This window comes from Sinocyclocheilus grahami, unplaced genomic scaffold (genome assembly GCF_001515645.1).
Source record: "Sinocyclocheilus grahami isolate Dianchi unplaced genomic scaffold, SAMN03320097.WGS_v1.1 scaffold131.1, whole genome shotgun sequence".
Taxonomy (NCBI): Eukaryota; Metazoa; Chordata; class Actinopteri; order Cypriniformes; family Cyprinidae; genus Sinocyclocheilus; species Sinocyclocheilus grahami.
This window is the reverse complement of record NW_015505310.1, coordinates 291,441-353,268: the sequence shown is the minus strand read 5'-3', so window position 1 is coordinate 353,268 and position 61,828 is coordinate 291,441. Positions and strand designations below refer to the sequence as shown.

At 38.2% G+C, this 61,828-nt stretch overlaps 1 protein-coding gene across 2 annotated transcripts; it reads right to left on the bottom strand.

The window, feature by feature from the left end:
- Positions 1–10,090: 10,090 nt before the first annotated feature.
- LOC107590618 (cAMP-specific 3',5'-cyclic phosphodiesterase 4B) lies at positions 10,091–31,930 on the bottom strand. Of its 2 annotated transcripts, none has more exons than XM_016279486.1 (10): positions 31,526–31,930; positions 20,879–20,972; positions 15,500–15,675; positions 15,308–15,406; positions 12,738–12,902; positions 12,547–12,646; positions 12,306–12,460; positions 12,087–12,209; positions 11,776–11,958; positions 10,091–11,695 (listed from the first exon to the last, which is right to left on the bottom strand). In XM_016279486.1, the coding sequence occupies exons 1-10, from the start codon at positions 31,841–31,843 to the stop codon at positions 11,327–11,329; spliced, it is 1,782 nt and encodes a 593-aa protein (XP_016134972.1). In that variant the 5' UTR covers positions 31,844–31,930; the 3' UTR covers positions 10,091–11,326. The 2 variants fall into 2 exon arrangements, with proteins under 2 accessions (XP_016134972.1, XP_016134971.1); XM_016279485.1 differs by lacking the exons at positions 20,879–20,972; positions 31,526–31,930 and adding exons at positions 18,028–18,121; positions 19,040–19,503.
- Between the last annotated feature and the right edge of the window lie 29,898 nt (positions 31,931–61,828).

The window sequence follows — 61,828 nt, the reverse complement described above, 5'->3', positions numbered from 1 at the left end:
CACACATCGTCTTCACGACATGGCGGCAGCGGCAACAATACTAAAGTTACGCCTTCTTTCTTTGCGTGAACATTTGGGCGGCGTTATGCAAATCTTCCCACATAGTGAGGTAGATATGTGGGGGCATGTTAGAACAAGCCTTTTTAGGTAAGCGTGGTTAACTCTTAACTTTTATAAAGAATATCTCTTTGGATTTGAGACTTTAGTCTTTGCAACTTTACAGATCTTCTTTATGCACCAAGAGCTTGTAACACTCCAAAGAGAAAGAAAAAATTGAAATCGCATTATATGACCCCTTTAAAAAGCCTGTGCTCGATCGAGAATTCGAGATACATCCCATTGGGGGCTCGATCAGCAGCTACATTGTTGATAAGTTTCACCGGAGACAAGCTCAAGTTCAACATAGCGGTTAGGTAGAAAACAATAACCCAGCATTAAAATAACCCCATAAAATGACCCAACAAGCTGAACCCGCAACGTTTGGGTTAAACAAATAACCCAGCACCTGGGTAAAAATATTAAAAATAACCAAATAAAATGACTCAACAGGTGGAACCCAGCATTTAAAAAAATAACCCAGCATTTTTTAGAGTGTAGACAATTGTCCAACACAATAAAGGCAGCCATATAGAATATTAGGATAGTTATTTTCTCCGGCATTTCTGCTGTAGTTATGACAAAACTGCTTGTTTGTGATCTTTTCTATTATCAGAAAATTAGTGTGTGTCAATATACGAATTTACCACAGTTCGTTGTGATTCCAGAAGTTTCCAAAACTGTTTGTTGAATAAAATAAATATGATTTCAGGAAACTTCTTAAATTTTTCTGTGTTTTTTTTGTATTTGTGTTATATACTGTACAGTGCATGCATAATTATTATGCAAGTTGATATTCTGGTCATAGTTTTTTTTCCAAGCACATTTGACCAGTTCCAAGTCCTACCCACATCAATCATAATAACTACTATTAATTTTGTATTTAATCATTTATGAGTGACATTTAATTGTTAACCAGGGCTGGAAGTGAAAAATGCCTACCCAGGTGTGCATAATTATTAAGCAGGTTTACTTTTACAGGTAAAATGTGCCAAATATAGATTTATCTCACACTGAAAAGTATTTGAAAAGTCAAAAATTATTATGGAAAATATATGGGAAATATTAAAAACTAATGCAATACAAAAATTGCAAAATTAAATCATGACCACTGGATGAAATGCTCATTGCCTCAGCAGGGTCACGATAAAAAACAGGTGGAGAACAAAAGATGCATGCACAGCAATAACAGCAAAAATAAAAATAAACCTTTTCTAAGATGAACTGGGGAGCCATTTATCAAATATGTTTTCCTTGCTCTTCCAAACTTTGCTTTTGTAGAAATGCAAGGAGCTGTTAAACCTTGAGAATCAAGGTCACAGGACACTGCCAAACTCTCATTGGGATAGAGTGCTGATTTATGGGACGTGAAAGGAGTCAGGCAAACGCCAGCTGCTGCTAATATCGCTGAGCCATGACTGGGTCAACAGAGGTTGCGATGGCGGTATGACAAGTATGACGTACGTAACGGTTTGGTTTCGGTTCAGCCACCTTGCAACATCATGTCACTCTGTCGTGCCAAGTTGAAATGAGAACAAGCAAAAATGTCTGCGTAGTGGCAGCATCGCTGTTTCAATTACAGTGTGTTTGAATCACTGTCACTTGCATAATCTGCTTAATTAATAGCACAGCTATTGCTAGGCATTCAGACATCTCAAATGAAACATGGTTTGTTTCCAAACTGTGTCATGTATTTGTGCTGTGTGACTGCAAGCTTTTGGAAAATGATCTGATAGTTCCCCTCACTCTTCGACAGAGATGAGTGTCCCCCATTCCCCCCCTTTCTTATGACGACTTTTTGTGATTCCGATTTCACTTTAATGTGGACTTTTGCAGGGCTGTGTCACAAATTTTAACCAGCTGTTAGATTTCCTCAGGTAAGTGTGAGTAAATATGGTACTGACTTCAAATGGATCCTCATCGTGAGCTGGGAGTCATGAACGGCATGAGCAGCCAAAAAAGAGTGTCAGCTAAACACTGACTTTTTTTCTATAATTAAAAACAGGAATCATGCTTTATCATCATTTGAAACTATTATAAATTTCATTAAAACTAATGAAATTACTCACAATTGTAAAATGACTAAATAGAGTAAAACGTTAAAATCAACTGTTAGCCAAAATTATTATTTGATCAAAAACAAATGACTGGTTAGCATTTTTCCTTGCTAAGCTGCATGTGTACAAGGACTTTGAACTTTTGACGTTGCTCCAGAATAAACAGAAAAAAATGTGTTTGGGGAAAAAACTGAAATCTATCTGATTTTCTTCATATAATTGAATGTGAGAGAAAACATGAAAAAAATCTATCCGCATGTCCACTGATTTTCTTTATATAAATAAATCTGTGAGAAAACATGAAAAAAATGCAGCATTTCTTAATTCACAAAATAAATGCATTTAAATAAATTAATAAATGAATTTATTTTTTATTTTGTAAAACATTTAAATATCTGTTAAATAGCTTAATCAGGGCAGTACTAAAAAAATAAACTAAATGTATCTTTAGATAAAGATACATTTATATCAAGATACATTTTAGTTAAAGATAAAAAATTACACAGTGAACACTTAACAGGTTGGATTCGTGGGGTGTTTCTCTTTTCCCAACAGCAATACGTTTTTAACATTAACAACAAGAAGCATTACAAGAAACATTGCTTGTTAGTTAGTTAAAGAGTCTTGAATGCAAAAAGTGGACAGTCTGTAATGTCACAGAAAGCATGTCTTGGCAAGTTACTAGGTCATATTTTGCGTCTTGTCTTAGACAAAACAAGACGCTACCCTATATTGGATACGTGTAACCTGAGCTGAGTGTGTGCAGTGGGCCACGTACTGTACTGCAGATCGCAAGGAGGTGTTGCAAACAGTAGTTCCTGCAAACACTAGCCCATTCAACTTACGCCCTTCAGTCTTCACAATGCATTATTAAAATAGAAAGAATCTCATGAAAATAATACACTTTATCTGACAAGCTACCGAACACGGCATGTTTTCCACAAGGTTAACAGTAATGCAAACCTCTGAGGATTTCATAGCCAGCACAAGTCCTTGTTACAGTCTTAAATCTTACTGCAGCTGGCTACACTGGTACCTCTTAATGAGAAGACATGCCTGCTTTAAAAAAACTGAGAATGTGCATACAGTCATTCTGAAAATACTTGGTTGATTTGGACTAAAGAGACTGCATATTAATTATGCCCTCTGTGTTGAATAAGTTTGGATTCTCCTGGTGTTGTGACATGATTTTTCACCCAATAATGAAAATTAAGTAATCATTTACTCACCCTCATATTGTTCCAAAACTGTATGAGTTGCTTCTGTTGAGCACAAATAAAGTAATGTTGGTAACCAATCAGTTGACTTCCATAGTAGCTTTCCATACTATGGAGGCCAATGGCTACCGACAACTGTTTGGTTACCAACATTCTTCAAAATATCTTATTTTGTGCTGCTCAGAAGAAAGAAACTCATACAGGTTTGAAATAACTTGAATAACTTGAGAAAATTATGGAAGAATTTAGTTTTTTGGGAGAAAACTGAAAAGAGTGCTGAAGTGGAGTGTATTGCTGAAAATCAGCTGCTTTTCTTGAGCAGATTTTGCCATCATTCATTGGCCATCATTTTGCCATTGTCCATTAGGTTTGTCTTGGAAATCTTTTAGGCCTCCAGGTTAAAATGTAGAGTGATCCCTATATTTGTCTTAACATTTTACACTTAATAGAATAATAGAGGATTTCACTAACATTAGCAGGCTTTAATCTATGCATTTTAAGTGGTTATAATAAAGATCATCATACATGCCAGCTACTGTATCGTTTAGCTACTGACAAACTCCAAAACAAAGTAAACAACAATAAATTACCTTGGGTAATACAGATCAAACTATTTACCATGACTTTCTTGAAATCTGAGGTCCTAGGATCGAAGGAAACATCTTGTGGTTGCCATGAGGTAAACCCGCATGTAAACAGAGAATAAACCAGCACTAATTCCCCTCTTCACCTGCTGTTATATCACCTATGTAGACAAAAACACACTTTTAAAAGATGATGTACAAAACATGCTTAACATATTTCTGTACACTAGCACAAAGGGTTACAATATTCTAACCATATAAATAATAAATACCAAAATACTCAAAAAGAAACCCCCATAATTAGCCTACATCTCAAATCCACATCCATCTTCACCCCTAATACAACGGCTGTCAAATATAAACCCATGGCTTCTTCAACACAGTTCTGAAGAACAGTATCTTAAAAAGTTGTGAATAGCCTAACCACACTAAATTATCTTGGATTATAGCTTTAACGAGAAAAATTCTAATGGATGGGGTATGAAAAATAAAGCTAATCATATAACGTTATTATCTAGAGCTATCTCATGCTAGCTTTGCTTCTAAAAAAAGTACATATCTTGTTTTAAGCATGCTTATTGTATAAAACAACAATGCAACCATACATACTGATGATTTTGTATAGTGTATCACGAAAGCTCACGTGATTTATTTGACATTGCGTTGTCGAAATAGAGTAGGAAATAAAACATCGTCACATGAAAACAGAACCACCTCCCATAACTTCAAATTAAAGCACAACAGCAAATGAATCCATATTAACAGTTACCACATTTCCTCGGATTCCTGCTTCGTGCACTGTCTCAAAATCACCCGCCGCCTGTGTGTGTGTGTGCACGTTTTTGTGACAAATGAGGACATAAATTTGTATAATGATAAAGGTATGACATAGGTATTACAAGGAGAAGGTGACTTTTCAGGACATTACCCCATGTCCCCACTTTTCAAAACGCATATAAATCACACAGAATGGAGTGTATTGAAAATCTGAAATAGTAGAAAGTTTCCTGTGAGGGGTAGGTTTAGGTGCAGGGTTGGTGTAGGGCAATAGAATATATGGTCTGTACAGTATAAAAACCATTACGCCTATGGGATGTCCCCACTTTTCACAAAAACAAACCTGTGTGTGTGTGTGTGTGTGTGTGTGTGTGTGCGTGTGTGTGTGTGTGTGGACATGCCCTTCACAACAAAAACAAACTCTCTCACACTACAAACACAGAAGAAGAAAAAAAATAAAGAAAACAAAATCCAGCTTTCGCTGTGGCGCAGATCCGACAACACAATATGTTTGTAAAATATAAAGAATCTGTATAATATTGGAGAGTTATTCAAAATTAAGACGTGACTAGCATTAGAGAGAGGAAAGTGTTTCCACGTGATTATGACTCATGTAAACACAGAGGCCGTTTGGACCGATTTATGATCCATGTATTATTTTATAGATTCCAGTGCACTAAAATGTTATGTCCCAGATAGCACACGTACATCGTGGAGACGTCTATTTGACGTCTGCATTTACATCTGGAAGACAATTTTTTTAGAGTGTTTGCTCATCTGCAATACGTCTATAGGACGTTTAATTTTAGATGTCAAATAGACATCTATTAGATGTCTATAAGATGTTTATGATTTAGAATGTATGTAAAACTGACATCTTATAGACGTCTGTCAGATGTTTGTACACAGCAGATGCTTTCCAGATCAAACGATCTTTAACAGACATCTTGCAGACATACGTGTGCTATCTGGGTACATTGCTTTTGAAAATATATGGAACTATTAAGTGACGATATCACGTTGCATATTTATTTACTGTAGTAGTGCTAATTTAGTGATTAGCCAGCAACACAAATGTTTTTTTTTTATCCATCACAGTCAGAATGCTATTAAACACAATTCATAATCTGAGATTTGACGGAAATGATCATGACTTTCAGAAATATGACTCGAAATATGACAAATTATAACTGAAGAAACGCCAATAACATTTTGTAAACACTGAAGCTTATTTATTTTGATGAATTGTCTTTGAATAAAGGTACATTTGTTTTCACACTGCTTGCTGTGGGTAATTTTCTCTGTACAGAACACACAGATCAATAACTCCATATTGCATAACCAAGGCAATCCCGGATTGATTGAAAATCCTTATGGCAGTCACACTCTAATGGCATCGTGACTACCCTTACGTAAATGTGAAATGATTTTGCCTTTGTGTTTACATGAAAAGACGAGCTTTCATTTCTTAAAAATCTCCAAAGTTTAATACAGAGGTGTAGCAAGAGTTACAGATGCAGTCCAATGATGAGGTTGCCATAGTAACTGCAGATCATCAGAGGCCTAAGACAATGTGTTCTAGCGCAGCCTGTACTGCGGCTCTGATGTTTTTGGGAGAGACAGAGGATGATTAGCATTCAACATGATATCATACGGTCACAACTCATGATATGATCTCTCTCTCACTCACTCTGCCTTCTCTGTGGGGAAGTAAGACATTTAAGGTTCTCATATAAGATTTGCATCACTTTTCACCACTGCAGAAGTAAATCACGCACACATTCCACCACACTAAATGAAGCATAAAGATGGCTAAACATGAGTGCATTTCTAAATGACTGTTTTATGCATAGGCCTAATTTGTGTGTGTTTGTGTGAGTGTGTGTTCACTCGTTCTATGGGCCAGCTGAGGCCAGGCACATGCTGCATCCACCAAATGTCAGAAAGCATTTCGGTTCCTCATTTGAGGCAGAGCATTGTCCCCCAGGGGAGAGCAGATTCCCTTTCTTCTCCTCCTCTCCCTGCTTTATGCATCCCTCCCTCTGTCTGCCAGCTTCACTGCACTGCACTTCTCTTCTCTTCCCGGAGAAGACACAGCTGAGCGGATGCAGGGACATGTGGGTGGAGGGAAAGAATCGTTTAGAGACCACCATGTCGCATCATTTTAAAATTATTTGCAGTCCAGATGAGTTGATAAATGTAGTGTACCATTCTCGATGTGCAGTTAACTCTTCGGACAATGTACAGTTCAATGCATAACACATTTTTGGATACTTAAAATGACTAAATGTGATTGTATTAGATACAACATACCAAAACAAGTGACATATGCAAATCAAAAATTCCTTTAAAATACCTGCCAGCCAGTTTGATATCTTGTTATACAGTCAAATGCAAAGATAATCATAATAATTTTAAGTGTGGTTCGGTCTCCAAATATATAATATATGATCACTCATTTATTTATTTATTTAATTTTTTATTTCAATGTATTTATAGGCACATGCTACAGTGTAGGGTAAGTAAATAAATAAATAAATAAATGCATGAATGAGTGAATGGATGGATGGATGACCATTAATTTTGATTTTTGATGACAGCATGCTCCGCTACTATAAAAGTTAAGATTTCACAGTCTTAACCTTTTGTTTAACAAAATGTTTAAACAGAATAAATGAATGAATGAATGAATCAGGTACACTAATATGCAAATATAAATCCATTGCTTTGGTCAACTGTTATTGCAAATAAACAGTTAAATGAAATAACACGCTGGTTTTTCACATTTAGGTTTTTCTTTGTTGTTTGTTTGACAGTTAATTATTTAAAGACAGCAAAACACCCACAATATCAGGCTGCTTGTAAACTCCTTGATTGTTTCTAGTAAAGGATGATGTCTTGGGCTGCTGTGCAACTGTGAACAAGCAATAAAATAAATCAACCAACCAGCATGCAGACTGGAAAAATCTCCTCTGACACGCCATCAGTGCTGAAAGCCTAGACAGCTGCCGCATGAGAGCCCAGTGAGGGAGCACTGCTGACCCGCAACTAATGAGTGTGGAAAATGAATTTCGTAGCGCTCTCTGGTTAAGTACATCAAACAGAGAGTGAGTGAGGGAGGAAGGGGAGATGAAGAAAGAGGAGCAATGTAATTTTGCCGTCCAGACAGAACAGAAGAAAGCTCTCTCTGTGTAAGGCCTTTTTTAATCCACAAGTCTAAATGGACCAGTTTACAGTAAAAGACACGCAGTTTCTAGCTATTTTGGCACTCTAGGCCTGTTACTGGGGGTGATTTCCAAGAAGAATGGAAATTGAATATCTTTAGACCCCTCAGTTTTTCCTTTATCAAGCTGAAAGAAGTTAAGAAGTCCTTGCATTATTTTCCGTCCCATTGTGCTGTGCCTCATGTTTTTAAAACTCACCTATATTTAAATATTTTTTTTTACAGAATTAGCTACACAATTTTAATCTATTAAACTAATAGCCCTGATTTAAATTTAGAGTTAGATAAAGTTTAACAGTATGTACACACCTGATACACAGTGCCGTCAACCCATTTTACTAGAAAACGCAACTATATTGCAAGGTGGAAATTTTGTGTGAATTCATACAGAAATTTTTAGAAAAAAAAAAAAGGTCCACAGCTAAACCTAAATGTCAATGGGCCCTAAGCAGATCAAATGAAAACGTATGAATGAAACTCAACAAATTCATGCGAATTAGCCACTGATTTGCCCTGATAGCATGTTGATCCCATGCACAAAGTGATTTAGACATAATATGCAATATTTATAATCTATTGTTGTGACTAAACCACCCAAATATCCCTCACGTTTGTGTGTGTTTGGGTCTGTTTGTATATGCACACACAGACACATTTATGTCGGTACGTGTTTGAGTGTTTCATGGATTTCATTTTGATTCGATTTTGGCGAGCAGACTGAGCTAGACATCTTGACACAGGGCAGCAAATCACAAGGAGAAAGACTGTCACCAGTCTCTTCTCCTAATTGGTTGGAGGTTAAAAATAGCTCTGGCTAGCCATCATGAGACTGATTTACAGCCTTCATTTACAAGGCTAACACACTCTCAGGGGGTTCTTTGTGCACTCTGCATGATGTTTCCAAACCCTTAGTTATCCATAGCCGTGGAAGTCCTGCAGTATACTCCCTCTTGCATTTATCAGTAACAGTAACAGACTCAAAGTCATAACATTTGTTGATTGCATGCATTACAGCAAGGTGCTTGAACATGAGAGAAATGTGTCTGTATGTGGCCTTACTTGGTTATTTTATGGCAGGCATTTTACCTTATGGTTCTCCTATTAACATCTGGAATCAGTTGAAAACATACTGTAGTAGAATAAATGCATACAGGTCAAGATTTGTTTACTCTTCAGCTTTATATATATATATATATATATATATATATGAAAATGAAATGAGAAGGATCCTGGCCTGAAATGGCCCATGTTCCTCTGACTCTCTCACTTTACCTTTGTTCTTGCCTCACATAAATTCATGAGATTCTGGGCAAAAGGCCTCAAAATGATTCACACAAAGAGATTTCACTCGGGACTGTGCCATTTGAGGGCTGACTTAGCTGGAGGAACAGAACAGGACTGATATTCACTGGACGCAATGTGACCTGTCACACTGGATTCATCTTCAAACAAGACGACCACACAAAGGGTTCAAATGCAAATCTGATGGCCTCATTTAAGATTCCTGTTTTCACATAATACTTTATATATTTTTATTTGTCTTTAATATATAAAGCTGATTTTTATATTTTTTATTAATTTAATTAATATTTTACATTTAATTGTAATATTATATTTTTGAAAGAAGTCACTTATGCTGAGGCTGAACTTTTTTGATGAAAAAAAGAGTAAACAGCAATATTATGAAATATTATTTATATTATAAATATTTATAATATAATTTAAAATAATTCCTTATTACTATCAGTTGTGCTGCTTAATACTTTTGCGGAAACCGTGATACTTTTTTCCCCCCGGGATTCTTTTAGTAACAGAAAGTTCAAAAGAACTGCATTTATTTGAAATATAACTGTGTGTGTGTGTGTGTGTGTGGGTGTGTGTGCGCGCGCACAAACATACATTTTCATGCTACTTTGGCCATTAACTGTTTCCACTGTTGAGACTTTGAGTGTAAGGTAGTTAAAGTACCTCAAAGTATGAACTACACATAAACATAAACGTTAACGGTGACTAAATGTGTGAGACGACAATGCTAATGTCAATAGATTCATTATAAAACGGCCATGTTAAAAACTGACGAGGGAAATTGTTGAAGTACTAGAGCAAATGTAAGTGAGAGGTTTCAAATCTTAGTTTTTTTTTTATCATATCATGGTGTTCTGAGGGATGGGGAAGAAAATCAGTTTATGTTAATGTTTTTATCTGTCTTAAAAGTGAGCCAATCATGAGAAAAGATAACATATTTTATTTAGAAGACAAGTGAGAAAATGTTCTATATCAAAGTGTGTAGAAAAAAGCTACAAAAGCTAGTTTAGACTGCTTTTACTCTGTGTGTCTGAGGTATGATGGGAAGAATGAAAAACGACTGCTGTAAGGAAGACAATTATGATGAGTCGAAAGCAAATTAACGTTTAAGTGAATATAGCTTTGGCTTTCCCTGTGATTTTGTACATTATGAGACCTCTAGTGATTGGATTTTTTTGGGGGGGGGGGGGGGGGGCTTGTATTTTGTTTTATGATCTAAGTAAATGGAGTCTTCATATTTAAGGGCATTTAAATTTTTTTGTGCAACAATGCATTTACCTAACAAATTTTTTACCCTAATGTGGATGGGATGATGTACGGATCCAAATAAACAGAGTTTGTGCTCATATTTACAAAGTCCGACACAAATGTAGCTAGAATAAACAGAATGTGCCTCATCATGTCTTAGTTTTCTGATTGTTTGTCAGAAGTTTGGATTATTAAGTTATATTGCCAAACAAAGGAAGACACTAAATTCTCTCTCCAGCGTAGATATAAAACAATTCTGCATGTTCGGTCTGGTTTGCTTTAGAAAACGAAAACATTTCAGCGTACAGTTATACTACAACGTGTTAAATAAATAAAAGCCTATTAAAAAGACAATAGTAAAAAGGCACACAGTCTTTAGACAAATGGTACAGAAAAGTAAACAGTTTCTCTCTTTACAAATACTTTTTCTTCAGTAGTTCGCATTTGACCTCATCACACACCCATAGCTTTACAAAAAGTTTATGTTGGTACAAAAAAAGAGAAATCTTCTCAGTAGTGTCTACTCCTCACCACCAGGTAAACAAACAAACAAACAAACAAACTGTCCACATTGGCCCCAATCCTTCATGTTTATCAAAGTTGCCTGCCAATTGTTCAGGTCCAAAATGTCTGCAGCATTTATTTCCTGAGAGCTCCTACCAAACTGTCTCCAAACGTAAGTGCAAGGAGGGCAAGACATCCTCCTCCCACGAGGGCCTAAAAAAGCACCCCATGCGGGCTTTTTCAAAAGCATCAACTGCAGGATTGCTCCTCTCGCAAGGGAAAAAACAGCTACCGCCTATTAAGAGACGCTGAGTCCTATGTGTCGACAGGTGAGGCGTCTTCGGTAACTATCTGGATGTGTGTAGTGGATTCCATTTCTTCCCCTCTGTCTTCTTCTTCTTCCACATCTTCTTCCTCATCACCCTGGCTCTGTTCATCTTTTTCTGTGCCTTCTGAGTCCTCTTCCTCTAGCGTGAGCTCAAACTGGAACTTGTCAGGCCCTGAACCCCCGCCGTTGCCTTCTTTGTCGGGCTGGTAGAAGGGTGGGGAAGGGCTCTGGGGGATCATGCTCTGGTACCAGTTCCGATTATCCTCCAGCGTGTCCAGGATATCCTGGGCATCCGGATGCACCAAGTCGGCCCAGGTTTCCCACAGCGGGTGGACGATGTAGTCAATGAAACCCACCTGAAGAGAAAAAATGCGTTAGATGTTGTACTTAAAATATGGTACTTCATGAGACCGTTGCATCTAAGACAGTAACTAACCTGTGATTTCTCTACTGAGGCAGTGTGTTTGTCACACATGGGGCTGATCTCCATGCCACGCTCCCTCTCTCTGTCACCCTGGTGAAAGAACTCATCCATGATGCGGTCGGTCCACTGCCGGTACAACTCTAGAGACTTGGTGGGATTGCTCAGATCGGCGCAGTGAACCATGTTCCTCAAGACCTGAAGTAACGTCACAATTTTAGACAACTGCAGTTAATCGCGTTCCTCTAATTTATCTGAATCATCTCAGCTGGAGATCATGCAATCATTGGATTTTCCAATGGGAAGGAGAACAGAAAGATTTGTACCTGTATCCTGTCTATGTAGTTGTCCAGAAGTAAAACTCCTGAGCTTGTCACTTTCTTCGTCTCTACCATGGTCTTCAGATCGGCCAGTAAGCTCATGTGCTTAGACATGTCTGTGGCAAGTACCTATTAACAGGAAATAATATGTGTTAGCATATAAATCATTGCAATGTAACTGAAAGCAGATGGCCTAAAAGGAAGGAAGGAAGTGAAGAAACTCACCATGTTGATGACCATCCTTCGGAGTGACTGCCTCTGTTTCTTAGTGAGGTTCTGGAAGATGTCGCAATTGTCCTCTTGGAGAAGTTTAAAGCCCACGGCTAAGTGGTGGTTCTCCAAAACCGACTCATCGTTATACATGAGCGCTAACTCAGAGTCTGAAAGAAATGAGCAAATACGCAATTAATTTAAGTGTCTCCATAAACATTATACTGATAGTAGAGTGGGAATTGAGAACACTCACTTGTATTGATGAGGAACTGGTTTGAAACTCCAGGATGGTCCACATCATGAATAGCTGCTGCAAAAATGGCTGCCAAGATCTCAAGATCTGTGAAGACAGCCTGTTAAGGACAAATTGAAAAAAATGGTGAGATATATGAAATCCTTTGAGGGAAAACTCTGAAAATTGCACCTGAAGAAAACCGTTCTTACATCTAGAGCAGGTGTGGACAGCAGAATGTGAGTTGACTGGGCCACATCAGCAGCATGAAGGCTGTTATGATAGGCCACATCTTGGTGGTAATGATCCTCAAGGGTCATCATGTACGTCACAAAAGTATCTGCCGGGATCTTAAATGTCTTAAGCAAGTCTCGTTCCTGTTACAGAGAGAAGCAATATTATTACATTCTTGAACCTTGTGATGTTTTTGTTGCAAAATGTTGAAGGTCAAAATCAAAAGAAAGGCTGGAGGAAGAACTGACCTGGAAGATGGCGTACATAATGCAAGTGAGAGGCCGGTTGTTAGAATACTCTGAAACTGTAAAGATGTTCAGGCCCCATTTGTTCAGGTCTTCTAATTCCTGGAAAGAGAAGACACAAGGGAATGAGATCTACAGAAATTTTCAGTTGAACACACCTAAAAGCACTAAAGTATTAGTCAATCTTCTACCTACTTTTGACAGTAAATCCTCTTTGTCGGTTTTGACGCCGAAGCGAGCGATGCCGAAGTTGAGGCTGGGCCCGTGGGATACTTTCTTCACACCACTGATCTGAGTCATCAGCTGCTGCTTTTTCTTCTTCTCGCGGGCTTTAAGTGTAGGCGAGGGGATCTCCATGTCATTCTGCTTGTCTGTGAGGAACAGCAAAAACCAAATGATTAGAATGATTTTGGTCTCTTTCCTGGTGGTTACTAACCTTACACTCAAATTTCCATAGGCAATGTGAAAAACGAACGTCTGTTAACCACGAAACCGAGATGGTCCTCAAATCTTTCTATCCAGATCATGCATAACTGTGTCAGTTGTTGGCAGATAACATTCCAGATTACTCAATCTCTTCATTGCAGTTTTCACAAAGACGAAACGCATACATGCCCGCACAAAAACTAATTGTTGGGAAACCGGTGGCCATGTATCGTATTTCCCTTAGTGACGTAAGCAGACGCCTTTGGCCCAGGTGCAGCGCCACAGCTGAATAGCTCACATCTGCACTCAGCGCGTGCGCTTCTCAGGATTCGTTGCCCTCGAATGGCAGAACAGACACCCAATTCACTGCGACTTTGCCACTGAGCTATTCAAGCGGGGCTTGCCCCTCCTGTCCTCCTCCTCCAGTTACACTCTCCATTTTCACTGTGACAGACCTGTCAACAAACTGCAGGGGAGCCCGTGTCTGCTTCATATGGCATCTCCAAAGGTCAACCCTCAGGAGATATCAATTGACAAAAAATGGCGGCAGAGGAAGGGCGTATCTCTGGGGCAAAAAATGCCATAAACCTTCATGTTAGGGATTTCCTCATGTGGAAATGCAAATCCAAATTCTCCCAAGGAGCCACAGGCCATGAGTGGACTGAATTCTTATTTTCAGTTTCTCAATTACTGCAGATAACGTTGTTCTCTCTTGCCGTAAAGCTCTGGCATGTCGCTGAAAGACTGCGATAACACCTGGTAATAGCCGCTGGCTTGATGGGGAGTGAGAGGAGGTGAAATATGAGGGTTGGTTAATTCATTACAGTCATTATCCTCTTCCCTCATATGTCTCTGTTAAACATGTACCCGTGCCGTAATCAGCACCGCAGTCATTCAGATGTGCTTATATCCTGAGTAAAGTAATGCGAGGCACCCTATTACGATGACGTAACGGAAAGGAACAGGGATGAGGGAGATCTGTTTTTCACTCCTTCTCTTGTGGTAAAGATGCCTGATCAAGAGAAAATGCCTCCTATCTGATCCCACAGAGCATTCACAGTGCTCCTTATAGCCAATTCGCTTGTTTTCCCACAAACATCCATCAGAGCTCCTATTTCTTTTCGCCTCTCCGCTTCGTTCCTTGCAGGATACTTTGTGTCACATGTCACTTCATGTCTCCTTCTTATATAAAAAGCAAACAACCAAAGGCAAGCCACATGTACAGACTGAGTGCACAGATCCAAGATTTCAGAAAAAGAAAGAAAAAAAAGGAAAGAGACATTATATCCGGGTCAGATTTAAACTCATCTCTGCTAAACTCACGTGTTTTGATGCAGACAGCGAAATCGCAGTGGCATAAAGACAGCAGGCACACGTGACAGCGCAAAGCTAACATTTAATCCCAGGAAAATGTAACCACTTTTAGTCCCAAATAATCCGAACACAAAGTTGTACACCATTAGAATGGACACCAATGTTTTTTGCAGATTTTGACATCAAATTTTCAAATTTACACTGCAAACACATTTTTAAATCTATATTATCATGCATTTTACCATAATGGATTTGGATGTATAAAAATAATATAATTAAATTATAATAACTTCTAATGTATTGTTTTATAATATTTAATACAAATTTTCTGAAAGTAAATGTAATTGTTATTTTTTGTTTTCAAAAATGTTTACAAATTTTATTAGTAAACGAGACCTAAATACTGATTAAAAATATATTTTTTTGCAGTGAAACTGGGCCTTAAGCAAGTCTCGTTCCTGTTACAGAGAGAAGCAATATTATTACATTCTTGAACCTTGTGATGTTTTTGTTGCAAAATGTTGAAGGTCAAAATCAAAAGAAAGGCTGGAGGAAGAACTGACCTGGAAGATGGCGTACATAATGCAAGTGAGAGGCCGGTTGTTAGAATACTCTGAAACTGTAAAGATGTTCAGGCCCCATTTGTTCAGGTCTTCTAATTCCTGGAAAGAGAAGACACAAGGGAATGAGATCTACAGAAATTTTCAGTTGAACACACCTAAAAGCACTAAAGTATTAGTCAATCTTCTACCTACTTTTGACAGTAAATCCTCTTTGTCGGTTTTGACGCCGAAGCGAGCGATGCCGAAGTTGAGGCTGGGCCCGTGGGATACTTTCTTCACACCACTGATCTGAGTCATCAGCTGCTGCTTTTTCTTCTTCTCGCGGGCTTTAAGTGTAGGCGAGGGGATCTCCATGTCATTCTGCTTGTCTGTGAGGAACAGCAAAAACCAAATGATTAGAATGATTTTGGTCTCTTTCCTGGTGGTTACTAACCTTACACTCAAATTTCCATAGGCAATGTGAAAAACGAACGTCTGTTAACCACGAAACCGAGATGGTCCTCAAATCTTTCTATCCAGATCATGCATAACTGTGTCAGTTGTTGGCAGATAACATTCCAGATTACTCAATCTCTTCATTGCAGTTTTCACAAAGACGAAACGCATACATGCCCGCACAAAAACTAATTGTTGGGAAACCGGTGGCCATGTATCGTATTTCCCTTAGTGACGTAAGCAGACGCCTTTGGCCCAGGTGCAGCGCCACAGCTGAATAGCTCACATCTGCACTCAGCGCGTGCGCTTCTCAGGATTCGTTGCCCTCGAATGGCAGAACAGACACCCAATTCACTGCGACTTTGCCACTGAGCTATTCAAGCGGGGCTTGCCCCTCCTGTCCTCCTCCTCCAGTTACACTCTCCATTTTCACTGTGACAGACCTGTCAACAAACTGCAGGGGAGCCCGTGTCTGCTTCATATGGCATCTCCAAAGGTCAACCCTCAGGAGATATCAATTGACAAAAAATGGCGGCAGAGGAAGGGCGTATCTCTGGGGCAAAAAATGCCATAAACCTTCATGTTAGGGATTTCCTCATGTGGAAATGCAAATCCAAATTCTCCCAAGGAGCCACAGGCCATGAGTGGACTGAATTCTTATTTTCAGTTTCTCAATTACTGCAGATAACGTTGTTCTCTCTTGCCGTAAAGCTCTGGCATGTCGCTGAAAGACTGCGATAACACCTGGTAATAGCCGCTGGCTTGATGGGGAGTGAGAGGAGGTGAAATATGAGGGTTGGTTAATTCATTACAGTCATTATCCTCTTCCCTCATATGTCTCTGTTAAACATGTACCCGTGCCGTAATCAGCACCGCAGTCATTCAGATGTGCTTATATCCTGAGTAAAGTAATGCGAGGCACCCTATTACGATGACGTAACGGAAAGGAACAGGGATGAGGGAGATCTGTTTTTCACTCCTTCTCTTGTGGTAAAGATGCCTGATCAAGAGAAAATGCCTCCTATCTGATCCCACAGAGCATTCACAGTGCTCCTTATAGCCAATTCGCTTGTTTTCCCACAAACATCCATCAGAGCTCCTATTTCTTTTCGCCTCTCCGCTTCGTTCCTTGCAGGATACTTTGTGTCACATGTCACTTCATGTCTCCTTCTTATATAAAAAGCAAACAACCAAAGGCAAGCCACATGTACAGACTGAGTGCACAGATCCAAGATTTCAGAAAAAGAAAGAAAAAAAAGGAAAGAGACATTATATCCGGGTCAGATTTAAACTCATCTCTGCTAAACTCACGTGTTTTGATGCAGACAGCGAAATCGCAGTGGCATAAAGACAGCAGGCACACGTGACAGCGCAAAGCTAACATTTAATCCCAGGAAAATGTAACCACTTTTAGTCCCAAATAATCCGAACACAAAGTTGTACACCATTAGAATGGACACCAATGTTTTTTGCAGATTTTGACATCAAATTTTCAAATTTACACTGCAAACACATTTTTAAATCTATATTATCATGCATTTTACCATAATGGATTTGGATGTATAAAAATAATATAATTAAATTATAATAACTTCTAATGTATTATGTTTTATAATATTTAATACAAATTTTCTGAAAGTAAATGTAATTGTTATTTTTTGTTTTCAAAAATGTTTACAAATTTTATTAGTAAACGAGACCTAAATACTGATTAAAAAAATATTTTTTTGCAGTGAAACTGGGCCTCACACTGCGGCAAGGTACATGAGTGTTTGTGTGTTTAGATGGGGTATGCGATGGCGTCTGGATGAGAACACAGGAGCTGGATGAGTCACAGGTTCTCTTGCCTGGATGTTCCGTGCTGGGGGGTTCCACCGTCAGCATTGCTTTACAGCAGGATCCCATCCCCCTCCGTCTCTCCCTCCCTCCCCTAACTCTGCTCTCTCCTTTCCACCCTCTCCTTCCTCTTTTCCAACTGCTGCATTGGGGATCTCTCTCCTCATGCAGAAACGAAAGTCTGATGCCATCTCACGGCATTCCACAAACAAAATGAACCTTTGTACTGCATGTCTTATTTTTTAATGTACAATACTTTCACAACTAATGGATTAATTTTTTTCGTTTTCATAGCTTTTCGATATATAGCATCAGTGAGTCTAAACCGCAGTTCAGCTCTGGAAATGACGCAGCCCAAATTCAATCCACAATGGAGCATACTGTATATAGCCAATGTTTAGCGATGACTGCGGGTGTTTTAGCGTAAGAGTGAATTTGTGTGTGATTACCTAGGAAGGTGTTGGAGATGAACTCCGACACCTGATTGCCAGATCTGCTCATCTCAGAGAGGTGCGTCAGCTCCCTGTTCAACATTCTCTTGAACTGGAAAAGATAAATAGGGAGAATCATTAGTCAAAAACCCACAAAAAGTTTCAACACTGAATCTTCGGTAGGGCTGCCATTTTTCAAGATTTAAAAAATTACTTTATACAGACATGCATTTACATAAAATACCGCAATGTGTTATGGTGTACAACATGTTAAATATGACCAAATAAATATGATAATAAATATAAATTATATAAAAATCGTATTTAATATCTTAACATCTAATAACTTCTCTAAATATCCTAATATCTAATATATATAAATCTCCTTTTTAAAATATTCATGCATTTATTTTAATGCATTAATTTCTAGTGTTTTTAGATAAATCTGTAATACCTCATATCAAGCATAAAAAAATGCAAATTCATAAAGAATGAGAGAGAAGTGCAGTACAAGAGACACGGTAGACACTGGTTGAGATTTAATTTGTAAACTGCAATTTTCAAACTGTTGCCAAGTTTAAAGTTATTTTTTCTTTAGCATTTTTTTCACATATAATGTATGAATATATGTTCCCAAAGCAACGATGTGGTTCCAAAAAGACGCAATGTTGGCAAGAAATAAATAAACAAATGCATATATAATTAAATAAGTCAAAAGCGGCAGCCATATCCTGCGCCACATCTCTGATTTTTGAGCTTTATTAGTACAAAGGGATAAATCACAAAAACAACCCATATAACTGTGCTTTTGACATCCAAATCAACATCTTAGTCAAGATACAAAAGATTAATTTGAAAAGAACAGTCCAAAATAGAGCTCGGACCTAGACATTCCAGCACAAGGATGCCACACAGCGAGACTTGCTGTAGGTTTTCCTCCTCAGTGTCTCTCTAGACCACCAACAAACACTGAACCAAAACCAACCTCCATTAGCAGACCAAAAAACAGCTTAGTAGTCGCCATACACACCTTAATGTAACCCCAGGATACAGAGAGAAGGTAATTGGCCTCAGGCATTTTGGATCGTATTTAAGCTCCCGAAATCCACAACAGCGCACTCCTATACCACAAAGGAAAAGAGCCAGAGAGAGGCAGACGAAAGGGATTCTTCTAGTTGGGAAAAACGAAAAATCCCCTCTTCTCTCCTCTCCTCCTCTGCTTGGTATGGATTAGTTGCCAAAAAACAGACGCAAGCCATCTTCATGGCAGCTCTCAGCCGAATCGCTCTGCTGTTGACTGTCCATGGCTGCAGATACGAGCGGGGGCCGACAGGATGGGAACACCCGTCCTGAGCTGGAGGATGATCCAGAGAGCGACGGCCGGAGCTGGAAGCGAAGCGGAGGGTCTGGAAGTGCCAATGAATTATGGAGGAGATGAAGGAACATTGGAGCAGAGGGAGGGAGGGATGAGGAAAAAAAACACTGGGATGCTCATCTGGCTGGAGGGGGGTCTTCCTCTGCTGGATTAGTACCGCTCCGCTGCTGCAGTACGCTCATGCTCTCTCATCATCTCGCTCTGTATTTCTCTCTCTCTCCTTCTGCCTCGCCCCCTCCCTCATGCGTCTCTCCCCCAGTCTCGAGTCTGTCAGCCCCAGCAACACGCTCCACAGGCACATATGATTTGACACAGAGATGGCAGAGGAGGGGGGGAGCCCCTGCTTTGTTATGCGGGGAAAGCACAAGTAGAAAAAAAAGACATGTAAAGAAGGACAGAAAGACAGGGAGGTCTAAGGACGCCCTTGGCCTTTTGTGAATGATTAATCGACTTTAAGGGATTCCTAATCGAGAACAACTTTAAGCCCTTTTGTAGCTGCAAAGGCAACGTAAGAGCAAAGATGGGAGATTTACATGAGTCTGGGTTCTTTTAGGCTCGGTCAGCCTAATTTATTGCATTCCCATAATGCATGAGGATTCACATGGAGCTCTGTGCTATTTTTACCATAGAGTATGGTGGGAGAGGAGACTTGGATAATTGCCTCTCTTTGTCTTTTTTCGGTGACATCAACACCCCCCCCATGACTCTCTCTCTTTCTCTCTGCCTCTCCGTCTACATGCGAACACCAATTACACCAACATCCCAACGCCATGGCAACAGCGTCATGTGAAATGGGCTGCCGCTGAGGCTTCCCTCCCTCCCCAGCCTCCAAAGATAGCTGCCCAGGAATCACGAGGACACCACTGCGTCTCAATAACATCTGTCAAATCAACCCCCAATTCATCAGAATGGGGAGGAGGCAAACGTCATATTTTTTTGCAGTGAAACTGGGCCTCACACTGCGGCAAGGTACATGAGTGTTTGTGTGTTTAGATGGGGTATGCGATGGCGTCTGGATGAGAACACAGGAGCTGGATGAGTCACAGGTTCTCTTGCCTGGATGTTCCGTGCTGGGGGGTTCCACCGTCAGCATTGCTTTACAGCAGGATCCCATCCCCCTCCGTCTCTCCCTCCCTCCCCTAACTCTGCTCTCTCCTTTCCACCCTCTCCTTCCTCTTTTCCAACTGCTGCATTGGGGATCTCTCTCCTCATGCAGAAACGAAAGTCTGATGCCATCTCACGGCATTCCACAAACAAAATGAACCTTTGTACTGCATGTCTTATTTTTTAATGTACAATACTTTCACAACTAATGGATTAATTTTTTTCGTTTTCATAGCTTTTCGATATATAGCATCAGTGAGTCTAAACCGCAGTTCAGCTCTGGAAATGACGCAGCCCAAATTCAATCCACAATGGAGCATACTGTATATAGCCAATGTTTAGCGATGACTGCGGGTGTTTTAGCGTAAGAGTGAATTTGTGTGTGATTACCTAGGAAGGTGTTGGAGATGAACTCCGACACCTGATTGCCAGATCTGCTCATCTCAGAGAGGTGCGTCAGCTCCCTGTTCAACATTCTCTTGAACTGGAAAAGATAAATAGGGAGAATCATTAGTCAAAAACCCACAAAAAGTTTCAACACTGAATCTTCGGTAGGGCTGCCATTTTTCAAGATTTAAAAAATTACTTTATACAGACATGCATTTACATAAAATACCGCAATGTGTTATGGTGTACAACATGTTAAATATGACCAAATAAATATGATAATAAATATAAATTATATAAAAATCGTATTTAATATCTTAACATCTAATAACTTCTCTAAATATCCTAATATCTAATATATATAAATCTCCTTTTTAAAATATTCATGCATTTATTTTAATGCATTAATTTCTAGTGTTTTTAGATAAATCTGTAATACCTCATATCAAGCATAAAAAAATGCAAATTCATAAAGAATGAGAGAGAAGTGCAGTACAAGAGACACGGTAGACACTGGTTGAGATTTAATTTGTAAACTGCAATTTTCAAACTGTTGCCAAGTTTAAAGTTATTTTTTCTTTAGCATTTTTTTCACATATAATGTATGAATATATGTTCCCAAAGCAACGATGTGGTTCCAAAAAGACGCAATGTTGGCAAGAAATAAATAAACAAATGCATATATAATTAAATAAGTCAAAAGCGGCAGCCATATCCTGCGCCACATCTCTGATTTTTGAGCTTTATTAGTACAAAGGGATAAATCACAAAAACAACCCATATAACTGTGCTTTTGACATCCAAATCAACATCTTAGTCAAGATACAAAAGATTAATTTGAAAAGAACAGTCCAAAATAGAGCTCGGACCTAGACATTCCAGCACAAGGATGCCACACAGCGAGACTTGCTGTAGGTTTTCCTCCTCAGTGTCTCTCTAGACCACCAACAAACACTGAACCAAAACCAACCTCCATTAGCAGACCAAAAAACAGCTTAGTAGTCGCCATACACACCTTAATGTAACCCCAGGATACAGAGAGAAGGTAATTGGCCTCAGGCATTTTGGATCGTATTTAAGCTCCCGAAATCCACAACAGCGCACTCCTATACCACAAAGGAAAAGAGCCAGAGAGAGGCAGACGAAAGGGATTCTTCTAGTTGGGAAAAACGAAAAATCCCCTCTTCTCTCCTCTCCTCCTCTGCTTGGTATGGATTAGTTGCCAAAAAACAGACGCAAGCCATCTTCATGGCAGCTCTCAGCCGAATCGCTCTGCTGTTGACTGTCCATGGCTGCAGATACGAGCGGGGGCCGACAGGATGGGAACACCCGTCCTGAGCTGGAGGATGATCCAGAGAGCGACGGCCGGAGCTGGAAGCGAAGCGGAGGGTCTGGAAGTGCCAATGAATTATGGAGGAGATGAAGGAACATTGGAGCAGAGGGAGGGAGGGATGAGGAAAAAAAACACTGGGATGCTCATCTGGCTGGAGGGGGGTCTTCCTCTGCTGGATTAGTGCCGCTCCGCTGCTGCAGTACGCTCCTGCACTCTCATCATCTCGCTCTGTCTTTTTCTCTCTCCTTCTGCCGCGCCCCCTCCCTCCCGCGTCTCTCCCCCGGTCTCGAGTCTGTCAGCCCCAGCAACCCGCTCCACAGGCACATATGATTTGACATAGAGATGGCAGAGGAGGGGGGAGCCCCTGCTTTGTTATGCGGGGAAAGAGCGAGAAGAAAAAGACACGTAAAGAAGGACAGAGTCTAAGGACGCCCTTGGCTTTTTGGGCCCTTGACTAATCGAGTACAACTTGTAAGAGCGAAGATGGGAGCTTTAGATGAGTCTGGGTTCTTTCAGGCTCGGTCAGCCTTCTTTATTGCATTCCCATAATACATGAGGCTTCATTTGGGGAGCTCTGTGCTATTTTTACCATAGAGTATGGTGGGAGAGGAGACTTGGATAATTGCCTCTCTTTGTCATTTTTCGGTGACATCAACACCCCCCCAGGACTCTCTCTCCCTCTCTGTCTACATCCGAACACCAATTACACCAACATCCCAACGCCATGGCAACAGCATCATGTGACATGGGCTACCGCTGAGGCTTCCCTCCCTCCCTAGCCTCCAAAGATGGCTGCCCAGGAATCACGAGGACACCACTGCGTCTCAATAACATCTGCCAAATCAACCCCCAATTCATCAAAACAGGGAGGAGGCAAAGGGCCAAAATCGATGAGCCGCCCTTGATAAAGTCACCTCGGGCAGAGTCCAATGACAGGGAAAACCCTTAGTGAATATGAGGAAAAAATAAGCCAATTGTTGTATAAGGATGGTGTTTGGATGATTTTGCGGGTCAACCTATTGGTTTCCTAAATGGACAATCTTAAAAGTACCCAAAACCACTAAATCCAGCAGACCAGACCAGGCTGTCCTCATCATCTTCACCTATGATGGATAAAATGGTGCATTTCTTAACCAAAAAAGCAATAGATGCGTAACTACACAAAGGATTTACATTGAAACAATTTACACTCAGGAGCTGCTTATACATTTCATAAATAATTACAAAGGAACAGCGAGTAATATTCAATTAAATATGAAATCTTGAAGTAGAAAGACATAGCATTTTCTTGTAAAATGTATTTGCCTGTTTTCGCTTCTTAATGCAGAGAAGTTGGTCTCAGATTTGAGGAGCTAAACGGATTCATGCAATGATTTTGGATTCTCCGAACTGTGAAATGTATGTGCGTGTCTGTGTTTGTGCGCCTTCATGAGAAAAAGAGAGTGGGAGAGAGAAAGGGAAAGAGGGGGTAAAGAGAAAGATGGAAAATAGCGGAGAATCTCTGCATTATGCTGCAGTGGGGGTTCCTCAGCAATGCGTGAGATGTCTAGTCAGAGCTGTAAACAACTCTGACATATCAAAGACGCGCTGCCTTCCGCGGCTCATCCATATCAGTAAATCCATGTGAGTGTCTCTCTCTAAGCTCTGTGAGAAACATGGCTGTAGGGGGGTGGATGTGCGCTGACTTCTGCTCTGAAAAGAGTAAAGGGTGAATGGAGGGAATTTAATTCTGAAAGACCTTCATTCTGTAGAAAAAGAACCCTTCAAACACTTGATTAAAGATAACCGATTCTATCAGCTAACAGTTTAATGCATTTAGAGGCAAAAACTAATTTATTTAGGAAATTATATCTGGGTAGTTGACACATAATGAACATCAAGATTTACAGTTAAAATTTATATGAATGTACTGTATATTCATCTGTCCTACAATCTTTTTATTTTTTTCGCCTTTTCGACATCACTAATTCTACAAGGTCATAATTTTAATGCAAATATTCTCTCCACATTTCCTTCAGTATCTCAGTTAACGTTACCTCATAAAAGCTACATTGTAATTAAAAATAAGCCAATTGGTTTTTAAAATAGTTTTATATGGAGAATACAGTAGCTTGTGACACCAACAGACACGTCAACTTCCCAAATGTATTTCATGTCAACTACCCATTGGCAGAAAATATGCATATCATAATAATTTATATATTAGGTATGCAAGTTTTCATTTGTGCATTTCTTTAGAATAGGATAATCAGCAATTGGATGCTATTTTATTTTATCCACAAGTGGGCGGTATAAACCCACATATATTAAGTGAGATAGATTTGTACGGTCACCTCACACTGTTCGCCGGTGGCCTGTTCAATCAATTTGAACTGTCATCATGACCTTGTCTAATGTATCAGTGTGTTTGATGTAGGACAGACAAGTCAATCAACCAATCATCAAAATACATTTCACTTTTCAGCTGTCCATTGTCAATCGTGATCTGTGTTCTTAATTCCACCTCTCTCTGTATTCAAACTTGTATGTAAATGTCACACTACACTCATGTTGTAATTTTTTAATTACATCTCACAACAGTAAATGTCTTGTGTACATCATCTAGCGGGAAACCCCCCCCATTTGTTTCTTGGTCAGATATTGTGGGAGTTTTGTTGCACTGAATGATGTCACTTGAGAAGCACATAATTGCAAAATCGGCAAATTCTCAACAGCCATTGATTTATGATGATCGCTGGAAGAAGACTTTGAAAGACTGTGACGCACATTGAGATGACAAACGAGTTCTCTGGTATATTAGAACAGTAACATCAATAATGACATAACAGCTTCTGAAGAAATCAGCAACTCTATGTGTGCCAAACCACAATGCCTGAGGATACAAACCCAACGTTTCACTTCCTCTAATCTAATGGACCAAGTAAAATAATAAGTAGTTACTAAAGTACAGACTAAAACATTTTAAGCTGCTTTAGTCTCAATTATATCCACAATGAGGAGGCAATCTAAATCCATTAAGATTAGAAAGGAACTTCAACTGTTTAAAATTGACAAAGACTGTTTCTGTGATTATCAGAAAACAAAAATAAAAACACTCAAACTGAACATTTATACAACTATTTTAACAACAATTATTTCCATGCAAGCTTATACTGGTGATCTCAGTCTACAACCAACTAAATATGCAGGAACTTCAGAAACTAACACTAGTTTGACTTGAGACCATCAACTCAATATTACATGGCTCTGACTGGCTTATATTATAGACGTGTGACTATACAACTCATTCTTTTAAAGTTATAACTTATAATTCAATTCAATTCAAGTTTATTTGTATAGTGCTTTTCACGATGCAAATCGTTGCAAAGCAGCTTTACAGAAAATTCAAGTTTCTACATTGAATGTAGTAATAGTTTATCAGTGGTGACCATCTCAAGTTGATGTCCATATGACAGAAATGTACGGTAAAAATCAAGCAGTTAGTAATAGTTAATGTAATGTCATCAAACAGACGGTGAACACTAACAGCAATGATTATATGTTGCGATCAAACTTATTGCAAAATTTGGTAGTTTTGTATGTTGTCTGAGGGTTGGCATCATCTGAGGTGTTGTGAGGGGTTATAACCACACTGTTTTATCCACATTGTCTTAATTGTAATTTTTCAACACAAGAAAGCACTGCGCAAAAAAAAAAAAAACCTTTCCAAGAATTCACTTTTCATCTATAAAGCACACTTATCATGAGAATTCAGAAGTAATACGTTCTAAAAGATACTTTATCACTTGTCATCTATAAAGCACACTTATCATGAGAATTCAGAAAAAAACAAAGGTTCAAAAAGATACTTTAGACAACAGTTATGTCCTTGAAAAGTCCACCAAGTAACATCCAACAAAAATGAACAGCCCACTAACAACTTACAAAAGTTTAAAACAGAGGCTCACCTTTTTCCAGCAGTTAACTGTTCCAATCTTTCTCTGATTTTTCCTCTCAAAGCAGCAAGCTCCCATTTTAAGTGAGTTCAGTTTTCTAAGTCCTGCTTGCTGTGAGTCTGTCACTCTGGCTGTCTTGAGTCTTAAGTTTCGACGTTTGACAGACGCAATAGCGTTACTGACTAATTTTGAGCTGTGAGCACTGACTATCCTTCAGTGTGTGAGTGTGTCACTGTATACACACTCCCCCTCTCACCGTGGGACCGCCTCCTTCCGACACACACACACACACACACACACACACACACACACACACACACACACAGGTTTGTTTTTATGGTTTATGGGGACTCTCCATAGGCATAATGGTTTTTATACTGTACAAACCGTATTTTCTATTGCCCTACACCAACCCTACCCCTTACAGGAAACTTTCTGCATTTTTAGATTTTCAAAAAAACTCATTCTGAATTATTTATAAGCCTTTTGAATTAAGGGGACACTGAAAATGTCCTCATAAATCACCTTCTCGCTGTAATACCTATGTCATACCCATGTTATTATACAAATTTGTGTCCTCATAAACCACATAAACATGCACACACACACACACACACACACACACATACACTGGAACTCTAACCCCATTGCAACATAGTTTATAGGGTAAATAGTGTGGTCTGCAATCAGATCAAGCATACATATGTGATCTCTTAAAAGTCATCAGAGCAAACACATACTGCCACGCACATGCAGATATAGGAAGTCCTCACTTACAAATAACAAAAATGGTAGTTTTCAAATTTAGAAAGTTTATAAGCTGCATCCAAAGGAAATGGAAACTTTTAAGTATCCTGCTTTTTAGATCGTTCTCGTGAGGACTTTATTAATTTCACGTGTCCCCTCTATTTATAAGAATGAGTTATTATAATAATTCAAATATTAATATATTACATGAATTTTATTTTTATTTCTCCATTGGAATTTCATGAGAAACATCTGAGAAAAAAACAGCCGTGAAAGAGTAACAATGAAACTATAAAATGTATACAAATATGTAAAAAATACATAAATGGTATACTATATAATAAAGAAATCTTTGCCATTTGATACAATTTGACTTAACTTTTTCAAAATAGTGTGAAAAGGAAATGTTCATGTTTTATAAACCATGTTTTCTCTCATAACTTTTCAATTCAGTGACTACATTTGGGGATTCATGGCCATGGTAGTATCAATTTAAACAACTTTGTCGATTTACTGTAACAAAAAGAGCGAGTCTGTAGTTCTGTTATCTTGACCGGAATATCCAGTTGACTGAAACAGAATATACATGCATTACATGTTGGCAGAGAAATCCTGGAGCTGAGACTGTATAGATTTTACATGCACACACAACTTAAGTATAGTGCACATCAGACGACACAGGCGTTCAAAAGGGCAGCAAAAGGTCAGACGTCCTGGTATTCTCTGTACAAGTCTGATGGCTATCTTTATGTGTTATTTCCACAAACTCGTACAAAAGCTCCCAGGATATGAGCATGTCTTGAGCCAATCATGACACAGTCACAGGTTTTGTAAATGTCCCATTTTCTTGCATATGTATTGTATTGTTTATTCATGAATATTATTGTTGGCCTGCATGCACTGAAAAAAAAAAGTATTTTCATAATTTTCCAGTAAAATTATATATACACCCTTAGACTGATCATTTAACTTTAGATGCAAAAAAAATAATAATTTAAATAATAAAAACAAAATAAATAAATAAATGCAAATTCTCTAAAAAAAGTTTTTAAATCTTAATAAAAAGCATTAACATGCATATTTCCATGAAAAGTAAAATGATCATGTTTTAAGGATGTTTAGATACTTTTACTGGAAAACACGGCAAAACACATGATTAAGAAAATTATTAAAAGTGAGAATTCTGGGTCATCCCAAAATACGTCCCTTTCCTGCACATGTATCTGTCTGATTGAGCCTCTGAGTGTGTATGTGGGAGTTAGTGTGTATTCATCCCTACTGTCTGCAGTAAAAGTCCCTGTGCTGCAGTGTATGCCTGTTTGACGTCAGCAGAAGAAGAAACAAACAGGGAGTGCGGCCTTGCCCTGCCATACAGAACTCACTCCCATTGTAGTCTGGACCTGGCTAGAGCTTAGGAAGGAGACAGGAATCATCTATAAAGCACACTTATCATGAGAATTCAGAAAAAAACAAAGGTTCAAAAAGATACTTTAGACAACAGTTATGTCCTTGAAAAGTCCACCAAGTAACATCCAACAAAAATGAACAGCCCACTAACAACTTACAAAAGTTTAAAACAGAGGCTCACCTTTTTCCAGCAGTTAACTGTTCCAATCTTTCTCTGATTTTTCCTCTCAAAGCAGCAAGCTCCCATTTTAAGTGAGTTCAGTTTTCTAAGTCCTGCTTGCTGTGAGTCTGTCACTCTGGCTGTCTTGAGTCTTAAGTTTCGACGTTTGACAGACGCAATAGCGTTACTGACTAATTTTGAGCTGTGAGCACTGACTATCCTTCAGTGTGTGAGTGTGTCACTGTATACACACTCCCCCTCTCACCGTGGGACCGCCTCCTTCCGACACACACACACACACACACACACACACACACACACACACACACACACAGGTTTGTTTTTATGGTTTATGGGGACTCTCCATAGGCATAATGGTTTTTATACTGTACAAACCGTATTTTCTATTGCCCTACACCAACCCTACCCCTTACAGGAAACTTTCTGCATTTTTAGATTTTCAAAAAAACTCATTCTGAATTATTTATAAGCCTTTTGAATTAAGGGGACACTGAAAATGTCCTCATAAATCACCTTCTCGCTGTAATACCTATGTCATACCCATGTTATTATACAAATTTGTGTCCTCATAAACCACATAAACATGCACACACACACACACACACACACACACATACACTGGAACTCTAACCCCATTGCAACATAGTTTATAGGGTAAATAGTGTGGTCTGCAATCAGATCAAGCATACATATGTGATCTCTTAAAAGTCATCAGAGCAAACACATACTGCCACGCACATGCAGATATAGGAAGTCCTCACTTACAAATAACAAAAATGGTAGTTTTCAAATTTAGAAAGTTTATAAGCTGCATCCAAAGGAAATGGAAACTTTTAAGTATCCTGCTTTTTAGATCGTTCTCGTGAGGACTTTATTAATTTCACGTGTCCCCTCTATTTATAAGAATGAGTTATTATAATAATTCAAATATTAATATATTACATGAATTTTATTTTTATTTCTCCATTGGAATTTCATGAGAAACATCTGAGAAAAAAACAGCCGTGAAAGAGTAACAATGAAACTATAAAATGTATACAAATATGTAAAAAATACATAAATGGTATACTATATAATAAAGAAATCTTTGCCATTTGATACAATTTGACTTAACTTTTTCAAAATAGTGTGAAAAGGAAATGTTCATGTTTTATAAACCATGTTTTCTCTCATAACTTTTCAATTCAGTGACTACATTTGGGGATTCATGGCCATGGTAGTATCAATTTAAACAACTTTGTCGATTTACTGTAACAAAAAGAGCGAGTCTGTAGTTCTGTTATCTTGACCGGAATATCCAGTTGACTGAAACAGAATATACATGCATTACATGTTGGCAGAGAAATCCTGGAGCTGAGACTGTATAGATTTTACATGCACACACAACTTAAGTATAGTGCACATCAGACGACACAGGCGTTCAAAAGGGCAGCAAAAGGTCAGACGTCCTGGTATTCTCTGTACAAGTCTGATGGCTATCTTTATGTGTTATTTCCACAAACTCGTACAAAAGCTCCCAGGATATGAGCATGTCTTGAGCCAATCATGACACAGTCACAGGTTTTGTAAATGTCCCATTTTCTTGCATATGTATTGTATTGTTTATTCATGAATATTATTGTTGGCCTGCATGCACTGAAAAAAAAAAGTATTTTCATAATTTTCCAGTAAAATTATATATACACCCTTAGACTGATCATTTAACTTTAGATGCAAAAAAAATAATAATTTAAATAATAAAAACAAAATAAATAAATAAATGCAAATTCTCTAAAAAAAGTTTTTAAATCTTAATAAAAAGCATTAACATGCATATTTCCATGAAAAGTAAAATGATCATGTTTTAAGGATGTTTAGATACTTTTACTGGAAAACACGGCAAAACACATGATTAAGAAAATTATTAAAAGTGAGAATTCTGGGTCATCCCAAAATACGTCCCTTTCCTGCACATGTATCTGTCTGATTGAGCCTCTGAGTGTGTATGTGGGAGTTAGTGTGTATTCATCCCTACTGTCTGCAGTAAAAGTCCCTGTGCTGCAGTGTATGCCTGTTTGACGTCAGCAGAAGAAGAAACAAACAGGGAGTGCGGCCTTGCCCTGCCATACAGAACTCACTCCCATTGTAGTCTGGACCTGGCTAGAGCTTAGGAAGGAGACAGGAAGCCTGAGTCACAGCTGCAGGACACACACACACACACACACACACACTGTGGAGCTATGCAGTGAATCACATGAGATGACACTGACAGCGATGTGAAAACAACACACAGTATTTAAAAGTACAAAAAAGGATGATAAACAATACAGGTTGAAATATATATATATATGAGTCTGCAACGCTGACAGAGTTTGTGTTTTTTTTATTTGTGTTTCAAATTCAATTATATTGTATATCATATTGCTTTGATTATGCAATAAAGTGCTGTACGTGTATTCAAGTCTAGAAAAAAATAATAAAAAAATAGATCTCCTAATAAAAAGTTAACATTTAACTTTATAAACCTCATTGTTAATATAAATTGGCCAACAAGCTGTCAATCAAATAAATTTCAGAGCACACCGCATTTCCAAAGCAACATAAAGGGGTGTGGAAAAACGTGCTGGAAAGGAGACATGCTAAAACCTGCTCAATACGCTAGGAAGACTTGCTAACACATTTATACAGACAATGTGTGAGACTGTTATGATAGTAAAGTGATGTGGCATCTCTAAGGAAGCCTTATACTTCAAATACCTTGGAAAACGCACCACAACTAAATCATAATAAAGCTTAGAATTTCACATCTATTTTGCATATTCAAACAGATTCCATCTGAAATGGAGGCAAACGTATTGTGTTGACTGCTAGAAAACAGCAGCCTGGCACAAGGACCGACTCTCAATAGCCCCATTCACAAAGCGGCCGTTGAGAGAAGCTTTACGAACAAAAACAGACTCTAAACTATCAGGAAAAGTTCTTGAGCACGCTGTACTGTGCAAGCATCCTCTGAGAGTTTTTACAACTTCCAGAGGAGCTCTTAAAAGTGATATGCTGCATCTTCTCACCTTGGTGGAGGCCATGTCGCTGACGGAGCGGTACGTCTGAATGGTTTCCAGCTGATCCAGACACCAGTCCAGCTCCTCCATGGTCTCCACAGCCAGCTTCTGGTAGGACTCGTCTGGACAGAAACACACAGAAACGGGGGCACCGTGAAAATCCTGCTTCACGGCCACTCGAGCACAGCCCGCCAGACGCTCCTTCATCCTGGGCTCGCACACACACACACATACGCACACACACTCCCAGACTGTATGAGAGAGTGAGAGTGGGATCTTCTGAGCACTAGCTGTGAGAGATTTCCTCCCCTGCTTGCTCCCTCTCATTGGCCCGGTCCTTGTGGCTAGGTGATACTGCCTCTTTGGCTTCGTGCCCCTTCCTCTCACCCCCTCCTGGCTCTCTTGGTGTCGCCCTCTCTTTGCGTGCCACTCTCCCTCATGTCTGAGAGTTGGCTGCGCTGGGGTTTTACAGCCTCTTGGCTCTGTGTTTCCTCATTTCACTGCCCCATTTGGCATCTCACTCTCTCTCTTTCTCTCTCTCGTCCCTTCCCCTTTTTTTTATCATTTCTGGCTCTTGTATAGACTCTGATATCAATAGAGAGGAGACAAAGGGGGTACTCTGCAAAGCTTGCTATATAAACTTGTACGTAAACACACACACACACACACACACTTTCTTGTTGTGAAAAACACTTTATCTTGCAAAAATGCATTAAATTAAAACTGCATGCACATTTTAAGACACAGATATTCACTGTATATTCACAGTGATTTCACTGGCAATATAAAATTAAGCTACATCTTGATGATTGAATTTATTTGTATATTTTATTTAGGAGATCATTAGGTTTCCTAAAGGCGATTTTCTGGAAGAAATTTCATTAGCATCTTTATTTCCAGTTTTAGTAAATTTGATTTATGTGAATCAGATTGCATAACAAAAAAAAATGCTCATTGTACTTTAGCCCTGCATGGCATTTTTGTATTTTGCATGTATTTAAAATCTTTCATAAAACTTGCGCTACCATTTATAAGTCTGGGGTCAGTAGAATTTTATTTTGAAGAAATTTATATTTTTTATTCAGCAAGCATTCAATTGATCAAAACTGACATAAAACTTTTACAAAACTATTACTAAACTATAACTATTCATCAAAGAAATACTAAAAAAGTATAAACAAATAAAATAAAAGTAAAAAATAAGCTGCATTGCTGTTTTCAACATTGATAATAATAAATGTTACTTGAAATGTCACTTGCTGAAAGTTCAGCTTTGTCATCATAAGAATTAATTACATTTTAAAATATATTAAAATAGAGCTATTACATTTTATTAATATTTCACAATAATACTGTTTTACTGCATTTCTGTTCAAGTAAATGCAGATTTGGTCAACTTCTTTCTACAACTATAAAACAAATCTTACCGATCCCAAACTTTTGAATGCTAGTGTATTTGGGAAATATTGCTGTTTGTTGTTATACTGGTGCATATATATATATATATAAATAATAATAATTAAATGGTTTTTTGAAAAAAAAAAAATTCTTCTTTGTATTCATTTTTAATTAGATTTTTACAATATTTAGCTTTTTATATTAAACATTCTAAATCTATTTGGAAAAAATATATTTTAAATATAATGAGATATATTAAAAAAGCTGAAAAGGCTATACTGTTCAACCGAAAAAACAACAAAAGAAACAAAAGCAACAAAAAGCACATTTACATACATACAAATGACACACCATCATGTTTTATCATGCGCTTGAATTAATGTCAAGATGTACGTAAATGGGTCTGCATCATTCCTTGCACGCCACAGAAATGTATGAAGCATAGACGTGAGCTGTGTGTGTGGGTCTTGTTGAAGCATAGATGTGTTTACAGAAACGGGGGAGTTTGGTGAATCGGTGCCCTGTGGCTTTGGGACACAGATGAGCCCTTGTGCGTGTCTGACTTTGCTGTGGTGGGTCTCCTAGTTGCAGAACAACACAGCAGCAGAATTTTAGCAGGGCTCTGTCGAATGACGCCACTTCTCTTTAATCTCCACACGTTCAAAGCCACACAAGCATATTTGCTCTCCGAACACCAGGAGAAAAAGCTCTTTGGTGTGGGTAATTCTTTTTTTCTCTTTTTTTAAGCGTATGGAGAGGTACCTGTAGACTACAACACCAAGGCAATGCCGAAAAGCTGGAAAGTGGATTTTCTGAACAAGATTTACATTCTCACAAAACTGGACCAAACCAGTTATATATAGCTAAACGAGTGCAGCTAAGCATAACAACATTTTTATATTTCTGAAGAAAATGTGAATAGCGCCTGCCCATGAAAAACTGCCATAATGCTAGGGTGCGCGTGTGGGTGCCAGAGCACTGGTATGCGGTGGCTGAGGTGTTCTGTGTGGTTTGTAGTGCGTTGGTATCCGGTTGCTAGGGTGTTCTGGGTGGTCGCTAGGTGGTTGCTTACTGACCCAAGTCAAGAGACCACCTTCAAGTCTCTAACATTCCCGTCTCTAGATAAGACTCAGGTCCCAATGTTAAATCCAGTTTTAGCTTTTGAGAATATTTACATGAAATACTTGAATTAGTTTAAACAATTTAATCTAAATCAATCTAAACTAATATTGAATTATGTTAAATATAAAAACAAAGACATAATACAAAAGCACATGTAAATAATACGACGGACGGACGGACGGATGGATGGATGGATGGATGGATACATAGACGGATGGACGGATAGATAGATAGATAGATAGATAGATAGATAGATAGATAGATAGATAGATAGATAGATTTAGATAACAGATAACTTCATTTGTTATTGCAAAGTATAGTTATGATGTATCGTTTAAGTGTTCTTGAAATTTTATTCACATTTCTTCCTCCTTTCATTTCTATCCATACACCGCTCTGTAAAGGTGAAATGCATACACGTCTTGGGTCTGAAATCTGTCATTATGAGGCAAAACATGTTTGACAGGACCAGTGAGGTGTCTGACCACATGTGCGTAAGAAGGGTTTTTCCCTTTCTCTTCCTTCGAGATGTGCACAACACAGACAGACGCACAAGCGCCGATGGCCCTAGCAGATTCGGAAAAAGGAGGCAACGGTCCAGGAAAGATGCGGACATATGGGCCATGCTGCAGTTGCCCACATACCATGAGGTCATCCAATTACAGACAAAAGGGGGCAGATTTCAGCTAATAAGCTGCCATTACACATGCATAAACAAACAAAAATAATTAGTAAATGAAATAATGTGCATTAACCATGCAGTTACATTTACCAAAATATGAATACGTATTTAGCCGGTCAAGTGATCTCAACATGACAGTCACCATGACACATCTTATATACAGTGGTGTGAAAAAGTTCCTGCTCTTTCTTATTGTTGAATCACGAACACTTACCTTAATTGAGGCAAGTGAGGCCTGCAGTTCTTTAGATGGTGTTCTGGGTTCTTTTATGACCTCTTGAATGAGTCGTCATTGCGCTCTTGGAGTAATTTTGGTAGGCTGACCACTCCTGGGAAGGTTCACCATTGTTCCAAGTTTTCTCCATTTGTGGATAATGGCTCTGACCGTGGTTCCCTGAAGTCCCAAAGCCTTAGAAATGACTTCATAACCCTTTCCAGACTGATACATGTCAACAATTTAGTTTCTCATCTGTTCTTGAATTTCTTTAGATCGCAGCATGATGTGTTGCTCTTTAAGCATGCTTTTCTTTGTTCAGACAGGTTATATTTAAGTGATTTCTTGATTCAACAGGTCTGGCAGTAATCAGGCCTGGATGTGGCTAGTGAAATTTAACTCAGCTTTCTAAAATAATGTGGTTAATCACAGTTCTTTCATGATTTAAGAGGAGGGGCAATTAACTTTTCACGTAGGGTCACGTAGGTTTGGACAGCTTTTTTCCCTTAATAAATGAAGTTATCATTTAAAAACTGCATTTTGTATTTACTTGCATTATCTTTGCGTAATATTAAAATTGGTTTGATGATCTGAATCTTTTAAGTGTGACAAATATGCAAAACATTTAAAAAACAGGAAGGGGGCAAAAACCTTTTCACGGCACTGTAGATTTAAATTGCATTTCTAGGCCTAGATTTGACTGCAGTCAAATATTATTATATTATATTATATTATATTTATTATATTATATTATATTATATATGTAAATGAGCATCATTTTGAAATATTTGTAAATTGATTACCTATGTGTACGTTTTTTTAGTTTTGTTTTCTTCAGTTATACAACTGTTAATGATCATTTCTCGGCACAACTATTTGTGTGTGAACTTGACTTGCATCACTTAAGGACAAGTGTACGTGTGGTGTTATAAGAAAAAGTATCAGCGTACCGAGAGGTTGGGTTTTGCGGCCACAAACTGTGTTTGCATATTTGTCATTTGAGTTTACTGCAGATCACAAATATCAAATCATATCTTCTGGCCATTTGAGGGTGTTAATCTCATCATGGCTGTGCGCTGTGCGTATGTGTGTGAGTTGTCGGATGTGGTGTGTGTGGTAACAGCTGTGTGTCTGTCTTCCTGATGCGCATTGAGAATTAGTTGAGAGCATGTGCTTACATGTGTCATTTTTCCTTTCTCACTCTTTCTCTCATTCCTTCATCTATGCCCCTCCTGAATTCATGCGTGTCTCAATGCTTAGTCAAGCAGTGGAAGGATAAACTATAGCATTTCCAATAAAGAGGAAGCATGACGACTGACGTCAGCTCAAATCTCAATGGACCTACTAAGAAAACACTTCCTCTGGTTCTGATTGTAAGAAGAGAGGGAGAAAGAAAAGAAAGAAAGAGTTGGGGAAATTCTGGAAAAGCTTGTTTGTAGCCAAAGGACATTGTGAAACAACGTAACAGATGGGTTTCTGATGGCTTGTTGAATTTAAGGGAAATAAACAATCTCATTAAAATTACATCAATTATATACAATTCAGATTTCTTTTTTTTCTTCTTTTTTTATTTTTTATATATGAACAAATATATAGCTATTTGGGATTGGAGACTCTCTATCAGAAGATTGACTCTTTACCAAAAGTAAATACATTAAGTCAGTACATTAATAATTTCTAATAATTATTTACCTTTATAAAATATGTATTGGTAATTTAAAATAGGGAAATTCCTGAGAAAGAGAGAGAGAGAGAGTTTCATTAGTATTTCATTTTGCTTTCTAAAGACTAGTCAGAAATGATCAGTAATGATATTATGACAATAATGTAATAACGAGTAATTATGATTATTTTACTGACAACCATATTTTAACAGAAAAAAGAAAAAAAACATACTTCTAAATAAAATAAAATGAAATAAAAAAATTATAAAATAAGCGTTCCTATCCTGCATATTTTTTAACTATATTTTGTCTAGTATTCTTCTGTGGAGCTTCTCCCATCTTGCTCACTGGTAAAATTCTCTGTAAAGCTGTTTTGGAACAATATTTATTGTCATATGTGCTATAAAAATAAATAAGAATTCAATTGAAATTACTTCTCTTTGGGTTTGTGCATATTTTACTTTAAAAATCTGTCAAGTCCTTGAGACCATAAAGAGTATTATTTGCCATTGTACTGTAGGTTTTAGAGAGATGCTCAAGAGCGACCCTTTTGTGTCCACTGTGCACCCACACTGGTGTGGACCTCACAGTGAAATATTGCCCAACAGACCATGCAGAAATGTGTAGGATTGTGAGGGCTGATAGTGCCAGTCATTTCTGACATATGTTTTTTAACCTTCAAGGAATCATACAAACAACTCAATATACAGCAAATACAGTAGCTTCATTAGCTTAAGCATGGCTAAGAAGAATTGGAGGATCTTGATTTTTTTCAAAGTGAATTTGAAAGACAATTTTGTAATTGAAACCGTACACAAAGATGATACTGTGCTCATTTATGGTGCAATAACCTGTTTCAACAGATGTTACACACTTTTAGATGCAACAGTTGTTCTGTTGTTCAGGTGTTCTGGTCTGGATCCAAAACACCTGAGAAGAGATGATGCCAACCCCTCAGAGGAGCTCAGATGATGCCAACCCTGAAACAACATACAGAACTACCACATTTTGCTATAAGTTTGATTGCATCATATAATAATTGCTGTTAATAGTGTTCATCATCTGTTTGATTACATCTTTAATTGATTTTTCTGTACATTTCTGCCATATGTACATTGACTGACAGTCACCACTGATAAGCTACCACTAAATATTATAGAAACTTAATTTGCTGTAAAGTTGCTTTGCAATGATTTGTATCGTGAAAAGCGCTGTACAAATAAACTTGAATTGAATTGAATTGAATTGAACAGTGGAGCCTCACAGAACTATGCAGGATATTCCCCGAGTTCATTTTATGGTGGTTTCGTCTCAACATGGCAATTTTCTGAGAAGCATCAAACTGGTTCAAATAAAATGTTTTCCATTAGGAGGCAGAAGCCACTGTTTTGGCTCTGCAGACTTTAACAATAGACACATTGAATACACGAAGAGTGCTGGAAAAGACCGCAGTGAGACGACCCGACCACATGAATGGGAGTCCTCCGCAGAAGTTGAAACGGGTGCATGTTGAATTGGGCATGTTAGACCACACAAAACATGAGACTTTGAAGCCATATTTATAAAAGAGAAAATGGCAAAGGACAGCCAATGAGCAATAAGCGGGGCTTTTATGTTTTCATTAAATTATGTTTCAAATAATTCACTTTCAGAATTTCAATGTTTAATTGTTGAAACGTTCTCTTTTTTCCCAGTTTGTGATACAAACTTCCATGTGTGGGTGTGAGACAGAGACCAGGCCAAATCCACCCAAATTAAAAGGCCTGTCTTTTGAAAAACAGCCCTCTCAGTTCTTCTCTCTCCATCACAGAGCTGTCTGTCAGCCTCTCTAGACATATTCCACACTCATTTACAAGGGTACGCTTCAGAATCAAGAACCAAAACTGGGTAAAATAACTGCCAAGACTGAAATTATAGAATACGGCATGGCAGACAAAGAACCAAGCAACAGTAGTCTCCCGCCTTGATCCAAACCCTTCTCCTCATTCTTCACCCATTTGTTCAGTTATAGTCAAAATCACCCCTTCATCGCAACACACATCTGGCATCTAAACTCACATTTGCCCAATAAGGCAATGAAAAGCATAGCAGGACTTAAAGACCAGGTCAGGTTTTCTCAGAATATACATCTAATATTAGAGTCATTTGCCAATGATTTCGAAACGATTCATTCCAAGCAAGTTCGGAGCAAACCCCTCCCTTCCATAAGTCTACACTGCTCTGATTGGTCAGCTGGCCAAGCCTGTTGTGATTGGAACAGAGAGGAGTCCTTGAGCAAGTTATGCCGAGTTCACACTGCATGATTTTCAAAGACGTCGCATTTCTGTTGGTTTCACATTGAATGACTATCTGGGGTAGCATACAATTGTTGCTGTGTTCACACTGCACGATGGAACGACGACAGGATTTCGCTACAAAATCTGCCCAATTACTACTCAAATCTTGCCTGAAAATAGCCCAATTGCTTTCGAGGTGGTCCCCCAGTAAAAATCGCGTTCGGGGGGTAAAACAAATTTTTTTTGGCGGGGTTCTCCTGGTACAATTCACATTCCAGGGCCTAAATATCACATTATTGGGGTCGCTTCAACCTGCTGACATAAAAAACAACCAGCGGCAATCGTGGATTTGGCAACACTGGTCCGCAAACTACGTTTCATATAACTCCTTCCCGAACTTCCCGCTGCCCTGTATCTTGGTCTCTCATTGGCTGTAGGTCATCGCTGATGTGTTTTTCAGTCAGAACTCATTTCACACAGCGTGATTGTCACTCGCGTGAACGAGCACCGATTTGCCTCCGATTTCGGGCATTTGTCGGCGATTTCGCAAAATCTGTCGGCGAGTGAAAAATCGGGCTAAAATCGTGCAGTGTGAACTCGGCATTAGCGAGCGCTACCATTGACAAAGCACCTTTACATAAATAATATAGTGCTCCAATCCGTTCTTATAACAATGACATAATATGCAAAAACACTAATGCAAGCGAATCGTGCCCACAGCTAAATTTTAGCTGCTAAACTGTGAACACTTAAAACAATAATGGTAGATACGTTAGCCGAGTGCTTGTTTGTGTGCAGGGCAGACTGTGTTCATATTTTGCGGGCAGGCGGGGATTATGCAAATGTGTTACCCAGTGACGTATACCTGTAACAGGCAAAAGATTCTAAAATATGAGGACTCGTTAAGGCAATTCAGAATGTTTACTTATCGTGCACTTTTTTTGATTAACAACTTTGCAGATTGTTTTCATTTAAGGATAGCTACGTTATAAACTGCAAAAGAGATATTTTTCAAAAACCAATATGACCTGCTCTTTAAGAAATCAGTTGTAAACATAGGTAGAGCTAGAAAACAACAACAGATATCAACAGTAGGTCCATATTTGGAGTTGTAACAATGATTTTCATGTTTGCAATCGATATTATTACATTAGTATTGATACTGTAGATAGGTATATGTAAAGTTTTATTATAAAGGTGCAGTCACATTTGGCATTGTTCAAAAAAATTCTGTCTGTGAAATCCAGTCATTTTAATAGGAATCCATACGATCAAGAATGAAAGATTACAAAGATTTTGCAACAGTTGGTCATGCAGATTCACCATGTTAACTAACAGAAACCACCTTGTTTTGAAACTGACTTTTGTGTGAGCTGTGCTTTATACACTGCTACATTATTAACAAAAGGCAACAGAGCATTTTTTTTTTGCAGAAATTTCCCTTATGCCTTAACGTTAACCCACATAAACAATATTCTGAAAGTGTTTTATTTTCCCTGTACTGAAACATACATACGTTTATGAATTGTTACATCTTAGGTTTTTAGAAGTATGTGTATGTGTTTCTGATTGTGTCTGTGCAGGAGAAGGTGTGGCCTGCACTCAATGCCAGCAGAGATCCTGATTGGTTTGGTCCTGATTGTGGTCTGCTCCTGGTTCCAGTGAAAAGGACTTACCCAAACACTCTATAGGGGGGCCGAATGCGTGCCATTTGTTTTGCGCTGTCTTGGTTTTCTCTGTGATTATGTATGGTTTGAAAAACTTGCTTGTGCTCCATTTGATTTCCAATTCTTAGAATTAATTTTGTCTTCAGTTATATTGTGTGAATATCTTTTGTAAATACTTTGTTTAAAGGAAGTAGGGAGTGTGACGGCTTTTCTTTTGCATATATTGTTTGTTCTATGTTTTGGGTTAAGGGATTTAGGTAAGTTGTGCTGTATTTTTATTTTATTTATTTTTTAGGGAATTTAGTGGGTACTAAAACTAGTCATTTTTGTTTGTTATTTTGGCCTTGTCCACTCCTGAATTTGCTCCTTTTGTTGTTGATTTTCACTTTATTTTGTTAATAAATCTATTTTTGTTTGATAACATCTTTGGAGTGAGCAAACATTCATTTATTCGTAACATAATCCTTAACAGAATATTGAATTAATAGAAACTGACTGGTTGATTTTATTGTATATATGATCACTAAGCAAAAATGAATAAAACATGTTAATGTTTGATTTGACACCAGTTAAAGATGTGTATGTCTCTTTTTGTGTCAAATGGTTTACAATCCTTTTTAAATATTGTCAATATGTTAATACTTTACATTTCAGTGTCTATCCAAATGCAGCAAATATGTATGTTCACTTTGCGTACAAACACAGAAACCGAATGAGATCACTCTGTTGACAGTGGCATTTGGAACTTTCCAGATTTGTTCCATTAAATTCAGAATTGATGAGCAGCATTTCATGAGTCAATAGTCAGTTCAGTGAGGGGACGTGGGGTAAGCGACCACACAACATCCAAACTTGTATTCACGAGGTCCTGGGTGGTTAAAGCGAACATACACACACAGGGAAGGCTTTGTTCTTTCACCTGGCTTGAACCCTGCCACCAAAGTCTAGAGTATTGACAGACCTCAATAGGGCTGTTGTCAGTAACTCGCTGACCCATTCCAACCCCATTACCATAGACTAGGAAGCCAGCATAACCCAATTAATTCTAACTTTTGTCAGGTTTGGTTTTTCTTTTGCTCTTACTATTACTGGAACAGCCAACAGAGATTCCTGAGGGAATCTGCGGTCAGTGGCATATGATGATGTGCAATGCTAGAAGAAATTCACAATGGATGTTTTAATGGATACCAGCTGGAGTTTTAATGATTTTGGGATCGCAGCCAAATAATGGGTGAAATCAATTTGGAAGTAAACATTATGATGTCCTACCCACAAGGGCAGAGCGTTACTGTCTCATACTGTACTGTATGTGTGTATTTGTGACTGTACGCCGCTGACACTTAAAAATTATTATTTTAGAGATGTAGCAAATGTATGTAAGATTCTTGTACAATTTAAAAAACAAAAAACAAATATTGCCTCTTGGCCATTCTAGTTTGAAACAACCCTGAGGGTAGAAGTGCCTTTCAAGGGTGCAAAAATGCCATTTGGAGTTCGCCCAACATTTCAATTCACGTGTAACTTCATCTGTGTTCAATAAACAAATCCATATGAATGAAAGAACTAGGGTGGAATAAAGGGTGGCAGAGGGGAGTTGGGTGGAGATGACTCATTACCAACTACACTGTAATAAAATTACAGCATACACTGTAATAAAACAAACCTGCAGCCATCATGCTCACCACTGTTCCATCACTCTGGCTTTTCTTTCCCTTTTAAGGAAACAGTATAGACAGGATATGTTAGGTGCACACGAGAGGAAAGATTTACAATCAACATGTCTAGAGCATCCCAGCTCATTCACCTGTGATTTCCCATAATGCAACAATGCCAACCAATCATACCGCTGATAAAGAAAGCTAAACTTAAGGTTTATCTACTTAAACCTAATTTTTTTATTACATATACACCTATAAAGACAGATTCGAAGTAGATTTAAAAAGCATCTTTTAAGATTAGTTGAATTTCTTCATGCTTGACAATTATCTCTTTGTGAAAGTTAAAGTTTCCCAACAACAACAACAAGGTATATTATAACTTTAAGCTGGCAGCAGACAACTTAATAGAGATCATTAAAGGAACAGTTAATCCAAAAATTATAATTTTTTGACACACCATCAGGTTCTTTCAACCCTTTTTCGTCATACACAAAATGAGATGTTGGGCAGAATGCCAGATCTACTTGTTCCCATTCAGTCAGTCACGTTCTACGTTACGTCAGTGACTGACGAATTGGGATCTCGCTCGAGAGCCCAATCACCTTCGAGTGTTAACTAAACAAGCCAATGACCATTGGCGTGCGTGTTTCGCCACGCGCACCCCGCAGCGCCCCGCACCTCCATCTTCGCTCCAGCTCGGCCGCAACAGCAGCCTTCACAACGGCCGCAGCGTGGAGCTGGCCGCAGGAAAGCAGCGCAGCCCGTCTCCGCCCCTGCCAAGCCCATGAAGCGCCAGGGCGGGCGGCGTCCCTGGGACGGGCGACCCGGGGGTCTTGGATCTGGCTCTTCAGGAGATGGTGACCACACCACTCCTTCCCCCGGCGTTTTTTTTCTTTTACTCCGCTGGCTACCCAGCCAGTGGTGCCAAAAACCTCAACGGAAGAGCAGTTTCCTTTGCCTCCGGGTCCCAAGAGGGCGAGGACGGCGGTGCACGAGACCCAGTCTCATCCGCAGCCGCTGTCACGCCGCTCGGGTTGCTTCATATGAGACCGCTTTAGCGTTGGCTTCACGACTGGGTCCCGAGATGGGCATGGCAACACGGCACTTACCAGGTTTCTGTTATCCCGTTCTGCCGTCAGACCCTCAGCCCGTGGACAGATCTTGCCTTTCTTTGGACAGGGGTGTCCTTTTGGCAAGTATCCAGGCATGTTGTTGTGTCAACAGATGCCTCTGCCAGGGGCTGGGGTGCCATGTGCAATGGGAATGCAGCTGCGGGGCTCTGGTCGGGCCCCCGACTGCAGTGGCATATCAACTGCCTCGAGATGCAAGCAGTATGGCTGGCTCTACGCCGCTTCAAGTCTCTGTTTCACGACAAGCACGTACTGGTCCGTATGAACAATACTGCGACCGTTGCGTACATCATCACTTGTGTAACCCTCGATCCCTGAAGGAGGGAACGGAGACGTTATGTTCTGTCGCCACAGTTGCTGTACCACCGCTGTACGGCCGGGGCACGTAGTCTCGGCTCCTCAGCAAAAAACTGATGTGCGTTTGCACGTGCTCTCCTTTTATACCCGCGCTGCGGGGCGGGGTGCGCGTGGCGTAACACGCACGCCAACGGTCATTGGTTTGTTTAGTTAACACTCAAAGGTGATTGGGCTCTCGGGCGAGATCCCAATTCGTCCGTCACTGACATAACGTCTCCGTTCCCTCCTTCAGGGAATGAGGGTTACACAAGTAACCTAGACGTTTTCATACAACAAAAGAGAATGGGTAATTAAAAAATTATGCCTTCACTGTTTGCTTCTCACAGTTCGAAGTCAATGAATGTGTGAACCCTTGCTACATTTTGCTAAATTAATGCAAGCACTTAACAAAGAAGGACAGTTTATTGTTGCGTGGCCAGAAAAAATAAACATTCCTTGAATTGATAAATGATTATATTGTCTGCTCGGTGGACGGACAGATCAAATAATTGTAATATTGATTCTGCTGCAGTTAATTCGAAGATATAATCTAAATATTTATTATGAATCATAACCAGTTATAATTCGTCATAAATATTCCCCTTTTTAGAGCTAATAAATAATAAAAACATTACAGGGCCAAACGGCATTGGTTCAGGCATATCATGGGACCAATCTTCATAAAAGGCACCTGTAAATAAGTTTTGAAAGATATAAAAGATTATTTTCTGTAAATGACTCCGGAAGACTTATTCATCTGTTTCAGTCATGCAACTTTTCTGCTCATCTGCCATATTTATGACCATTAGCAGGGCAAAGTAATGGCAGTGAATACAAAAACATAAGAACAGAGATAGCAAGAAAAAACGGAGATCATTGGTTCCATGGCAGGTCTCAGAAAACATTTATAAATGCATATGCCCTACCAAGTCTAACATTCATGGACGTTTTTTTGGTCACACTTTATTTTAAGGTTGAATTCTTGCCATTAACAAACAATTAACTATGACTTTTGCCTCAATAAACTCCTAATTTGTTGCTTATTAATAGTTAGTAAAGTAGTTGTTAACTTTAGGTATTGGGTAGGATTAGGGATGAAGAATATGGTCATGCACAATAGGTGCAATCTGTTAATAGGCATGCTAATAAGCAACTAGTTAATATTTTAAGGTTGAATTCTTGCCATTAACAAACAATTAACTATGACTTTTGCCTCAATAAACTCCTAATTTGTTGCTTATTAATAGTTAGTAAAGTAGTTGTTAACTTTAGGTATTGGGTAGGATTAGGGATGAAGAATATGGTCATGCACATATTGTAGCCGATCAATCGGAGCACCCCTACTATTAACTAGTAGGGGTGCTCCGATTGATCGGCTACCAATCACTATCGGCCGATAACCATGTTGGGATGTCGGTCTCTAAAAAGGCCGATCTCAAAAAAACGATCTCAAGCTGATGACGTAAACTCCTAATTTGTTGCTTATTAATAGTTAGTAAAGTAGTTGTTAACTTTAGGTATTGGGTAGGATTAGGGATGAAGAATATGGTAATGCACAATAGGTGCAATCTGTTAATAGGCATGCTAATAAGCAACTAGTTAATAGTAGGGGTGCTCCGATTGATCGGCTACCAATCACTATCGGCCGATAACCATGTTGGGATGTCGGTCTCTAAAAAGGCCGATCTCAAAAAAACGATCTCAAGCTGATGACGATGCTGTGAGAGGTTTAGCACAACATGCAGCGACACCGTCTCAGTCTCTGTCCGGCGTGGGTGAAATCATTATAATTCTATAATTCATTATAATAAAAACATATTTCTTCATTAAATAACTTCTAAAGTAATTTGAAAACCTTGTGTGAGACGTAATTTCACAAACAGCGTGAGGGAATTACCGCGCGCGCGCTCTCCCTCTTTCTCTCTCAAAATACGCAAATGGCTTCAAATCACGACACATCGCGTCTGTCTATAAGCGAGCTGCACGCTGTACAGTTGACACAGGAATGGTCACTTGTACAATCGAGACAGTGTCACATCGTCAGTGAAGTATATAAATTGCATTACTTTTTAATTCTTGCCAGTGTTTAACCATTCAGTGCTCGCACGCTCTCCTGGAGATCATGTGCTCATGCACACTCGCACTCGCAGCACACACATAATGCCAGGTTCACATTACTCCGTTTGCAGTGTATATGTGGTGCTTATTTTTTTCACGCTCATGTTAACGCATTAATAATAGTGTTGGGTCGGTTTTGAACGAATCTTTAATATGACTCGGGAAGAACGAGTCGTCTCGGGGAGTGATTCGTTCAGTCGCGCATGCGCAACATCCTATAGGTTCTGTACTGGAATTAGTCAAGTAGTTCACCTGGTTCGAGTCTTCGGGGTTTTTCGAGTCGTTCGTTCATCACGTGACAGCCCCATAAGCTTTAACCAATGCAGTCTGAGCCGGAAAGAGAATTGATTAGTTCATCTCGAGTCTTCGGGTTTTTCGAGTCGTTCGTTCATCACGTGACAGCCCCATACTCCCAAACCCGAAGACTTGTCAGATAAGAGGTGGTGAGCTACTCATAGACTGAAGACTCAGGTAAACAATGAATTAATCTTTTCTGTTTCTTATAGCAGTTTTGTATTGTTTGTAGTGTGATCAACGTTTGCGTAAGTAGTAGATATATTAGGGAAGTAACACGTAACATTTTAATTATATTTTGTTAAAATGAACGAAATGAACGAAATTACTCAAAAAAAGATTCATTCATTTTGCTGAACGAGACTCAAAGGTCAGAGTCGGTAAAATGATCCGAACTTCCCATCACTAATTAATAAAGCATAAACACTGCACATGGTTGCATCCGGCAGTGCTTTCCAGCGGTGCGGCTGCAGCAGTGCAGAGATAGTTTCCGCACCAAGGCTATTTTTGCAGCGCTGCAAGCTAAGAATTAAAGTAACAGCACATTGTTTGCAGTAAATATGAACATAGATTGACACGAAAATTTAGTAATTACACCATAAATGCATATTATTAAAGTCTACTGTGTTTCACAGTCAACACATATGGCTTTTTGGCTAGGTTTAAAGGGAAAGAGCACTTTTAAATAAACAAGGCAATAATAGATGGCACTTGTGGAGGTAGCAAAACAAAGTTTGTTATGAACCGCATGGATTGCTTGTAATAAAGATTTCAATGCAAAAGGAAAGGCAGTAGAGCTGACTATTTCTGTCAATGGTAAGTTTGTGATAACGTAAGAAAAGTAGTCTAAATGTTTTGCCACTTGCTTGAGCAACTTAACATATAAATCTAGAAGCAAATGCAAAAGCAAAAAAGCATTGAATAATGTGTTGCTTATATTTGCTGTGTTTAAACATGTCTGTGAGAGACTGTATTACTGTACTGTGTAAAAAAACAATTGCAATGCTGAAAAAAAATTTTCAGTGACAAAGTTTGGATTTGAAATCAAAATAATGGATAAATGTTGTGTTTGTGGTAAACAGCCACGGATCAGTAGCGGACTTCTGTGAGAAAGCTGCTTCTCCTCTCACAAGAGACAACTTGTGGGGGGAATTCCCCCCATTTTCAAAAATGAAATTCAGGCCCTGAATAACTGTCTAAAAATCCTGATTGGAGTATCACTATAAATAGTTATAAATGATAAAAACAAGGCTTTAAAAAGATCGGTATCGGTGATCGGTATCGGCAGATACTGCTTTCTGTGATCGGCCTAAAAAATCCTGATCGGAGCACCCCTAGTTAATAGTGAGAATTGGTCCCTATTAATCCACAATCCATTTCCACATACCACCAGACTCTCATCATGGAGCACATATGCAGAGGAACATAAAGATGGACTGTGGATTAAATATATATAAATGTTAAATGTTAGATTTAGTAGGGTTTTACTAACCTGAGATTTGTTAAAAAATTTATATCTGTTCACTTATTTTTGCATCCATCTCCTTTACTGTGTTTTACACTTGGTTATAAACATGGCAGATGAGTGGAAAAATAATGTGACTAAAACAGATGGAACATTGTGTGTTGAATAAATCATATATTTAGTAAACTTATTTTTTGGAGCAATCACCATTGATTTTGTTGCATGGAATATATCCTTTGTGTTTCACATCACACATAACACATAACAACATAACCCTGTTTAAATATGGGGGTGAGTCAAATTAATTTTGGTTGAACTAATCCTTTAATTAAAAGTTGTGAGCAGTCAGTCTAGTATAATAGTGTGTTGTCTAATGTGAAGCATTACGTGAACGTCTCTCAAAAGTGGAAAGTATGCACGTGTCAGAATGAATGTTAAAAAGCCTCTATAATGAAATTCTAACCAACAAACCTGTCACCTGCATTGGCATAAACAACTTCCAATAAGTTGACTCACACATGTTTTTATTTGTGATTTATTTCCTCATTCTCATATTCTGAGAAGGAAATAAAACTTTGAGCCACTAATGTCATTTTTGTCTCAGTTCTCTTAAATAACTGGAGACTGTTTTTCCCAGCTGTCCATAGAAGATTTAAATCGGATTAAAACACCCAAACAAAAGCATCTACTCCTAACTCTCTCTCTCTCTTTCGTTCTCTTTGAGCTTATTTGAAGACATGCAGACCATTTGGCAGGGTTGTTCGTTGGGGAAGGGCAGTTTGTCTGCTTTATGGCTGTGCTGACGTCAATGGCATAACTCAAATAGTTAGCAGGGTGCATGCTCCCAGCTTTCAAAAGCTGCACCACAGCTGAGCCAATGCTAAAACCCGAGACAGACTTCTCTCAGACAACAGTCTCAGCTGACATCTGTTCTTCTCATTGAATACCACTCATCTTAAAATGTATACATTTGCTAATAGAGTCATCAACACTGTTGCCTGGACAAAGCTTGCTCATATATAAAGAAAAGAGGTAGTGCTTTGAGTAGTTAAGATGCTAATTCCTGACTGGGACTTTACACTTTTTGTTTTGAGATTTGAAAGCGTTAGGTCTACAGACTGACAGCAAAAGACATGACTCTTTCTAGCTGACTCCAACACTTGACAGATTGACTGACCCATAATATCTTTGCTTTTCCAGCTATGCCCCTTAATCCCTGTGAGTAAAGATAGCAGAGTGTTTTCGAGCCATAGACCTCTTGCTCCTATTGGTATGATTAACTCAGCTTCAGCTTGTGGAGACGCTAAAGTCATTGAGAAAAAGAGTCAACAAAGAGCACTGAATTCTTTACAATTACAGCAACAAAATGAAAGTGACAGATTGTTAAAGTGACAAAAATTAGAATTCTAATTTTCTGGCAGACTTGAATTCCAGCATCACTGATTTTAACGTATGTTAGGGAGTGTAAAGTCAGTTTTAAAACACTGTTGTACTCACAAACTGACTCTTGCTAACACGGGAATCAGCAGGTCAGTGCTGGTAACAGATGCCGAGGTTCAGCATAACTCCAGATGCCAAATCATTCATCTTAAAGGGATAGTTCACCCAAAAATGAGAATTCTGTCATTAATTACTCACCCTCATGTTGTTCCAGAACTCTAAGTCCTTCGTTCATCTTCGGAACACAAATTAAGATATTTTTGATGAAATTTGAGAGCTTTCTGACCCTGCATAGACAGCAACTTGAACTACTAAGTTCAAGGCCCAGAAAGGTAGTAAGGACATCATTAAAATAGTCCATGTGACATCAGTGGTTCAACCTTAATTTTATGAAGCTACGAGAATACTTTTTGAATGCAAAGAAAACAAAATTGTGACCCTGGACCACAGAACCAGTCTTAAGCGTCAATTTTTCAAAATTGAGATTTATACATCATCCGAAAGCAATATCTGGAATCTGAGGGTGCAAAAAAATCCAAATATTGAGAAAATTGCATTTAAAGTTGTCCAAATAAAGTCCTTAGCAATGCATATTACTAATCAAAACTGAAGTTTTGATATATTTACGGTAGGAAATTTACAAAATATCTTCATGGAACATGATCTTTACTTAATATCCTAATGATTTTTGGCATAAAAGAAAAATCGATAATTTTGTCCCATACAATGAATTTTTGGCTATTGCTACAAATATACCCGTGCAACTTAAGACTGGTTTTGTGGTCTAGGGTCACAAATAACAACTTTATTCAACAATTTCTTCTCTTCCAGGCCAGTCTTCGCTCCCTTTCTCAAGAGTACCACGATGCATGTGTGTGCATTCCTCTACTTGTAAACAAGGCGCAGCGCATGTGGGTTCAACGTCGGATATCAGAATAAAGTAATTTTTGTTTTCTTTGTGCACAAAAAGTATTGGCAACACTTTACTTAAAGCCTTTATGTATAATGCATTATAAAAGTAGTTTTAATGCATTAATTATGCCTTGTAATGCATTATACAATCTCATGAATAATTGTAACCACAGTTAATACATTATAACACTTATCAATTCATTGTTACACTATGCATTTTAAATTTGGTTATAATTATTTACAACAAGATATAATGTAATACAACACACATTATGAATAATTATAATGCATTATAGCCTATAATAACCCTTTTTAATGCATAATACATAAAGGCTTTAAGTAAAGTGTAACGAAAGTATTCTTGTAGCTTCATAAAATTATGGTTGAACCACTGATATCACATGGACTATTTTAACGATGTTCTTACTAGTTGCATTGTTGTCTGTGGAGGGTCAGAAAGCTCTTGGATTTCATCAAAAATATCTTAATTTGTTTTCCTAAGCTGAACAAAGGTCTTATGGGTTTGGAATGACATGAGGGTGAGTAATTAATGACAGAATTTTCATTTTTGAGTGAACTATCCCTTTAAGTCCTGCAATGATCTATAAACTAATGTTCTACAAAGGCCGCCAAAATATAGAAAATCCCTGTTTAATGGTCATTTCCTACCCAATCTCATGAGAAATAGTAAGTTTGAGTGGATCTGGCTGCTGGGAAAGCTGTGGATTCCGAAATGGCTAATCAAACAGAATCGCTTTTGTCAGGTTATGAGGTGGTGATTTCGTATGAATTTGTAAAAAGTGATTGCACAGAAACATACAAAGCAAAAGTTCACTCCTAAACCTAACTGTCGGTGGTGCAGATTGTACAATGTACATTTAAAATTGTATGAATTCATATGAATTAACCACATATTCGCCAAAACGAAAAATATTTAGCCATGAGAATGTGTTTGTCATTCCATAAACAAAAGTGCTGGGCAAGGTGTCCAAATGGAACCAACGATTATCTCTAGCTACACAAACCACAAGAACATTTCATGCAAAATTATATTTGCATACTAGAAAACTATAATATAAATTATAATATATATTATAAATTATTGCACATTTAAAATATATTTGACTATTTAAATTGTAAATATACAATACATACATATACTAAGAAATTATGTAATTATGCAAATGTCTTGCACTTGGTGAAGAACATTCCTGAAGTTTCTATAAAAGTGTAATAGATTTGATTAGACAAAAATTGATAGAGAATGGTGAGTTATGTAATATTCCTTGGAGAGAAAAAGGGTTTGTGCTGCCACTGCAATACATCAGCAAAACAGTTTAGGAGCCCTGTGTCTCAACAGACTCATGTTAGTCCTTCAGTACGAGCATCTGAACAATCCAAGGTGACGTCAATGGTGTAGCGTATGAAACATCTATAACGGCATTTGAAAACACCTGTCTTTAGACTATGGCAAGAGCTTTGGTCTTATCGTTCATACCATAATTATTACATAGTGGAACAATGTGGGGTTCAGCGTGAATCCAGCTGCTTTTAACAACCAAATAAAAAAAAATGATAAATGCCATCTGTCTGGATATCAGATGGGTAAAATGGTGCATCAATACATAATGTAGACGTGCATGACGCACTTTGCGAGTTACAATCCAGCCTCCGATAACTCCAACAATCCACTTTGTGCAAAAAGACACTCCCCTTGCTGGAGACCAGAGGTGTTTGAAAATATTATTGATGATGCCACGCCGTCTCTAGGGGTCTTGCGTGTATAAACACAGTGCAGGGCAGGGATCTGAAGCCAGTTTGGCACCCAACAGTGGACCAGGGGCTTTGGGAAGAGAGTGTGGCATTCCACACGTTCGCACACAGAATCAACACAAACTCTAGACATCAGTCAGGCAGTGGGGCTGTGATGACATGTACACATTTCACACAAACACACTCGCACACATCAGTTAAGTCAGCTAGTGGTCAAATACTGAAGACAAATGCAGATACGGTCAGGTACACACATAAGCCATGCATACAAAGGCCCAGGAGAAACGTCTCTAGACTCTACAGCTACATTACAAGGCCCTTACTGGGTAAGGTTGTGGTGTACTTAAATATCACTGACCCATCATGGTCTTCCAGCCTCAAAGGGTTCCATTCTGTTGACGTTTTCCCACTTTATTGCCAGACCCTGCCTGTTTGGGTGGGCTGTTGCTAGAGCGGTTGCTATGGCACCCGAGCCTGAGGTAGATGATGAATGGAAATTATTTGACCAGAGGTACCATGTTGTTTTCAAAAAAGAGGTTTCTACTACATAGTTTGTAGTTCCTCTCCTGGAATGAATATGGCCGAGGAGTTTTGGTAGAATCAATGATTTATACTGTTTGGTCCAAAAGTCACATACACCTTTTCTTTTCTTTTCTTGTATCGCATCGTATCGTATCATTTGTTTTTTATTTTATTTCATTTAATTAAATTTTTGCACAAAATAAGTTGATTTGTGACCTATACAGTATACTTAGTACAAAATTATTAATGTTTTTAGTAATTTCTGTCAAGAAATTTATTTTTCTTTCTTTTTTTTTTTTTTTTAATTCTCAAAATCTTAACATTTTATTTTTAAGATTTAAATTACATTCCAGATTATGTCCAGGGACTACAGATGTTTATTAATGTGCACTGCCATGCTAAAATAATAATAATATAATAATAAATAAATACAAATCTTCAATTTGATCTCAGATGTTTGGACCTCATTGCATGCCAAGCAATATTGCATGCTCCAACTAAACAAATATCATGCACAAACACATAAGTAATGACGCATATTCTAATGGATGGATCCTGAATTTTTTTATGGAAATAGGGATGCAAAACAACAGAACTAACCAGGTATGTGTGTTTTTGCATATCCGTGCAGAACAAACAGGAAGAGTCTGTCTTACTTCCTGGTCAAAATCATAAAATGTCTTCTTATGGCCTTTCCTGTGGTAAATGAGGAAGCAAGTGGAAATACAAAGCTCATTGTTTGGAGCTTTCCATAATGTTCACCTCTCATAAAGACCTTCTTACACCCTGGGTGCTCTTGTCTTCCATCAAGCTGTGAGCTGAACTTTATTCATGTAGCGCTGGCACATCAATGGAGACAAAAATAATTAATAATATACCCTCATAAAATTTCTGTTAACATGGAAGGGACATCTGAGCTCATGCCTCCAGCTAACAGAGGAATTAGCCAAAACATGTATGGCCGCTCGGTTTCCAAAGTCCTATTTGAATTCACAATATTTCCACTCATGCGCAAGCTGAACCTGCGGTTTTACACGTGAGGCATAACCTCTCGTGCCATTCTGAAGCATGACCCCAACAGCCGTGACGATGACACTGACGCAGGATGTCGCTCCCTTGGGTGTACCACTATAAAGACCACCATTGTGATATCCAGTGAAAACAACTTCCAAAAACAGCCCTGTCAGATAATACCAGATGGAGAGTTTGAGTGTTTTGTTGAAGCTAAAACCGTTAACGCTAAAATCATTAGCCAACAAAACCCCTGCTGAGGAAATAACTTCAAAGGGAATGCTAGCCACAACATTTTGATCTGAGATCACATTTCACCCTGTCAATCCTAATCTAAACCATTAAGCCCAAACAAGCAAGCTATTCCTCAAGCTCTGACGCAAAATCAGATTTAGATGAGCCACACTCTGTTCTTTTCCACTTTATTATAAAAATGCAGAAAATGAAGCTGATTCAGGTTCAGCATGAATAGGTTGCGATTGACGTAAGCATCACGGATCAAAGCTTGAGTTGTGGGTTAAGCTTGGACATGTGGCACGTGAACAACCTGCACACATATTCAATACTTGAATGAGCACGGAGGCGAAAACTTCAAGAGTTTTCCTGGAAAGCATTCCCAGGGCACTTCTCCCTCAATACATCTGAAGTCTGTTCACACTGACAGCAACCTGGAGTGAGAAAAATTACCAGAAACCAACCCTTTTTATGAGAGTTGCAAAACAAATTTTTTTTGAAAAACATGAAAAAATAACTAGGTAAATGAGCATGTCATCAAGCATCAGCTAGATGGAGAAAAGATTGTTACTGTGAAAAATACTTTACTGTTCTATAGTGTATTCTGCATTGTGAATGAGATTTATTTTCACAATGATAATCGTTCATCTTGTTATTCATTTAGACACACACACACACAAATAAAAAATAATAATAATGGGTAACACTTTATAATAACTTTCATTAATAAATCATTAACAAACATTATATAATGCTTAATGGATCATTAGTTAATACATATTCAAAGAGTTAGAAACATGAGATAATGTGCTTGTTAATGTTTGCTAATAAACTTGTTAAACATTAGATAACGTTCAAACAAATCATTATTTCATGTAAGTTAAAATACAAATGTCATTAAACTTTCAATTCCATATGAACAAGCACTTATTGCACTTTTTATTAATGCACAACACCTTTGCTGATTTTGAGGTGTGATACGGGTAAGGTTAGGGACAGGTTTGGTGGTTTGGGTAGGTTTAAGGGTTGGTTAAAAGGTCAACAGTACAGGGGTCAGTTTGATTATTATAAGGGAACATGGTTCAATCTGTTTATATTATATTGTTCTGATAAATGAACAAATATTTTCTTTTAAAAAATTATTTGTTTTCCCCTGGTTATTTATAATTCAAGGAACAGCTATCCTGTTTAATGATATACTGAAGAGTAGTATACTAATGTGAGTGTTGAGGCAATAAAAAACTTTTTTGCACCAAAACTACAATCTGTTATGTTTTTAGCAAGCATTTAGCCACCCTTTACACAAACCTTGTTACATAAGTCCAATGCCCATAAAGATACTAAATTATTATTAATAGTTTATAAACATTTACAAATGATGAATAGTTTCAACTTTATATTGGCTCCTGCAAAAAACATGAACAAATGATTAATAAATGATCAGTAAAGATGTGTGGATAGGGTAAATTCAGATAGTTTGGGACACTTTTTGCCATTGAGATGACTGTTCATAAAGGTATTAATGATTAGTAAACATTTTGTAAACATTTGCAAATAATGAATAGTTTCTACTTTAGATTGGGTACCGCAAAAACATGAACAAATAATTAATAGATTATTTGTAAAGATGTGTAAATAGTGGTCTACACAACAAACAAAGACCAACAAATGAAGATCATATGAACTGAAAGTTTACTAACATTTGTAAGCATTTCAATTTACATTAAATAATCATATGTTAATCATTAGGTAATGTTTAGTAAGTTACTTAGTAAACATTAACAATAATATTATCTCATATCTATGTGAATATATATTAACTAATGATCTGTTAAGCATTATATAATGTTTAAGTCCAATGCCCATAAAGATACTAAATTATTATTAATAGTTTATAAACATTTACAAATGATGAATAGTTTCAACTTTATATTGGCTCCTGCAAAAAACATGAACAAATGATTAATAAATGATCAGTAAAGATGTGTGGATAGGGTAAATTCAGATAGTTTGGGACACTTTTTGCCATTGAGATGACTGTTCATAAAGGTATTAATGATTAGTAAACATTTTGTAAACATTTGCAAATAATGAATAGTTTCTACTTTAGATTGGGTACCGCAAAAACATGAACAAATAATTAATAGATTATTTGTAAAGATGTGTAAATAGTGGTCTACACAACAAACAAAGACCAACAAATGAAGATCATATGAACTGAAAGTTTACTAACATTTGTAAGCATTTCAATTTACATTAAATAATCATATGTTAATCATTAGGTAATGTTTAGTAAGTTACTTAGTAAACATTAACAATAATATTATCTCATATCTATGTGAATATATATTAACTAATGATCTGTTAAGCATTATATAATGTTTGTTAATGATTTATAAATGAAAGTTATTATAAAGTGTTACCGAATAATGTTCATGATACGGTGCATTATGCACTACTACAATGTACACAGCAACTGGGGGACCTACTACAAAATGATCTAAAACAAGATCACTTTTTACAGAAACGATATTACTCAAAGTAACAATGCAGTCTGAAAATGTGGGTGCAACGCTGAGTAACTGGTTCTGAAATGGTGACAGTTCAATGAAGAAATCAACCTAAATATAGACCTAGACAACCATTACTGAAAGTGACAGAAAAGAGCATAATGGAAAAGAAAGAATTTTCCCTGGGGAAAAGGAAATGGATAGTTACTGGACATAAGAGTGACTGCTCAGCAAGTCTAGCACAAACAAACATGGAGAGCCTAAAACTGTGCACCCTCACTAGTCCTGTGACTGGAAGAGTCACTATATCTAGCTCATATAGTAGATACTGTAATAGAGCAATGGCAGGAAATGATCTCCATGACACCATTGTTTGGTAGCTCTTTCAGGGTGAATCGCACACTGGTATCATTTCAGATTAAAATTAATTGCACGCTGGCCAATGTGCCCTTGACCAGAGCTTCCTGGCACCATGTTTGGGTGGATCTGGCTGCTGGGAAAGCTGTGGATTCCAAAACGGCTAAGCAAAAAAACAGAATCACTTTTGTCAGGTTATGACAGATAAGAAAACTTTGAAGTCAAGTAAAGACTAATTAAATAATTTTCAATTGACAAGCTTGGGTGGACTGTTTGTCTTTTCGGAAATAAAAGAGACATTTAATAACATGCCATTTCATTGCACTCAGATGTTTTAAAGAGCTTATTTTTGACTCAAGTGGGGAAAGTCAGCCAGCTCGAACCCACACTAGGCCAGCCAGCTGATAAGAATGTTGCACTGACCTTCTCTAGGTACTCTGTGAACACATTACAGCTGTCAGTCACGTGGCTTCTTCTACGTGCTGCAGACAGCACTTTTTTGTTGTTACAGTTCATCTCTCTAATCTTACAAACATATTTATATTTTACAGAGGTAACAGTAAGCTGACCTTATAACTGTATGCGTGTGAATGCACAGGCCAGCTAGGATGTGATAAGGAAACAACTGCGAAGTTCATTTGCGCATTACCCCGTTTATCGTTTATTAGGCTGGCACAACTCCGGCATCTTACAAGAGTCATGAAACATTCACCATCATCAAAAAACTTCATAAAAGTCCCCATAAAAGTGTTTCACGTGTGCTTTGTTTCATAAATTCCTGTATTCCTGAATGTTCAAAAGTACTGAATATGCATAGATGTTTTCAAGTAAACGTTTTGAGTGATGTCATGAGTAGATGATTAGACGTTGTGTCATGATCTGTCAGATTATTTGATTATTTTTAATGCTAATACACCAGAAAATGTTTGGTCCCACTTTATATTAGGTGGCCTTAACTACTATGCACTTATATTTAAATTAATCATTTGGAACAATGCACTTATTGTGTACATACAGTACATGTTTTTACATTGCACTTATATATTTTTTTAAATACCTGCATGTAATTAATTTATAATTACATTTATAATTACACAGTTGACCCATCCCTTAAACCTACCTATACCACCAAACCTGTCTCTGACCTTCCCTGTATTCCACCTTAATAGCAGCAAAAGTGTTTTTGCAATACAATATGAACACAATAAGTACGTTGTACTTATTTTTTGATGTAAGTACATAGTAGTTAAGGCCACTTAATATAAAGTGGGAGCAAAAAAATGTATTTAATTTTAAATTATGTGGTGTATTAATAAAATATGAACCTCTGTAGGCAAGTATGTTTATAGGCACCTGTATAGTGCGCATGCTATACAAGTTCACTGTGTGCTTCCACACCCTGAATTATGCTCTTTAACAAGTAAAAGTTTTATCAGAAAGTCCTTGAGCACCAAGAGCAAAGAAACAATGATACTAACAAAGTGCCACGAACCCTTCTACTGGTTCTGCCTGAGGTGATACAACCATCATACATGTTGATGCTTTTTGTATAGAAATACGTACGTGCGGAGATGTCAGTCATGATTTAATCTCATAGAGTAAACTATAGTCAAACAACCACTGCTATTGTATGCTTTTCTGAAACTCACACAGGCCATAAGATAAACTCCAGGACTAATCTGCTGATCTATGATCAGTTCTCCAGATCCAAATCTTCTCCTTATCTTGTCAACCCCAGATTAGCCGCTGCAGTCGTTAACATGTCTGCTCTCCTCGGCACGGTCTTACCTGTGCCTTTCCTGAGCTCACAAAACACTGAAAACATTGCCAGAGACAGAGAGTACCGGAAATTCTGGCCACAAATCATGGATAAATGAACCCTACAAACACATACAAACCAATGTGGAAAAACTCATTCTGCGGAAGCAAAAAGGAATGCACAATAATAATTTTCAACTCTCAGCTCATTGTTTTGTATATACAGTGTAACAAACCACAAGGCACCTGATCCAGCATTCATTATGAGCGCGCGTGTGTCCACATCAGTGTGTGTTGAAAGAGAAGACAATGGTATTTGTCAGTCTACATCCTATTTTCCTCATTTGGTCATTAAGCCACAGACAAGTTCACCTCACGACCTGTGTGTGCAAGGAATTAACACTCGCACACTGAAAAACACCTCCTGGGTTCCGGAGGATTCCAGCGGTATGGGAAAAACAGGAAAAATCTGCGCTTTCCTTCCTGCCCAACGACCCTGTTTGTATGACAGTCAGTGGCTCAGTGGCTCCGTCTCATTGTCTCGGTTATGGTTACATCACTACAGTTCTGCATGCATTGGGGGGTTACATTGTGAATGGAGATTACTGTCATTGTTTTCTTTTAGATTAGTCCCTCTATCTGCATTTAAAAAACATAAATAAATAAGAACAGCCTTGTCATTGCAAAAATATAGATACTTTCTCTGTTCCAATATGTAGTGAAATGCCTCACTACACTCTAACTGTTGATTCACAAAAAAGCTTTTTTGTGTTTCAAAGGGCAGAGGAGTTCCTGTAAGTTTTTTATTTAATTTTTTTAAGTTTAATTTCTTTTAAAATAAATGCCACATTTTTACAATGGGGTGTCATGTACGAGATTAGAGATAAGATGCGAGGTGTGAGCACTAACACGTCTATCTTCCGCATGTTTACACAGAAGCAGGGCAGAGAAATGATAAAACACACTAAGTGTGAACAGCCTCTAACAGTAATAGCGATTTGGAACTTTCTACACAGGAAGCAACTTTGAGCCACAAAAGCCAGACTTGCTATTCATTTCAATGGACATTAGCATGATGCTACGCTAAAGGCCCGTTCACACGAAGGACGATAAATTAGGGTGACCATACGTGCCATTTTTCCCCGGACGCGTCCTGGCCAGGATTTGTTTTGGCTTTGTTTTCCTGTTTTCATGCTTGCTGAAGGTAATGAAAAGTAGTTTGACCAATAACATGAAAGCATTGTACATAATGGACCAATCATGGCGTGTGAGAAGGTGGGATCTACGGTCAAAACGATGCAATTACGGCGTACATATTAGGTGTGTTCGACTTAAAAGCAGTGCGGCTCAGACCGATCAGTGTTTGACATCAAAGTACCTCGAGAGCATTTCGAAAGCATAACCGTCTGTATGGTACTTTGATGTCATACACCGATCGGTCTGCACACGCAAACAAAGCCAAAACCTATATTTTAGGCAATATAGAAATCCTGGCCAGGACACGTCCTGGAAAAATGACACGTATTGTCACCCTACGATAAATATAACAATAACTATAAACTATTGCTAATCATTTTAATTCTATGAGAATAGGGAAGTCCACACCAAAGCGACTAAAGAATGTCATTGTTGGAATCACTTTAAGAGCAATTTTTGTCAGCTAATGACCAATAAAAACATTCACAGCACTTGTGCACAAGTGCTTGCTATTTTTGTTCACTACTTTTTGGTACTGAATCAAGTTTTTTTTATGTTGATTATTGCAAAGCATTTTAAGATTGCCTTAACTGTTAAAATGACATGTTATGCAGCCTTTGAATTTGGCTAAAAAGGTGTTTCTGGAGGAAGCATAATTTAGAACAACCTTCAGCGCACTAGATTTTGGAAACGAGAAAGTGTCTATGCTTTAGCAGTGGCAGGGTTTTTTTCTAAATAGAGATAAAGGGATTAATCTGAAAAGAAAACAATGACAGCTGTTTTTTTTTTCTTATCATGCATCACAAAAATATGATTGAAAGTAGATTAGGCCTAGAATAATGTACAGTACATTAACACACAGGCACGTATAATTCTATTGAATACTGTTGTAATATATCTTACATACAGCAGCATACTATATCATTTATCTGAAACATAAAGGCCATGCAAAACCTGTACAAAAACATGTGCCATTTATGTTGTAAACAAATGCATGAACATAACGAAACGAAACTAACAGCTTAAGAGGTGAGTAAGTATGATGTTTCACTCAACTGGCTGCATAACAGCAGGCACTTATCAGAGACCGATCAAGCCTGAAGAGCATCAGGAAGTGAATCTCAGACCACCTGGTCTAAGAGGAAGTCAACAAAGCCGCCTTGCAAGCTGATTGACGTCAATCACAACCCACCGCACCTGACAGGAACTCCTACTGACTGCATTTCTCATGCTCTTTGCTTCAGTATAATGCCACTTATCTTCCACATTACGCATTGAAGACCCGGTCCCTTCTGCTGTAGGCCGGACTCAATGCTGTTTGACCTGATTATTGACGTTACAAGTGCGTTTTACTGAAACTACTCAGTGTTACATGGAGCTAAACTCCTGTGCCCTTTACACTTTTTCCTCCTGAAACAAGAACATAAACGATACACACACAGACAATATATTATATCCTTTCTCTTCCACTCTATTTGATTTTTCAATCTTTCCTAGAAACATATTGATTGTGAATGCAGCATCCTAATTACAACCACCAAACCAGACTGTACAGGTCAAACACCAGCAATCTATAGTCTTTGTACAAACAGTTAAACTTTTCCATATGCTTTCAAGCATATATATATATATTTTATGAAATTTTCCCCCAGAGTGCTTTCTGAAGTTCCTAAGCATGTTTTATTTAGGGGGGCTTTGTTATCTTTTATTTATACAGATAGTAGAGAGAAGGAACGTAATTGTTTGAGGAGAGAAAATGTGAACAGGACGCGAGCCAGATTCGAACCTGTCTCCTCCAAGTGAGTGCCAAGGCTCAACGTGCCCGTTACAAATTAGCCCATATTTTCTCTACCACTTAATCCTTTCTTTTTTTACACTGCAAAAATAATTTCTATTATTTCTTTATTAGTTGTGTGTCATTCCTTTGCGCCATCTCTGCGCCAACTGAAACACGATGCATAATGTCAAAGCAAAGAGCATATTTCCACATTAAAGAAGAATGAAAGAAGCTCTATTCAAGCCTGTGGATTTTGCAATATATTTTTTTCTTAAGTGAATCATGGATTTGATGTGACACTCCTCTTTAATACAGACGTATTATTATGATATCACAGGGTGTGTCCTCTTTTCCTTACATCCGTAGAATTTCCCTGCAAGCTCTTCTGAACTGGGTTGCCCTTGGACAGACTAGCGAAGAGCCCAACAAAAGCCTCTAACAGTGCGGTACAATTGCCCTGACGTAGATCCATGGTTATTTGGAAGGGCGAAATAGTTCTTCCATGAATAACACCAAGTAAACACCTTTTTCTCCCATTTACCCTCATCGCTCAGGTGGAAAAATGGAATTTAGGGGCATGTGGAAATCTTCTCCATAGGCAAGTGATTTTTGGCGGGGATTTGAAATCTTGAAAACTGGTGACATGTTAAGTGGAAAATGGCTGTTGTGAAATGTCAGTGTGCATGGGTGGTCGAGTCCGCAAAACAAATGATTGGAAAGACTACCCTCTTGTGGTTGGTCTTACAAACAACAGAGTGGACTGTAAAAAAGAAAAGAATTAAAATGTCTATATATAT

Coding starts and splice junctions, on each gene's coding strand:
- LOC107590618 (XM_016279486.1), bottom strand. CDS start 31,843: ATGAGAGGGAGCAAGCAGGGGAGGAAATCTCTCACAGCTAGTGCTCAG. Junction 12,647..12,737: donor TGTCCACACCTGCTCTAGAT/GTAAGAACGGTT, acceptor TGTCCTTAACAG/GCTGTCTTCACAGATCTTGA. Junction 11,696..11,775: donor CCTCAGTAGAGAAATCACAG/GTTAGTTACTGT, acceptor TTTTCTCTTCAG/GTGGGTTTCATTGACTACAT.